Raw genomic sequence first — 72,089 nt, forward strand, 5'->3', positions numbered from 1 at the left:
TTGAAGAAGCCGCATTTGTTGAATTAAAAAATGCTTTAACTAAACCCCCAGTTCTTGTATATCCCAAATTTGATGAACCATTTGTTATTGAAGTAGATGCCAGTTTGAAAGGTTTAGGTGCTTGCTTGTTGCAGGAGTCTAATGGTTCTCTTCATCCAATTGCTTATGCAAGTAGAAGTCTTCGTGGTGCTGAATGCCGATACCCTGATTTATCGAGTTTTAAGTTAGAGTTGTTGGGGCTAAAATGGGCAGTGGTGGATAAATTCGCTTCTTACATTCAGGGTTCAAAGGTTACCATTTTTACTGATCATAATCCTTTAGCGCATTTAAAAACTGCAAAGCTTGGCGCTACAGAAATGAGATGGGTCTCTCAGTTAGCTATGTTCGATATTGAAATCAAATATAAGCCAGGTTCTAGCAACAAATGTGCCGATACTTTAAGTCGTCGTCCGATTAGTGTGTGTACGGATTTTAAGTCGGATCTAGGAGTTATCGCTTCATGTCTTAATATATATGTTGATTCTCATCCCTCAATTAATAAGTGTAAACCATGTATTGAAATTGATCAATCATCACGTAATATTAACAAAGCATTGTCTATTTTTCCTTCATACTCCCATGAGCAGTTGGCAGAATGTCAGAAGAAAGATAGGGAATTGGGAGAAATCTGGAAATTATGGATGGAAAAATGGTGTCCTGGTGACCGCTACAATACAGATAATTCTAGAATGTTGGGCTGGTTGAGACAGTGGACAAGTTATAGAGAGATTTGTGGAGTTCTGTATAGAGAGATCAATGAGGATATCCATGGTAAAATTCATCAATTGTTAGTGCCTACTAATTTGCGCAATCTTTTTATAGATTTATGTCATGATAAATGGGCTCATCAAGGAGTTCAACGGACTATACAACTTCTAAAGCGTCGATGTTTCTGGCCAGGTATGAATGGTGATGTACGTACGCATATTTCCAAGTGTTTTAGTTGTGTATCTAGTAAAGTCCCTACTCCAACGGTCAAACCCCCTCTTCGTCATATTCTAGCCTTTCGTCCCGAAGAGATTCTTGCTATAGATTTCTTAAAGATGGATCGTGGAAAGGGAGGCTATGAAGACATTCTTGTTATGACTGATGTGTTTAGTAAGTTTTCACTAGCGGTCCCATGTAAAGATCAGACGGCTGATACAGTGGCTCGTGTATTGAGAGATAATTGGTTTTCCCACTATGGTGTGCCAGCACGGTTACATTCGGATCAAGGTAGATCCTTTGAGGGTAAAATTATTCAAGGTATATGTAGTCTTTATGGCATGACAAAATCTCGCACTACAGCGTATTGGCCTGCAGGTAATGGGCAGTGCGAACGTTTCAACAAGACCTTATGCAGTTTATTGCGTTCTTTAAGCCCGAAAGATCGACGCAAATGGCCCGAATTGCTGCAGCATATTGTGTTTATGTATAATTCCACCCCTCATACCGTTACAGGTGTAACACCGTATCTTCTTATGTTTGGTCGTGAACCATTAATTCCATTAGATCACTTTATTGGAGGTGCGGAGCAAGATTGGTCTGAGGATTATTTGACTAAAGAAGCTGATCTCATGAAGAGGGCATATGAAGTGGTTTCACGTAGAGTCAAATCAGCAGCAGCTAAAGAAGAGCATCGTTATAAGTCTTGTTCTCCGACGGAAATATTAGAAATTGGTGATCGGGTTTTACTTCGTCGAAGACATTTTAATACTAGACATAAATTGGCCAATAAGTTCGAGGAGCACTCGTATATTGTTGAGACTATTAACAAAGAAGCAGACGTTTTTGGTATCCGCTCTGCAGTTGGGGGTCCTTTGAATTATGTTAACCGCAGACGATTGCGATCGGATCCTAGGAGTGTGGTGGAAGAACTGGTACATTTTGATTGGAATGAGTGGTTGCCGTATGATGGTCTAGAAGTGGATGTAAATTATAAAGATGAAAGTTGTGAGTCTGAATCGGATGATGATGTTGAAAGTTTTAAGATTGTTGTAGATGTGAATTCTGATCAATCAATAGATGTTGAGCGTGATGATTCGAGAGTAATTCCAAGGCGATCATCTCGTTTTACAAAAGGTGTTCACAAAAATCGATATCGCTTACCCATGTCCACTCTTAAAAAATAAATTTGTTTCGCTCCTTTTGGGTCAAAAGGGCATCCAAGCGGGGAAATTGTAATGGATCGGAAAGCTTCCGAAGTTTCTTATATCTACATTATTGGTGGCGCAATATATTGCATTGCATTGCTATTGTTCACTACTGATATGCATGTCCATCGAAACAAAGATTCTGTAATATTATTATATAAAACCATACACCTTCCGTTCTAAAATTAAATTAAGTTAATTAATCTTATCTGTCCAATACTCCTTGTCTTATGCACGATCCAGGGTTTGGTAAAACAATTGTTGAAAATACACAAGGCAATCCTCCTTCAGGAATGCTTGAAACGTTGCATCCATCCTGTCCGTGACGCCAATTTGTCGTGGTTCGGGAATCCTTAATATTGATTTGCTAGGTTTAGACCATTAAGGTTTGGTTTGTGAAGCCATGTATCCCATGCAACGAAACAATACGCAAAATGAGGCTGTATTTACTCTGTATCGTTTATTTTTCTAAACAGGAACAACAAACAGGAACAACAAACCCTGTATAAAACAACGTCATAATTATTATGCATCAACAGTGTAATATAATTCAACAATAAAAACAATCACAAGCAAGCTTACTACAATATGGTCACTTCACTAATTATCAATTAGTATTACTGTATATAACATTTAACGAACTTATACCTGGATCCAATACACCAATTTCATACTACTAATCACGTCAACCTGGTAAGTTATCCAATTAACTTCAACATGGTATGTTATACAACTAACTTCAACATGTATGCTATCTAATAAGACAAAGCTGTATATCAAAGAGAAATTATTAAACAGTGAATTCATGGTCATTACAAATAATGAACGATAACAACTTAACTCGGTTATGCACATGGAGTAATACTGTAAAACATTATGGTTGTTGTATAGAAAATATCTACTCACAGTATTGGCGAGAATCCACACTTTAAAGAAATACAGTATATAACATGTCTTACTCAGACAACAACTAAAACAACTTCTGCAGAACCAACGCTCACGCAGCCTATTCAATATAATCATTCACCTGATATGCAAATACGCCCGCGAATACCAGTAGTGAACAATAGCAATGCAATGCAATATATTGCGCCACCAATAATGTAGATATAAGAAACTTCGGAAGCTTTCCGATCCATTACAACAACACCATAGTAGAATGGGCTAACAAATGCATCTCTAGGCCTATTGTTACTAATAAAAAAAGGCCTACCATATAACGACAAATACGAGCAGGCCAACTGGTTTCGCGGGGCTGGCATGGGGCTTACCACATATGTCATACATAACATGACATTGGCTAGGCTAACTAGGCCAAACAATTTTCAAAACTTTTAAATGCTAATTTATAGCATAAAATAAACTTCTTCTCCTACCTTAAATGCAAGCACACGTTCGACATAAATACAGCTACTACTAGAAGATCTTTTTCAAATGAATTTAATACTAAGTCGAGAGAATTTGTAAAAAGATGTTGTCTGTTGGCAAAATCTTATCATTGTTGTGAATGTGTGAAACATGTGTGGAGAAGTCAGATATTAATTACGTCACTTTCCAGTGCTCTGATTGTTCAACAATTTGAACACTTTAGTGACGTCATCAGTGCTCTCAGTGCTCTGATTGGTCAAATTAGGCCATTGAATTGAACAACTCATGTTCCAATTCTACAGAACACATTGAGTTATTTGTAGCGCGGAGGGTACAGCTCAATCTTCTCACTCGGAACGGTAAAGAACGCAAAAAGAAATGGACAAGAAATGGACAGAGCCATGTGGGGTCATTAAAACTGAATTGGACTGGGTCATTAGATAATGAGGAAACTAGACAATTGGCCAATGGGACCCAAGAATCTAGGAGGTTGTTTTGAATACCGGCATACTAAAAACTGTCAATTTTAGGGGTTTATCACATGATCGATGTATTAAATGAATAAAAATATTAAATAATAGAATAATAAGACTTAAATTTTTTGGTAAAAGTCGAGAAAGTCGACATTTTTTTTATCCAATTTTCGAAAAATCCTTGTACTACAGTACATGAATTTTGTTTTTTAAAACACGGTAAATTCGACTACAATATGTATGTTGTATTAATTCTTAGTTCTTTTAATATGACGAGACGTTGTTTTTTGTTGTGTTTTTAGGGTGTGAACAAGTGTCAATCAAAATTGTATATATAATTATGTTACTATGTAACTATTTAAAAACCCACCCTGACTTCTGATTGGCCAACCATATTCCAAGTAGTTTGATAAGTTAGCCTTTTAAAAAAATTGAGACAAAAATACCGTTAACTTTGTCTGGGGCTTTTTTTCTAGGCCACATGGTACTGTAGCCTATCATAGGATATGTGTAACTGTAAGAGGAGTAACTAAAGGTTACTGGATAATAACCTCTATAGTATGAGTTATTATCAAAATATATTATTAGAATTGGTGGAATGAATTATTTGATTCACATAAAAATGAATTGTAGTGGAATTGCTCTTGAAATAAATATAAAATATTTGAGAATTTACACTACTAAGGAAATAGTCTTGACAAGAATATAGAATTCACCCTTTAATGTACACTCAACTGCAAAAGTTTCCCCTCTGCTTTTTTTGTAAGGGCTTGGGACCTTCAAATACAAAGTGCAATGAATGATATAATGTAAATTATAATGTAATAATTAAAACTGAATGTAATTTATAAAAATTACAAAATAATTTACAACATTAATCATTGCTCTTTGGATTTGGCAGCATTAAAAACTTTTTTTTATTATTCTTCTTCTTAACTTTACTGCACATTCAGAATACCATTAGATATGGTGGCCCAATGGCCAAATTGCATAAAATACAAATATTTTGTAAAAAGTGAATATAAAATCACAGAACAACAAAAAATTGAAGATATACGAAACAGTATAAAAACTATCCATGGCTACAACAATCATTTGGAATCATTCTTTTTGCTGCTTTTTTTTCCTCTCTTGACGAAGGCGACGGATGGCAACCATAGCCGATTTCCATTCTTTAAAAGTCACATCAGATGTTGCAGCACAATACCAATTTCCATAGTACTGAGTGTAGTTCTTATTTAATCTTGGTTGCTTACACTTTGAGCACACAATCGCAGACGTTCTTGGTTTGTATATTTTGATCGGTTTCCCTTCCGATATGTCTTTAGCCACTCGTTTTCTGTACAAGAGGGTAGTTCTAGGAATCCGAGTACTGCTAGCCTCAGGGACTGATGGTGGTGGTTTTGCTATCTCGCCTGGAACTGGGATCGACGGTCCGTTTCCTAGAGTCGCTAGGCCGGAAGTGTTTTTTGGTAGGACAAATGTGAAAGATGGAGCGCTTGTATGAACGTTTAGCACCGCTGGCTTGGTTAAAGGTTCAAGTAGGGTTTTATCAGAGACAAGTTTGGGTATTGTTGCTGAGATGCCAGATTCCAACACTTGCCGCTCTTGCTTCTTTGACGTTCTGTTGTACCTGTTGAAAATAAATCAAACACAGTATTTAAAAACTTTAATGTATTTACTGTAGCGTAAAATAACAATCAATAACAAGTAAAAACTCACCACTGGATGAGTGTCGTACGATTTATCTCCATCAACTGAAGCTTAGCAAACAACATCAGGTGTCCATTCGATAGCACTTTCCGACTAATGTTCTTGTAGCCTTTGGTAATGAGCGGCCAGCGCTGGAAACGTTTACCTTCGATAGATACGGTAGATGGATACGCTTCACATAGTTTTGTAATAATGCACTCCGTATATCGATTGCAGTCCGGCCACTGAGCTGGCCCGGTGTTCTGACCTAAGAAGCATCTTTTTAAAAAAAAACAAAGAAACAAGTTAGATTTAAGACACATCATGCAACAAAGTAAAAAACGCTGGAAACTGCCTTACCGTCGAGTGCTTTCGAAACCAGGTATTACGGAAGTAGTTTTACTTTTCTTGAACCTGCCTTTCGTCAGGTAATCTTGATGCCGTGCTTTGCGTTTAATGGTTTTGTCATAAGCATCCAGGTTGTTCCACAACTTTGCGACATGTTCAGCATGACTTTGACTTATCACTCCACTGTCTTCCTTAAACTGCATAAGGTAGTCTGCCAGGGCTTCAACTTTGGCGTAGCCTGGAATGTTGTCCGGTCCAGTGGAATCCTCAAGTTCCTAAATTGTAAAATATGAAAACAAAATATATAATCAGACTCGTGCATTGTATTTCAAAACAGAAACAAAATTCGTGAGGTAGAAGCTAATGATACAAATTTAACTCACTGTGTCATAAAAGGGCTGCTTTTCCTTCACCATCATCATCATCATTATCGTCACATGAAGGCAAGGGCTCCAGCTGGGGTGGTGAGGGTTCTTTAGCATTTCGAGGTTTAAAACAACGCTTAGGTGGTTTGTAGTCTGGTTGAGTCTTGTCATCATACCCTTCATCAACATCAAAAGTGTAAATTTCTTCATCAAAGTCTTCATCATAAATGGTATCTGTTTTGACAGGAAATTGAGTTTCGAGCACTTTGTTCGACTGGTTGTACAGGTACTCCACTCCGATGAGTCCTCCGGTGTACTTTTTTGGGATGATAAAACTTTTGTACACTTTTTTTCCAATCATTTGCTTTGCTAGTTTGTTGAGAGCACGCTGGTGCAGCCCACTATATGTACTGGAGGATGGGTGCTCCAGACTGGGTAGCATCTAGTGCCCGGTTTGCGTTCCATCGAACAAGTCCATTCATATCATGTAAGCCTGGAAATGTAAGTTGCTAGCACGCTCACCTGAGAGAAAAAAAAACATCCATAATGATTAAATAATTCAAAAAATAAATAGATAGGTTTAAAGATTAAGTGGATACCAAATAAACAGTAATACCTGGATTGAACCTGTTAAGGTAAAGGCGAATAGATTCCAAAGAAGAAGTGGAGTCTCTTGGCAAGGTAACTACTCTAACCTTAATCATCTAGCACTGGTTTTTTCTGGGTTCTGTATGCAGGCGATGTGTCCAGAGAGCCCAAGACATCACATTCATTGTTGGTGTTTCCGTCCACCCTTCACACCTCCTTCAAGGCATCTTGAAGTACAGCATCAGGATTTAGACACTTGTGGTTGGTCTTGTTAAATAATATTACTGCAGCAGGTGTGTATCTTCACTTCGCTGAAAAGTTGGTCTTAAGAAAACTAAAGAAACTGATCAAAGGCAAGAATATAATGTAAATTAAAATATATGATAAAACAAAATGTTACCGTATAATGCCACTGTGCACCATGCAGTTGTAGTAAATGGCTGTAGATTTTATAAGAAAATTAGATCTAAATAAAATATCGGTGGGTTGAAATTTCTCAAGTGATAATTAATAGTAGACCAAGACTTTAAATGTAAATAAAATACCAATAAAATGAATCAAATGTAGCATTAAAACAAATCAACTAAGAACAAATTAATTTTCTTATCTGAATTAAGAATTAAGAAAATATTATTTTACACACTTTTATGAATTATAAATAATGTTTTTTTGTTTTACGAAATTAAAAACAATTTACAAAGGCAGCATTACAACATAAATTTGATGTAATTGAATAGTCTTTGTTTATTAATGTATAATCTTTGATTCAGAGCATTTTCTTTTATGCAATCAAGTTATTTGAGAATCTTATCTAAATCCACAAATACAATTGATTGTCTAATTAAACGAATGATTTGGATCAAAGAGTTGAAGCCTACACTTACAATAATAATACAAAACAATCATTATAAAAGTTAAATTGTTTTTCTATATCATAGAAGGGTAGACATAGCTTTATTTAGTTTGTTTTGTCATACCACGGTGATTAATTGTTTTATATTGTTTAAATTTAGGGTTAAAATCTATTTAAAAAAATTAATATTAACATTTTTTGCATCAAAATTAAATTTTGAAGAATAGCTCACTTTAAACGAAAAATTCATCTATTACAATTACTAACTAGGCCTACTTACTACTACTAGTAGTAGGATTGTTAAAATATTAAATAAATAAAAAAGTCTAGGCCAAAAGGGAGCCCTAAAAATATACTAGCACTAGCAGTAGCAGCAGGCCCATTGGAAAACAAAGATCTAGGCTAACTAAAAGAGTGGCACAGAGAAAATCCTACCTTTGTTTGTTAATAATAATTAATATAGCTAGGCCTAGTAGGGGCTAATAATACTAAACTACTAGGCTAGTAGTAGTACTAAAGTAACTATACTATAGTAGTACCTTACATAGCTTAGCTAGGCCTAACTAATAAATGATAATATTAATACTACTGTAATAATATTAATAATATAAATTATCATCATTTTTTAGGGCCTAGCCTATAGTGTGCAAACAATGTAAATAACAACACCATAGTAGAATGGGCTAACAAATGCATCTCTAGGCCTATTGTTACTAATAAAAAAAGGCCTACCATATAACGACAAATACGAGCAGGCCAACTGGTTTCGCGGGGCTGGCATGGGGCTTACCACATATGTCATACATAACATGACATTGGCTAGGCTAGCTAGGCCAAACAATTTTCAAAACTTTTAAATGCTAATTTATAGCATAAAATAAACTTCTTCTCCTACCTTAAATGCAAGCACACGTTCGACATAAATACAGCTACTACTAGAAGATCTTTTTCAAATGAATTTAATACTAAGTCGAGAGAATTTGTAAAAAGATGTTGTCTGTTGGCAAAATCTTATCATTGTTGTGAATGTGTGAAACATGTGTGGAGAAGTCAGATATTAATTACGTCACTTTCCAGTGCTCTGATTGTTCAACAATTTGAACACTTTAGTGACGTCATCAGTGCTCTCAGTGCTCTGATTGGTCAAATTAGGCCATTGAATTGAACAACTCATGTTCCAATTCTACAGAACACATTGAGTTATTTGTAGCGCGGGGGACCATAGGAATTTTTAGCAAAAATGACCAAAATTTCAACTTTTTAAAATTCAATAATTATGCTATAATATTGCCATTTATGCACATATATTGTGCTAACATCATCTAATAGAGCCATAGTTACTAGTTATGTCAAAAAATAAAAGGATCGAAAAATGCCAAAATTTTCCACTTTTTAAAATTAAATAATTATGCTATAATATTGCCATTAATGCAAATATATTGTGCTAACATCCTCTTATAGAGCCATAGTAACTAGTTATGTCAAAAAATAAAAGGGTCGAAATTTGGCCATTTTCCGAAAATTTCCCGTCGGGGGACAACAAGAATTTTTTCGAAAAATAACCAAAATGTCTACCATTTAAAATTCAATAATTTGGCTATAATATATCCATTTATGCACATATATTGTGTTAACATCGTCTTATAGAGCCATAGTAACTAGTTATGTCAACAAATAAAAGTATCGAAATTTTGCCATTTTCCGACAATTTCCCTGCGGGGACCAGAGGAAATTTTTTCGAGAAATAACCAAAATTTCCACTTTTTAAAATTCGAAAATTATGCTATAATATTGCCATTGATACAAATATATTGTGCTAACATCTTATAGAGCCATAGTAACTACTTATGTCAAAAAATAAAAGGGTTGAAATTTGGCCATTTTCCGGAAATTTCCCTGCGGGGTCCATAGAAATTTTTTTCGAAAAATAGACAAAATTTCCACTTTTTGAAAATTCGATAATTATGCTATAATATTGCCATTTATGCAAATATATTGTGCTAACATCAACTTATAGAGACATAGCAACTAGTTATGTAAAAAAATAAATGGGTCAACATTTGGATATTTTCCAAAAATTTCGCTGCGGAGGACCATAGGAATTTTTTCCGAAAAATAGCAAACTGCGGGGTACCATAGGAATTTTTTCGAAAAATGGCAAAAATTTCCACTTTTCCAAATTCGAAAATTATGCTATAATGTTGCCATTTTCACAGATATATTTTGCTAACATCATCTTATAGAGCCATATAAACTAGTTATTTCAAAAAACAAAAGGGTCGAAAAATTGCATAGTTTCGAAAATTTTTCAGCGGGAGACCATAGGAATTTTTTTCGAAAAATGGCAAAAATTCCCGATTTTTAAAATTTAGTAATTATTCTATAATATTGCCATAATTTATGCACATATATTGTGTTAAAATCATCTAATAGAGCGATCATAACTAGTTATGTCAAAAAATAAATGGGTCGAAATTTGGCCATTTTTCGAAATTTCTCTGCGGTGGACCACAGGAATTTTTTCGAAAAATAACCAAAATATCCACATTTTAAAATTCAATAATTAGGCTATAATATGCCAGTTATGCACATATATTGTGTTAAAATCATCTTATAGACCCATAGTCACTAGTTATATCAAAAAATAAAAGGGTCGAAATTTGGCCATTTTTCGAAAATTTTCCTTCGGAGGACCATAGTAATTTTTTTCAAAAATGGCCAAAATTTTCCACTTTTTCAAATTCAATAATTATGCTATAATATTGCCATTTATGCACATATATTGTGCTAACATCATCTTATAGAGCCATATCAACTAGTTATGTTAAAAAACAAAAGGGTCGAAAAATTGCAAAATTTTCCACTTTTTAAAATTCAATAATTATGCTATAATATTGCCATTTTTGCAAATATATTGTGCTAACATCATCTTATAGAGCCATAGTTACTAGTTATATCAAAAAATAAAAGGGTCGAAATTTGGCAATTTTTCGAAAATTTTCCTGCGGGGACCATAGGAATTTTTTCGAAAAATGGCAAAAATTTCCAATTTTTAAATTCTATAATTAGGCTATAATATTGCCATTCATGCACATATATTGTGCTAACATCATCTTATAGAGCAATAGCAACTACTTATGTCAAAATATAAAAGGGTCGAAAATGACCAAAATTTCCACCTTTTAAAATTCAATAATTATGCTATAATTGCACATATATTGTGTTAACATCATCTTATAGAGTAACTAGTTACATCAAAAAATAAAAGTGTCGAAATTCGGCCATATTCGAAAATTTTCCTGCGGGGGACCATAGGAATTTTTTCGAAAAATGGACAAAATTTCAAATTTCTAAAATTCGAAAATTATGCTATAATATTGCCATTTATGCAAATATATTGTGCTAACATCATCTTATAGACCCATAGTTACTAGTTATATCAAAAAATAAAAGGGTCGAAATTTGGCCATTTTTCAAAAATTTTCCTTCGGGGGACCATAGGAATTTTTTTCAAAAATGGCCAAAATTTCCACTTTCTAAAATTCCAAAATTATGTTATAATATTGCCATTTATGCACATATTTTGTGCTAACATCATCTTATAGAGCCATAGCAACTAATTATGTCAAAAAACAAAAGTGTCGAAAAATTGAAAAATTTTCCACTTTTTTAAATTCAATAATTATGCTATAATATTGCCATTTATGCACATATATTGTGCTAACATCATCTTATAGAGCCATATCAACTAGTTATGTTAAAAAACAAAAGGGTCGAAAAATTGCAAAATTTTCCACTTTTTAAAATTCAATAATTATGCTATAATATTGCCATTTTATCAAATATATTGTGCTAACATCATCTTATAGAGCCATAGTTACTAGTTATATCAAAAAATAAAAGGGTCGAAATTTGGCCATTTTTCGAAAATTTTCCTTCGGGGGACCATAGGAATTTTTTTCAAAAATGGCCAAAAATTTCCACTTTCTAAAATTCCAAAATTATGTTATAATATTGCCATTCATGCACATATTTTGTGCTAACATCATCTTATAGAGCCATAGCAACTAATTATGTCAAAAAACAAAAGGGTCGAAAAATGGAAACATTTTCCACTTTTTCAAATTCAATAATTATGCTATAATATTGCCATTTATGCACATATATTGTGTTAGACTTGCCCCAAGTCTGTATTATCTTTTTTTTTTTATTTATTTGTTTTTATTTCAACCGCGATTTTTGTCTGAAAATACAGACTTGTGAAACACGTATAGAAATCGATTTGCAGACCGCAAACATCCGATAAGAATGACGTAGGTTATCATACCGTATTTGGCTATATGGGGCGGGCGGTATGTAAATATGGATTTCGAATCAACCAATGATCACTTTGTTTCAAAATGAAAAAGATCGAGTACGGACAGTGCTGAATGTACGATCGAGACTGTTGAAATATAAAATCGTAATGCCAAGTTGTTTTGTTTATTAATTGTTTAGTCCTTGGCCTAGGCCTCTTTCGTAGGTCCTACTCAACTTGCACGTATGACCTGCCAAATAAAACGCCAATAAAGTAGGCCTACATACCACCGGCACACAACAGGGCTACACCACCACACAGAACCGGAAAGGGTCTGGGTGGGAATTAAATCAAAATTATCTCCGCGTAATAAATGATCCATTCAATGTTTGATTTGCGGAGAAGCTAGCCTATCATATCAAGACGAGTTTTCATGTTCTTGGGAAAAATCCCATCAAATGTTTACCAGACTACTAGGCCTAGGCATATTAAAATAATTTCTAGCCTTCAGAAACTTTCATAAATGTACCCAAGTACACATTGTCTAAACGTAACATAGCGCATGCGCATCATCTTAGTTGTTGAGTCTTTGAAATTCTGAAATATGAATATTTAAAACGGTGTACGAGTGAGTAGCCAATCGCATGCAGCTGAAACTAGTCAACCGGATAATCGTATGCACCAAGAATTCTTGGTGTCAAACCACGTGACTTGTTCGTGTTTCCCCAGACGGAGTATTCAAAATCAAGTAGTATACGTATGAAACTCCATATGTGCCAAAATATTTATCTTTTTACTAATATTAAGACAAAACTCCGTCTGGAACCCAGACTAATATTGTGTTAACATCATCTTATAGAGCCATAGTAACTAGTTACATCAAAAAATAAAAGTGTCGAAATTCGGCCATTTTCGAAAATTTTCCTGCGGGGGACCATCGGAATTTTATTGAAAAATGGAAACAATTTCCACTTTTTAAAATTCAAACATTATGCTATAATATTTCCATTTTTGCAAATATATTGTGCTAACATCATCTCATAGAGCCATAGTAAATAGTTATGTCAAAAAATAAAAGGGTCAAAATTTGGCCATTTTTCGAAAATTTGCCTACGGGACACCATAGGAATTTTTTCGAAAAATTGCAAAAATTTCCACTTTTCAAAATTCGATAATTATTCTATAATGTTGCCATTTATACAGATATATTTTGCTAACATTAACCAAAATGTCCACCGTTTAAAATTCAATTATTAGGCTATAATATTGCCATTTATGCACATATATTGTGTTAACATCATCTTATAAAGCCATAGTAACGAGTTATGTCAAAAAATAAAAGGGTCGAAATTTGACCATTTTTCGAAAATTTTCCTTCGGAGGACCATAGTAATTTTTTTCAAAAATGGCCAAAATTTCCACTTTCTAAAATTCCAAAATTATGTTATAATATTGCCATTTATGCACATATTTTGTGGTAACATCATCTTATAGAGCCATAGTAACTAATTATGTCAAAAAACAAAAGGGTCGAAAAATGGAAAAATTTTCCACTTTTTCAAATTCAATAATTATGCTATAATATTGCCATTTATGCACATATATTGTGCTAACATCATCTTAAAGAGACATAGTAACTAGTTATGTCAAAAAATAAAAGGGTCGAAAAATGCCAAAATTTTCCACTTTTTAAAGTTAAATAATTATGCTATAATATTGCCATTAATGCAAATATATTGTGCTAACATCCTCTTATAGAGCCATAGTAACTAGTTATGTTAAAAAATAAAAGGGTCGAAATTTGACCATTTTCCGAAAATTTCCCGTCGGGGGACGACAAGAATTTTTTCGAAAAATAACCAAAATGTCTACCATTTAAAATTCAATAATTTGGCTATAATATATCCATTTATGCACATATATTGTGTTAACATCATCTTATAGAGCCATAGTAACTAGTTATGTCAACAAATAAAAGTGTTGAAATTTTGCCATTTTCCGACAATTTCCCTGCGGGGACCAGAGGAAATTTTTTCGAGAAATAACCAAAATTTCCACTTTTTAAAATTCGAAAATTATGCTATAATATTGCCATTGATACAAATATATTGTGCTAACATGATCTTATAGAGCCATAGTAACTAGTTATGTCAAAAAATAAAAGGGTTGAAATTTGGCCATTTTCCAGAAATTTCCCTGCAGGGTCCATAGAAATTTTTTTCGAAAAATAGACAAAATTTCCACTTTTTGAAAATTCGATAATTATGCTATAATATTGCCATTTATGCAAATATATTGTGCTAACATCAACTTATAGAGACATAGCAACTAGTTATGTCAAAAAATAAATGGGTCAACATTTGGATATTTTCCAAAAATTTCGCTGCGGAGGACCATAGGAATTTTTTCCGAAAAATAGCAAACTGCGGTGTACCATAGGAATTTTTTCGAAAAATGGCAAAAATTTCCACTTTTCCAAATTCGAAAATTATGCTATAATGTTGCCATTTTCACAGATATATTTTGCTAACATCATCTTATAGAGCCATATAAACTAGTTATTTCAAAAAACAAAAGGGTCGAAAAATTGCATAGTTTCGAAAATTTTTCAGCGGGAGACCATAGGAATTTTTTTCGAAAAATGGCAAAAATTCCCAATTTTTAAGATTTAGTAATTATTCTATAATATTGCCATAATTTATGCACATATATTGTGTTAAAATCATCTAATAGAGCGATCATAACTAGTTATGTCAAAAAATAAATGGGTCGAAATTTGGCCATTTTTCGAAATTTCTCTGCGGTGGACCACAGGAATTTTTTCGAAAAATAACCAAAATATCCACATTTTAAAATTCAATAATTAGGCTATAATATTGCCATTTATGCAAATATATTGTGCTAACATCATCTTATAGACCCATAGTTACTAGTTATATCAAAAAATAAAAGGGTCGAAATTTGGCCATTTTTCGAAAATTTTCCTTCGGAGGACCATAGGAATTTTTTTCAAAAATGGCCAAAAATTTCCACTTTCTAAAATTCCAAAATTATGTTATAATATTGCCATTCATGCACATATTTTGTGCTAACATCATCTTATAGAGCCATAGCAACTAATTATGTCAAAAAAACAAAAGGGTCGAAAAATGGAAACATTTTCCACTTTTTCAAATTCAATAATTATGCTATAATATTGCCATTTATGCACATATATTGTGTTAGACTTGCCCCAAGTCTGTATTATCTTTTTTTTTTATTTATTTGTTTTTATTTCAAGCGCGATTTTTGTCTGAAAATACAGACTTGTGAAACACGTATAGAAATCGATTTGCAGACCGCAAACATCCGATAAGAATGACGTAGGTTATCATACCGTATTTGGCTATATGGGGCGGGCGGTATGTAAATATGGATTTCGAATCAACCAATGATCACTTTGTTTCAAAATGAAAAAGATCGAGTACGGACAGTGCTGAATGTACGATCGAGACTGTTGAAATATAAAATCGTAATGCCAAGTTGTTTTGTTTATTAATTGTTTAGTCCTTGGCCTAGGCCTCTTTCGTAGGTCCTACTCAACTCGCACGTATGACCTGCCAAATAAAACGCCAATAAAGTAGGCCTACATACCACCGGCACACAACAGGGCTACACCACCACACAGAACAGGAGAGGGTCTGGGTGGGAATTAAATCAAAATTATCTCCGCGTAATAAATGATCCATTCAATGTTTGATTTGCGGAGAAGCTAGCCTATCATATCAAGACGAGTTTTCATGTTCTTGGGAAAAATCCCATCAAATGTTTACCAGACTACTAGGCCTAGGCATATTAAAATAATTTCTAGCCTTCAGAAACTTTCATAAATGTACCCAAGTACACATTGTCTAAACGTAACATAGCGCATGCGCATCATCTTAGTTGTTGAGTCTTTGAAATTCTGAAATATGAATATTTAAAACGGTGTACGAGTGAGTAGCCAATCGCATGCAGCTGAAACTAGTCAACCGGATAATCGTATGCACCAAGAATTCTTGGTGTCAAACCACGTGACTTGTGCGTGTTTCCCCAGACGGAGTATTCAAAATCAAGTAGTATACGTATGAAACTCCATATGTGCCAAAATATTTATCTTTTTACTAATATTAAGACAAAACTCCGTCTGGAACCCAGACTAATATTGTGTTAACATCATCTTATAGAGCCATAGTAACTAGTTACATCAAAAAATAAAAGTGTCGAAATTCGGCCATTTTCGAAAATTTTCCTGCGGGGGACCATCGGAATTTTATTGAAAAATGGAAACAATTTCCACTTTTTAAAATTCAAACATTATGCTATAATATTTCCATTTTTGCAAATATATTGTGCTAACATCATCTCATAGAGCCATAGTAAATAGTTATGTCAAAAAATAAAAGGGTCAAAATTTGGCCATTTTTCGAAAATTTGCCTACGGGACACCATAGGAATTTTTTCGAAAAATTGCAAAAATTTCCACTTTTCAAAATTCGATAATTATTCTATAATGTTGCCATTTATACAGATATATTTTGCTAACATTAACCAAAATGTCCACCGTTTAAAATTCAATTATTAGGCTATAATATTGCCATTTATGCACATATATTGTGTTAACATCATCTTATAAAGCCATAGTAACGAGTTATGTCAAAAAATAAAAGGGTCGAAATTTGACCATTTTTCGAAAATTTTCCTTCGGAGGACCATAGTAATTTTTTTCAAAAATGGCCAAAATTTCCACTTTCTAAAATTCCAAAATTATGTTATAATATTGCCATTTATGCACATATTTTGTGGTAACATCATCTTATAGAGCCATAGTAACTAATTATGTCAAAAAACAAAAGGGTCGAAAAATGGAAAAATTTTCCACTTTTTCAAATTCAATAATTATGCTATAATATTGCCATTTATGCACATATATTGTGCTAACATCATCTTAAAGAGACATAGTAACTAGTTATGTCAAAAAATAAAAGGGTCGAAAAATGCCAAAATTTTCCACTTTTTAAAGTTAAATAATTATGCTATAATATTGCCATTAATGCAAATATATTGTGCTAACATCCTCTTATAGAGCCATAGTAACTAGTTATGTTAAAAAATAAAAGGGTCGAAATTTGGCCATTTTCCGAAAATTTCCCGTCGGGGGACGACAAGAATTTTTTCGAAAAATAACCAAAATGTCTACCATTTAAAATTCAATAATTTGGCTATAATATATCCATTTATGCACATATATTGTGTTAACATCATCTTATAGAGCCATAGTAACTAGTTATGTCAACAAATAAAAGTGTTGAAATTTTGCCATTTTCCGACAATTTCCCTGCGGGGACCAGAGGAAATTTTTTCGAGAAATAACCAAAATTTCCACTTTTTAAAATTCGAAAATTATGCTATAATATTGCCATTGATACAAATATATTGTGCTAACATGATCTTATAGAGCCATAGTAACTAGTTATGTCAAAAAATAAAAGGGTTGAAATTTGGCCATTTTCCAGAAATTTCCCTGCAGGGTCCATAGAAATTTTTTTCGAAAAATAGACAAAATTTCCACTTTTTGAAAATTCGATAATTATGCTATAATATTGCCATTTATGCAAATATATTGTGCTAACATCAACTTATAGAGACATAGCAACTAGTTATGTCAAAAAATAAATGGGTCAACATTTGGATATTTTCCAAAAATTTCGCTGCGGAGGACCATAGGAATTTTTTCCGAAAAATAGCAAACTGCGGGGTACCATAGGAATTTTTTCGAAAAATGGCAAAAATTTCCACTTTTCCAAATTCGAAAATTATGCTATAATGTTGCCATTTTCACAGATATATTTTGCTAACATCATCTTATAGAGCCATATAAACTAGTTATTTCAAAAAACAAAAGGGTCGAAAAATTGCCATGTTTCGACAATTTTTCTGCGGGGGACCATAGGAATTTTTTCGAAAAATGGCAAAAATTCCCAATTTTTTAAATTTAGTAATTATTCTATAATATTGCCATTCGGCCGTTCCAAGTCAAATCCACGTAACTCGCATTTTGGTCAATTTTGAGATTTTTACATTTGGGGAATTATTACAAATTTATGAACAACCTGTAAAAATGTCAGGTTTCAGAGATCATTATTTTTAGAGATAGTACCACGTACCTTTAAGCAAAAAACAAATAATTCTGGTATTTTCCAAGGCAAAACAACGTATCTACCAGATACGTTGTTCTGCCACGGAAATGCATACGATTTTTGCTTCAAATTCTCACAATCAGCTAACTTACATGATGTTGATACAGAAACCGCTGATGCATGACGATATGCATAGCAACGATCTTAACTAAAAGTAAAAGATATATTAAACAAGCACGAATGTGCAATACTCGGGGTACAGCGAAAGAAGCTGTAATGACGTAAAGACCGGATGTAACGTAACATACACATCAATAACCGCGCTACCAAATACGGCTATACGGTACCATCTTCGAGACGTGATATGGCTGCATCCGGTATGAAATTAAAAAATCCGGCTCTATAGCTTTGAGGACATGTCCCTGTAGTATATTCATGCTAAATCCGAGCTCAATACTACAACGAAAGGTAGGAGTATTTACCGATTACACAAAATAAATATTTAAAAAAATAATAAAAAATAAGATATACTGTGTATAATTATCATATTGCGTAAAGGACGCCTTGAAACTTTCATCCGTCGGGCTGGTAAAATGATTGGTCTGGAACTGCCTTCCTTTACCGATGTGCACCTAGAACACCTCCAGAAAGATTTCGAACGCATTGAGTCGGATGCCTCTCATCCTCTCCACAAAGTAATCATAGACCAACTTAATCCAAGTGGTAGATTGAGGCTCCTCAGTGTGAAAACAAATCGATTTGCTAAATCCTTTATTCCCTCCGGTATCATCTAGTACAACAGGAAGTCAAGAAGATAATTTTATCTTGTAATTTTTTAGATGTTTTTATGCTATATTTGTTTTTATTGTGTGTTCTTTGTTATTATGTGTAAAAGTGATAATTACCGATTACACAAAATAAGTATTTTAAAAAATAATAATAAGATATACTGTGTATAATTATCATATTGCGTATACAGTACTTTTCACCATAAAGTTTAAAAAAAAAGGTTTAGCCCGGGCTCGAACCAGGTACCTTCTACGTATTGAGCAAACGTTATAACCACTACGCCAAGAAGCCGCATATAACTACATAACGCTGTGGTGTGTGTCACACATTGTGGCTTCTTAATTAAACAAATTAATTAACAAAAAAGCACGAATTATTATTATTATTATTATTTATTGCCAATAACCAGTTACAAACAAACAAAACACAGAGACTAAGGGAGTAGGCAGGAACCTAAAAGTGAACCTAATCACTATAACAAGAGTTCAGGTTCCGTACTCCCAAAGTAACAACAATGATATAAAATAAACTATATAAAAATATTTAAAAAACAAATAGACGAATCAACAGTGTCAATATAAAATAAACGGATAAAATACATAATAGTCGATTCAACAAAGTCAATATTCGGGGTACAGCGAAAGAAGCTGTATATAGACGTATACAATTATTTCACCATAAAGTAAAAGAAACCCGAGGTTTCGCCAGGGCTCGAACCGGGACCTTCTGCGTGTTAAGCAGACTTGACAACCACTACACTACGAAAGCCACTTACACTAAAAATGTGGGTTACAGAAAGTTTTTTAATCCATTTAAATTACAAATAAATATGGTAATAAGCACAAAGAAAAATAAAAATGTGTAAAAGTGATAATTACCGATTACACAAAATAAGTATTTAAAAAAATTATAAAAATAAGATATACTGTGTGTAATTATCATATTGCGTATACAGTACTTTTCACCATAACGTTTAAAAAAAAGGTTTCGTCCGGGCTCGAACCAGGTACCTTCTGCGTGTTAAGCAAACGTGATAACCACTACGCCAAGAATCCGCATATAACCATATAACTACATAACGCTGTGGTGTGTGTCACACATTGTGGATTCTTAATTAAACAAATTAATTAACAAAAAATTAAAAATCCGGCTCTATAGCTTTGAGGACATGTCCCTGTAGTATGTTCATGCCAAATCCCAGCTCAATACTACAACGAATAAGGGAGGAGTAGTACTTTAAAAATCGCACTTTTTACTCAATAGTGTCCAGATGGAGGAAGAAGAGGAGAAAATGAGTAAGTCCTAGACTCGGGTACCCCGAGTAACAATACTAGGCTTATTAGGCTAGACAACTAATTTAATGTATTACATTTTTAGTCGCGTGGAAGCGACTCTATAGTTCACTATGTCGGTCGGTCGGTCTGTCTGTCGGTCTGTCTGTCGGTTTGTCTGTCTGTCTGTCGGTCCGGTATCACTATGCGTTTTATCGCTTTATGACCTTATCTTGATATCAGTTTAATCTAGCTAAGTCAATTTTTCACAGAATATTCCTTATGGCCAGGAATCGATGTGGTTATGTTTTCACGGTGCGCAATAAAAAATTACGCGGTCTACGCACGATTTAACGAAATCACGTTTGTAATCATATCTTAACAACCATGAATCACAATTAAATAAAATTTGGTACTCATAAATTTCAGGGCATAAATCATCATATGGCAATACAATTACGTGCGTAGCGCATGTAACGCATGCGTACGCGCGCTTAAAATTTTCAAAATTTATTTTCGATGAAATAAGAGTACGTTTCAGGCAATTTTAAGCGTTTACAAAATTGCCATGAGTGCGCAGATTTTTGCGCGCGCACGGCGCGTAAAATGTTATTGCGCACTCTTTTTGCCCGATTTCTGTTTTCTTGACTTACTTTTCAACTCGAAATTACGTTATACGAGTACGTCAAAAGTGACAGGCTACGCACGTGTAAATTAAAAAAATATAAATGTTTTTAAACATTTCAACATTTTTAAACATGTTCAGTAATTTCGGTCAGTATAGTTCACTATGTCGGTCGGTCCGTCTGTCTGTCGGTCTGTCTGTCTGTCGGTCTGTTTGTCTGTCGGTCCGGTATCACTATGCATTGTAGCACGCGACTTAATGGCTGTTGGCCTTGTTTTTAAAGAATTAACTGTATTTACGAAAAAGTTCAGGCAACCTTGAAACTAGGCTAGGCTATTATTTTTGACAGACCTACCTAATCTAGCCTAGGCCTAGGCCTAGACCCCAGTACTGTCAATGGAAATAGGCTAGGCCTAGGCTAGTAGGACGGCCGTTTTTTCATTGTTGTACGTAGGCCTTGTAGTAGCAGGCTAGTAGGTAGGCTATAACATAATGAATGTAAGTAAGTCGATATCCTAAATAGTAGATCAAAATGGCTAAGCCTAGCTTCAAATGCACTCTTTGTAAAGCCTACCTAGTTCGTAGGCATTATTAGTGATCGCAGCCCTCCCTGTTGTTCAAAAAGAATTTCAATCCATTGTTTTTAAAATAACCACAGTTACGTTGTTTTGCCATGGAATGACCACTGTTACGTTGTTTTGCCACAGAATATCGCAGTTACGTTGTTTTGCCTCAGAAATGACTTTCATTCTATGCCCGTCATTTCCAAGGCAAAACAACGTATCGGTTAAAAGCGGTAATAACTTTGATCAAATTGTATAAATTATTTAATATTTTGTATTTAATAATAATTATTATTTATTTATACTCATGCAAAATTTCACATCATTACGATAATTTGTTTCTGAAATGCAAACACTCAAACTTCAATTACAATTTTTCTCGAAAAGCAAAATTTTGTAGTTACGTTGTTTTGCCTTGGAACGGCCGCATTTATGCACATATATTGTGTTAACATCATCTAATAGAGCGATCATAACTAGTTATGTCAAAAAATAAATGGGTCGAAATTTGGCCATTTTTCGAAATTTCCCTGCGGGGGACCACAGGAATTTTTTCGAAAAATAACCAAAATATCCACATTTTAAAATTCAATAATTAGGCTATAATATTGCCATTTATGCACATATATTGTGTTAAAATAACGAGTTATGTTAAAAAATAAAAGGATCGAAATTTGGCCTTTTTGCGAAAATTTCCCTTCCCTATATTTTGATAACATCATCTTATAACGTCATCTATATATAAATTTACGTAAGGGCAAAATTCGGTAAATCGCGCGTTATTTCTAGAATGTTTACTCGATGGTATATAAAGTTGGTTCGTACTTTCGGTACTGATTTTAACCACCTGATGTAACCCAGTTTACTAATTAAATTGAGTTCGATAATTAGTTATTGACGATTAAAACGAATTTAGGTTCAACGATTTGCTCCAAATAGGGGTGTTTTTCGATCGTGGTATACAGTGTCCAATGGATGTCCGTCTTGAAAAATACCCGCAGACGATAATACGAGGATGCTTCGCATTTTCCTATCTCCTCCTACGATAATTGTTTTTAATGGCTGAAAACCGGTTGAACAGCTCGAGTACAGCATCATAATGTTGAAGACAGGCCGATTTTCTTTAAAAAATACTATTTTGATAGATTTAATATACATTTATACAAATGTATTGATTTGCGATGAATGGAACATTCCAATCTCTGTTCCACAAGTGTCTATTCCCTCAGGCGTTGTAAAGGCAAGTGCTGTATACTCATAACAGAAATTCGATCCATTTTTTTCTTCAATCTGTGCTGCAGAGGTTGGATATAGATTTTTTTTAACGGATAATAATGAGCTAGCGTTTTCTGTCGCCGCGGGCGTATATTATGTACAAATCTTTATTATTGCAGTTAAACCACCCCGGGAACCACCCACATTATCACCCTTCCCTCACTGGCATGAGTAGCGTTGTAAAGCCAGTAGAGGATAGGCCTACGGTGGTACGAAGGATCAACAACAACTTCGGGTGGGTAGGGTAGGAACCAACTTAAGTATGAATTGGCTCTAGAAACAATTGAAAACCATTAGGCCTACTAATTAAGTTGAGTTAGATAATTTAATATTTATTAACGATTAAATCGAATTTATGATTTGCCCCGAATAGAGAGGTGGTTTTCACAAAGGCCGGTATTCATGAAAGGGGACTATCCTTAGTCCTGGACTATCTAGTCCAGGACTAAGGATAATCCTGGACTATCCTTGACATGGTATTCATGAAACCTGGACTAAATAGTCCTGGATTAAGCCATGGAAAATTACAGCAGCTAGGTGGTCCATGATGTTTCCTTTTAAACTTGTTCTAAACACGCTAGCATTGCAATCGCGTACTACGCGTCCAGGGTATAATTTACCCGGCACAAGTTCAACTAGAGGTCAGATTATAGGTTCAGTATGTGTACACGTGTGACAGATGCCTGATGAATAAATAGTAACATAAAAGAACTAATTTTGCCATTAAACCAGAAGCATAAATGAAATTATTGGAAAAAAAAGTAAGTCTTGAATATTTAAAGAAGACTCTTGTGTAATTTTATTTGAGTTTCATTTAAAGAAATTGGATTTTAAGGCGAACTTCAGGCCTAGGCCTACCCTACCTCTCTCTAGTAGGCCTACCTAGACTAGCCTAGGCGCAACTACTATCTAGGCCTAGTATTCCCACCCACTATTCTAGTCCTAGGCCTACACTAGTTTCACTAAAACTATGGCCTATTATACCTAGCCTAGGCCTAGTTCCAGTAGTAACTACTGTCTACTCTTTAGATCTAGACTAGCCTACTAACTAGGCCTATTATTATAATATATATAGGAGGATTTATAGGCAGACTCCTACTACTGCTACTACTACTAGTTCTAGCCTAGGCCTAGCTAGTAGTATTACTAATTTTGTCGTTTTTTATATTTTGTTTAAAAAAATGGGTTCATCATTTGTTATTATTAATTAATCTGTTACAGTAGGTTGATTCATAATAATAATATGATTAAATAAAAAAAAAATAGGCCTAACCTAGCTAACTGCAACCTTGCCTATCTAGTTCCTACTATTAGACTAGATTAGAGCAATAGCCTGCCTTCTACTAGCTACTGGCCAGGGTAGTCTCTCCTGGTAGTAGGCATAACAATAACATGCATTATTTAATTGAAGATCTGTGTTCAATAAGATTTACAATGAGATATCACATTTAAATAGTGCACTACATTTTATATATAATTATTTCAAATGTTTTATTTGTTTTTTGTTAAATGGTGAACCTAGCATACAGTATGCATGATGACCATAATTCAAGGGGCCCTCATATAAATACATAAAATAAACAAATAAATATAGCAAAGCAACAAAAAACAGAGAAATAAGAAAAACATGTTCAAAAGAAATATTGATTAAAAAGTAATTTCACAGGAAAATATGAAAAAAAAACAATAATACAGTTACTAATTTCCAATATTGTAAATTTCCTCTTTTTTTTTATCTACACAGATTTTCAAGTTAGCAAGGCATCAACATTGTTTAAATACTGTTATTATACTACTATTTTCATTGTTGGAGCTGTGATTGAAAAATTATCACAGAGTATAAACTGGCTCGACTGCAGAATTGAGAATCGGACATAAATAATTGAAGATGATGACCATCTTTTAGTATAAACAAAACTATTTTGATGACAATTGTATATATATGTATTTCAGTCACAAATTATTTATCTAAATAAACATTGAACAGAATTCTGTGATCTGAACATGAATGTACATGCTGACAAAACTACAGTAATAATATGGTATTTTAATTTATTTATTTACTGTTTTTGAATAATAAAACAATACAGTAATTTAAAAAGTTTCATTTGTTGTTTTTATATGGATATTCTTATTTTCATTTATTACTACACAAGTACAACTTGCTATACAATTGTTTTGGTAGTCCTGTTTCTCTCTGCATGATTATTGCGCTCCATCCAGGTTTGTTAGCAATTGTATCTAAAAAAAAAAAATAATGTTAAATTATATTACATCCAAACTTTAACACAGTACATATAATAGCGGTAGACGATAGACAATGTTTAGCCCTGGCCAACAAAAACTGTAGGCTTACAAGCCTAGATAATTTGTCACAATACTCCACTCCATTTTTTTTCAATAATACCGCTTAACTTAATATGATGAAAATATCCAGAAATCAGGCCTTCCTAGATAACTATGCAGTGGGTGTGTAGTTTGCAGGATGCAATTTTTTTAGACAATTTATTAATACATTTTAAATATTTGTCTTTATCTTATTACCTTACATGACCAACAGCATCACTCCATGTAGCCTAAGAGGACGGTAATGGAAGAGGCATATAATATTGACCAGATATGTGTTCAGCAGTCTAAACCAATAGAAAAATAATAGAAATTAAACTATATTATCTAAAAAATATTGAAACTATTCCTAGCCTAGGCCTATTTACATTAAATTATGCCAAATTAAAATTAATTCAACAGGTTGTATGTAAATTGTTTTATTTTTATCTTACCTTACCTGACCAGCAGCATTCCATGTAACTAGGACAGTAGTGGAGGCATATAATATTAACCAGACATTTTTCTTCAGCTGTCTAAACCAAATAGAAAAATAAATGATATTAAAATATATACATCTATTATTACTACTATACTAACTATTTATTAGCCTAGGTCTATTGCATTTCAACACAATGTAGTTGATATGTGGGGTTAAAAAGGCATCGCCTAAACTTTCCCATTATAACTAAACTTAACTAAACTATGCCAAATTAAAATTAATTCAACAGGATGCCCTATGTAAATTTATCCAATATTTTGAAAATACCTAACACTGCATTCATTCCAGTCTAGGCCTAGACAAGGCTAACTAAGTAATACAATTTATGCCTACAATAGAATAAGACTACTGTTTACTGACTACCTGAAGTAGGGCCTTGCAATGCCCACCGACTCAGCCAATGGCATAGTCTAGAGAGGCCTAGTTAAGTGTAGGCCTAGCTTAAATAGGCTTTTAGACTGCGGTCTAGCTAGCTAGGCTATATCCCTCTAACATCATTTTAAACAAAAATGTTAATAATGTAAAATCTATTACAAATTAAGATTATATATAATGTGATTTACATCTTTAAATAAGTTAAATGTGCGCTTAATGAAGAACAAATCATTTTAACACTAGCAGTATAGGGTGGTTGCTAGGCAATATCGCCCTAGGCAAGCGCTGTCAGAATTAAAGCTGTGGGCCTAGCTTTTGGGCCTAGATTAAACACACTAAATTAACTTACTAAATATAATTTTTTTACTTTCTAAAGTACTTTATTATATTAAATATATGTTTTAATTACTAATTTGATACAAATAAAAATGATTATTATTATTTTGCTTCTTAAATACCGTTTTAAAGTTGTCACATTTGTAACCTACCTTACCTCAGGCCGCCATTTTTTTCGAGCTATTCTTGAGATAGTCCAGGACTAACGCCCGTATTCTTAAACCGGACTTTAGTCGTAGTTCGAGCTAAAACTAAAAAAATGACGTCATTTTAATTCATAAACCGAACTTCAACTAAATCACCGACTAAATTAGGCCAACCTCGACTAAATCGAGACGGATTTTGATCGATTTTTTTAGTCCTGGAGGGGGAAGACTAAATGGTCGACTAAATGGTTTTTAAACGATGTTTATAAAAAACGTAACAGTCATTGAGTTGTTATATTGGCCAGATATTGAAGAATGAAATATCTATATTTATATTAGCTTAATTAAATATACATTGGTATAAATTATAATAATGAAAATCATCTTTATTTACAACTGTATACAAATTACATTATTTTCTTCGCGCAAGTCCGACTTGAGCTATGTCACGCCATAGCGACAATGGGAGATGCGGCAATTCACCACGCGATGGAATGTTTAGGGGGCCTAGCGCTTTCTTGTCACGCTATGAAGTGCGTGGTTCGTGGCGATCATAGTTTGTTGGGGGCCTAGAAAATATAAAAGTTACCGTACCGCCATGGTTTCTAAATATATTTTTAAGATTTTATTTATTGTTAATCAAATATACTTCACTGTTAAATTAATACTGATATTGTTCTAATAATTAACGATTAAAATTATTTTTCATGTATATAGTCCTGATGCGTAAAAAGTGTTGTAAGAAATGGAAAGTGATATCAATGCGCAAAATTTCGTCTGCTCCTCAAATACTCTCTTGTCATTGGCCAATGTATAGCCTTTGTTACCCAGACGTGTGCAACTCGACTAAAAGCTCGACTTCATTAAGTCGAACTGCAAACTTCGACTACTTCGTTTTTGAATCGAATTTGAAGTTCGACTTTTCCAAGTCGAACTTCGAACTACGACTAAAGTCCGGTTTAAGAATACGGGCGTAACTTTCTTAAACCTACCCCTTGGGTGGACTATCTTTTGCCGGTTTTAGTCCAGGTTTAGTCCAGGTTTAGTCCAGGACTAAAGTTAGTCCCCTTTCATGAATACCATTTCAAAATAGTCCAGGACTAAATCCAGAGATAATCCAGGACTAAAGTTAGTCCCCTTTCATGAATACGGGCCAAATTGTTTAACATTATATAAACATATATACGTCGTAGTGTATCGTTACATGTACTGTACTATTTCAATCGACTAGGACGGTGAAAGTTTCAATTACATCGCAATGTTTTACTGTGTTTAGTGGTATATTATTTGTAAAACATGAAAACAATTAATAATTCGTTACTAAATGGATAAAGAATATATTTAAAAATTGTTCCTCTTTGCACCCATCCTCTTCCCCATCCTCAACCATAATGTTACATACAAAACACAAATTAAGTTTGTTTAAATTTGACTTAAACAATTGGTCTCATTTTGCGACAAGTTTTTCTTTCGGAAGTAATTCCTAGGGTGCTAATTTTAGTTGAGTACATAAATCACAGTGTCTTATTGTTCTGCATTATTGTACATTTGAAATCGTCAGTTTTTTAACGCTGAAATTATTATGTATTCAAGAACCATCTGTGGGCACGACCTAGATGGTACGCGAGCGAAGCGAGCGTACCATCTAGTAGTAACGAATTATGTCAAAAAATAAAAGACTGGAAATTTGGCCATATTTTGAAAATTTGTCTGTGGGGGACCATAGGAATTTTTTCGAAAAATTGACAAAAAATTCCAAATTTCTAAAATTCAAAAATTATGCTATAATATTGCCATTTATGCAAATATATTGTGCTAATATCATCTTATAGAGCCATAGTTACTAGTTATGTCAAAAAATAAAAAGGTCAAAATTTGGCCATTTTTCGAAAATTTTCCTCCGGGGGGGACCACAGGAATTTTTTCGAAAAATAACCAAAATTTCAACCGTTTAAAGTTTAATAATTAAGCTATAATATTGCCATTTATGCACATACTGTAACTCTCTCTCGCTGATCTATCTCTCTCTCCTCAGAGCGCACATGCAAAAATGCACATCGGCCACCTACAGTTTTCAGTGAGAAACATGCACATTTGATGATAATCTAGGGGGACTTTCCACAGTAAGACATAGGCACAGGTGCATGTTTGCTCTCCGCGAGACTGTCACTATGAGAATTGCACATATGCTGATTTACATATAATTATTACTCTTTCTCTATCTATTCAATAAAAAGTCTGTAAAATATCGTTTTTCTGAGAGATTATTTAAGTCTCTAATTAACATTCATGTCTCTAATGATTTACACGTTATCTTCCTTGTTTTTTATGAAAAATATCGTTTTGGGGAAAAAATGGAGTAATGTTCTAAGAACGATAGGTCGTCATATTTTTTTTTTCGCATTCACCAACATCGTCCTTTAAACATTTACTTTACATTGGAAACATATAACGTTTATATTTTTCCTATGTAAAAAAACACCAAAAGATCGTTTTTCCAGAGTTTCAACCCGATTTGACATCGGGAAAATGGTTTCCGCGGCGATTTTTATGTGTGTACTTAATGGTGCACATATGCTGATTTTACCAAAAATACGTTATTTTACACAAAAATTCATCGTCTTGTAAAAATTTTGAGTTTCATACACAATACATTTATATACTCTCTTTTTTTAATGAAGAAAACTAAAAAAAATATCGTGTCTTTTTTGAAAAAAATGTAAAAAACGCGTAATTTCTCAGACTCGAATGCACTTTTGATGATTTTTGAATTTTTTCATGACTTATAACTTGGTATGTATTTGATTAAATTGTATGAAGTATGCTTTTCTCTACTCACTTTTCAACAAAGAAAATATTCTCTTGGGTCAAAATCGATAATTTATCGTTTTTCGGCTATAATTAATTACCTTATATGTAAAGAGCGCACGTCTAAATTGAGGTCGCCCTTTCACTGGAGGCTCGTTCGTTATTATATTTTTTTAATAGTTTTATAACTGTAGTTTGGTTATTTTAATAAAGTAGATTTAATTAATAACTATGCTGATTTTTATTTATTTTTAGGAGTTGTTTGATTAAAATTCGACAATTTTATGTTGCCTTAATCAAATTTGGTAAAAATTAAACTAGTAAATAAATAAAATTAGCCGTTAGGGTTATGTCAACCCAATGTTTGTGAATGCTAAATTCCGTAATTTCTTAAAAATTACTACTTTACTTTATATGAAGCAATGCTTTGATTATATTTCTATAACATATCAAAAGGATTTAATTGAAACTGTACAAAAAAAGTGACAATTTATGCGATTTTCTATACCATACAAAAAAATTTGGAACGCGAAATATCCTTTTGTAACATACAGAACGAAATTGAAATTTGTTTGCGGTTCAACACACATTGAGGTTATCGCGTCGTTCCGCAGACGTGACGCTATATTGGCAATTAGGTTTAGCGTAATTTCGCTATCGTAAACAGATATTTTTTTCTTATTTTGCTTCGATTTTATTTTAATTTGGCTGTTACACTTATTCTTTCCTTTTATTGGCGTCAGACACTGTGCATTTGTGAACCAAGGGAGATCAATTTAGTGACTTGGGAATGAGTAAATAGTGAATTATTGAGCATTATTCTGCGGACTTCAAATTCAAAAGTGGAACCCGGAGGTTCAGCGTGGATCAATTATCATAATATAAACAAACGGGACCAAACAAACAAACATGTAGGATGGCTTTTTTCGGTAAACGATTAAACAAATGACTAGGCCTAGGCCTAGACTATAATATGTAGTACTTTTTATTGTCTTATAATAAACAAGGGAGAGGTAGGGATCATAGCTATGTCTACGCTAGGCCGAAGTTTAAGCCAGGCTAGTTAGAGGGCCTCCAGTCGTATTGTAGTAGGCCTACTAGGCCTAGCCTATAGTTATAGGCCTATAGTTAATTGAAGTAGGTAGGCCTAGATAAAGTAGTCTAGGCCTAGTTTGAATGTTCAAGTACTTTAGTAATACTATCAAAGTATTCACAGCATTTAATCTGTAAAAGGCTAATCTAGACTAGTTGCTAGCTAGGCCTAGGCGAAAATAACATTATTATTGTTATACTGCCCTTAATAAACATGGAGTAATAATAAGGATAAGGTCTTGTTGGATGAGGCCATCGATCAAGTTTACATTCCGTACAAGTTGTTCTGTTTTTCTGTTGTAAATTAGTATTTTCTATCAATCATCAACATTTGGTGTTGCGGCTATCGGGACATCAACCTCATTGGCTAATAAACAGCTCAGTGAATTTCGGCCACTGATCATGTCTGTTGCCGCATCCCTACTTACCAACAAAAAACACATCTCTTATAGACAATCGTCAATAAAAACAATTTTCAGAAAAAAATTTACAAATCAGGTCAGCCGAAACCAAATCAAATTACTAGAAAAAAATAAAAAATATTCATTTGATGCCTGGTAAACTGTGCCGATAGAAATGGTCATGGTGTACCCTAATGTAAAGAACATACTTTAAAGAAAATAATAAATCTTCTGAAACACCATTTTAAAAGCATTACCTTCGATTTCATAAAAGGAAGACACTGTCGTATCTACCATAAATATCATTTGAGAGACAAAAAAAATTCAAGAGTGAAACAAAACACAATACAATATTTAAAATTTTATTGATTACATCACACAGAGAGTGTCATTATTCCATTACATGAAATGCTTAAATTTGTCTGGGAATTATGCAATGAACAATAAATATTTATTTAAATAAGAAATAATAATTAATTTTATTTGAATTTATTAGGAAAATAATAAAATATACATACAAAGTAATAACATAAATTAAGGCCACAGCTCAATCTTCTCATTCGGAAAAGTAAAGAACGCAAAAATAAATGGACAGAGGCATGTGGGGTCATTAAAACTGAATCGGACTGGGTCATTAGATAATGAAGAAACTGGACAATTGACCAATGAAGCTAGGAGGTTTTGAATACCGGCAGACTAAAAACTGTCCATTTTAGAGGATTATCAAATGATCAATGTATTAAATAAATAAAAATATTAAATAATATTAATATAAAATCCTTTGTTAAAAAAAATGTTAAATTCGACTACATATGTATGTTTTAATTGTTAGCTTTTTTAATATGACGAGACATGTTTATCAAAAATATTAGAAATCGTGGAAGGAAATATTTGATTCATATTAAAATGAATTATAGTGGAATTACTCTTGAAATATAAAATACTCATGACAAAATAGAAATCACAATTTAATGTACACATTTCATTGCAAAAGTTTCCCCTCTGCTTTTTTGTAAGGGCTTGGGATCTTCAAATACAAAGTGCAATGAATGATTTAATGTAAATTATAATGCAATTATATAAACTTATTGTAATAATATAAAAATTACAAAATAATTCACTACATTAACCATTGCTCTTTGGATTTGGCAGCATTAAAAACTTTTTTTTTATTATTATTTTTATTAACTTTATTGCACATTCAGAAAACCATTAGATATGGTGGCCCAATGGCCAAATTGCATAAAATAAAAAATATTTTGTAAAAAGTGAAAATAAAATAACAGAACAAAACAAAAAATAGAAAATATATATATATGAAACAGTATAAAAACTCTATCCATGGCTACAAAAATCATTTGGAATCATTCTTGTTGCTGTTTTTTTTCCCACTTTTGACGAAGGTGACGGGTGGCAACCAATAGCCGATTTCCATGCTTCATCAGATGTTGCAGCACAATACCAATTTCCATAGTACTGAGTGTGGTTCTTATTTAACCTTGGTTGCTTACACTTTGAGCACACAATCACAGACATTCTTGGTTTGTACATTTTGATCGGTTTCCAATGTCTTTAGCCACTCGTTTTCTGTACAAGAGGGTAGTTCTAGGAATGCGAGTACTACTAGCCGCAGGGACTGATGGTGGTGGGTTTGCTATCTCGCCTGGAACTGGGATCGACAGTCTGTTTCCTAGAGTTGCTCCGCCAGAAGTGTTTTTTGGTTGGACAAATGTGAAAGATGGAGCGCTTGCAGGATCGTTCAGCACCGCTGGATTGGTTAAAGGTTCAAGTAGGGTATTATCAGAGACAAGTTTGGGTATTGTTGCTGAGATGCCAGATTCCAACACTTGCCGCTCTTGCTTCTTTGATGTTCTGTTGTACCTGTAATAACATCAATAACAAGTTAAAACTCACCGCTGGATGAGTGTCGTACGATTTATCTCCATCAACTGAAGCTTAGCAAACAACATCAGGTGTCCATTTGATAGCACTTTCCGACGAATGTTTTTGTAGCCTTTGCCGATTAGCGGCCAGCGCTGGAAATGTTTCCCTCCGATATATACGGTAGACGGATACTCTTCACATAGTTTTGTAATAAGGCACTCCATATATTGATTGCAGTCCGGCCATTGGGCTGGTCCGGTGTTCTGACCTAAGAAGCATCTGTTAACCTACAAAGTGAAAAACGCAGGAAACTGCCTTACTGTCGAGTGCTTTCAACACCAGGTATTACAGCAGTCGTTTTACTTTTCTTGAACCTGCCTTTTGTGAGGTAATCGTGATGCCGTGCTTTGCGCTTAACGGTTTTGTCATACGCATCCAGGTTGTTCCACAACTTTGTGACATGTTCAGCATGACTTTGACTTATGACTTCACTGTCTTCCTTAAACTGCATAAGGTAGTCTGCCAGGGCTTCAACTTTGGCGTAGCCTGGAATGCTGTCCAGTCCAGTGGAATCCTCAAGTTCCTAAATTTTGTTAAGAAAATATGAAAACAACATAAATAATAAGACTTTATGCATTGTATTGCAAAACAGAAACAAAATTTATGAGGTAAATAATAATAATATTTATTCGGTCATCAATGTAAAAACAAGCACGAATGTGGGGGTACAGCGAAAGAAGCTGTAATGACGTCATAAGACCATAAAGAGAAAATGTTTTATAAGGGAAATAAGAATAAAGGTGGGCGATACCCACAAAAGAGAAGAAAAACAAATGCTTTAAATCTCAACCAAAGTTACATTAAGCAAGTCTTCAATGTATCAAGATTTGATTTGATCATCGGATGAGTTTTTAATTAATTTAATCCTGAGGATTCCATATAATTTGTAATTCTAACATGAAGCTATAAAATTAGATGATTCTACCATAGCATAACATAAATGGAGCATGATTGAGAAGAGACAGCTTTATGTTATTATATGACATTTTTTGCTTTAAAAGTGACAATTGCTAGTATACAACAGGGAAGACAGGCAGGCCCGAGGTGCTCTGAATCTCTGATGTAGAATTACATCTCTGTCGTAGAAAGTTCCAGGAAGACATATGACACTATACAAGGAAAACCAAAAATAAAATTGATTATAACGTAATGTGCAGGTGGTAATTGTGTTGCCTTAATAACTTCTGTAGAAACTACCTTTCGATTGATCTGACCTTAGGTAGGTTGTCGGTGGTCGTCTGAAACTAGAATACATCAAAACTGCCAAGTTGAGGAGTGAGGGAGGACGTCCTAATATCTCTGCATGCACACAATGTTCTGAACACAACCTTATTTTAAGTATTATGGAATAAAAATTTATTTGATTGATTAATGGATTACCTTGGGAATTACCTGAATACAGTAAATGCAACCAGTTACAATAGTTGTCATCATTAATGACCTCAACACCAACCCACATAGATGAAACTGAAAGTATAACAATGTAAATACAGTTGTTCTGAGTTCAGTAATGTGGGGGAAGTTAGTAATAACTAGCGTCAGAATAAACAACACAGGTACCAATAATAAAGCAGGAGTTCTCAACAGTTTTCAATCGTACGCCACATTGTAATTTACTAATAATGTTGTGTGCCAGAGATAGAATGTGAAGTCACAGGTGGGGGAACCAGCCGTGTAACAAGGGTGTTGTGTTGAATTGTGAACAAAGCATTATAGTCAACACTCCTACTAGTAAACAAAACAGAAACAAAATATTTCATCTCATATTTGATACAACACAGTTCGTTAAGTTGTGCAGTATTATTATTTAATTTGACATTTAATTAAATAAAACACATGCATACAAAAGATACGTATTGTAAACTCTTACTTTTAAACTGCAAAAGGATGTTATGATGAAGAATATCCAGAATGTTAACAGCAACTAACTGTTGGTGGAAAATTAATGGCATATTAAAATATTAGAGTTTTCAGTTTATATTTATTAGACAACTGATAGACAAACTATATATAGATAGATATTACCCAAGTACAAATAATAATTCACTGTCAATTAATAATTTATAACTTTTTTTTTTTCATTTATAACAATATTTGTAAAAATTATACTAAACCTTTTGTTTAGATCAGCTTTTTGAAATAATGCCCTGCTATTTTAGGGTATTTAACATTAGCGTATACTCAGAGTATACATACAGAAGAGTTGGTGTTAAAAAGGAGAAAGCAGAAATAAAAATAACCTATTACAAGTAAAATAGTTTTTGCAAACTAGCTACAGTATGGTTATAACTTACCAGGTCTAAATGTGTTTGTTGTAATAATGACTGCTAAAAACCATGACTCTGAATGAAACTCAAAGTAACTCAAACTACATGTTAATCAACATCAAAACATATGAAAATAATAAGGTAGCATGTTGTGGTGGCTTTATCATTAACTAAAATACTGCCATGTTAGGATATGCTTGGGATTGGCTTCACGTTCTATTTCTGCCAATTTTCTGAATAATCTATTAAGCTACAGAATGCTAGAATTATGTTTAACCTGTCTGTGATTTGATGATCCATATATAACATCTTGAAAGGTCTTTCCTTGCATAGAAGACAAAACTACTGTTTTCATTAATTACTTTATAGAATTTTATTTTTCTTTTTTTGTAACTTAAATTAACATTTCCATTATTAAATCATTTAAAATAGTATAACATTTCAACAATTCATTATTAACACTAGACTTGCCCCAAGTCTGTATTATCTTTTTTTTTATTTATTTGTTTTTATTTCGACCGCGAATTTTGTCTGAAAATCAAGTAGTATACGTATGAAACGCCATATGTGCCAAAATATTTATCTTTTTACTAATATTAAGACAAAACTCCGTCTGGAACCCAGACTATATTAACACATGCTATGAATATAATATAGTCGACTCTCCAAATACTGGACTCTGAACTGAAAAAACCGAACACTCTCCCAATACCAGAATTGTCTTGAGGACCAGAAGACCCCAAATTCCGAAGCTTTTAAGAGAATTTTCCAAAGAATGTAGGGAAAGTTTTGTGTAACTAAGCAGACAGGTCTATTTTCAATAAGGTGATGGGACCAGGATAGCTTTATTTGCCAAGTCATGCATAACATATCGTTTGAGGGGCTTCATAAGCAGCCGCACATGTGGTTTAATCTTTTGTTTTAATTTAGCTGACTGAGACAATCACTACATAGTTGCACGCTTATCCACTTTAGCGGACTTCCTGCTATGCGGAACAGGATGTAAACTCGTTAAAAAACACATTCCAAATACCAAACCGTTACGGAATCCAACATATTCTGCCAGGTGTCCGGTATTAGGAAAGTTGACTGTACAATAATGAATAATTTATCAACTACATATGTTATTAAACCACCACACAAACAATTAATGTTAAATATTAAACGATGAGACATGTTTTGTCTAAATCAACTAACAATTACTTATTAAGGGTATGTTCAGACTCTTGACGTAAAAGTACTACTTCTCCCTACCATCCACAAACCGAGGAATTAGTGGAAAGCTTTAATGGCACCCTTAAGTGTATGGTTTGTTCAGGATGATCCCCGGGAATGGAATAAATTGCTTCCGTACCTATTATTTGCTTATAGGGAGATACCGCAGGAGTCTACTGGGTTCTCCCCACATGATACGTCCACCTAGGGATAGTATGACTGATAACCACATCATGGAGGAAATAAAGTTCATCAGTTTTTATATGAGAAAACAAATTTGTTATCCTTACTCTGTAGAGATAGTCAACTGAAGGCAAACAGACACAAGTGATTCTGCTAACTTTTCTAATCAGACGATCTATTAATTCTTTATCTTTGTTAAAAGCAATTTCTCCCCATCCCGTTAAGCAATAACTCCAAACCCCACAAACAACTGACGTATAAAAGATATTGATGGTTTTGTTACTCACATTAAAAGCATTTACATACGAGTATTTAATTTCTTACTAATATATTCTAAATATTCAGAAAAATTTAATCTATCTCTACATGATTACCATCAATAATGAATGAATAATATCAGTAGATGCCCTAAATTTATTACGAAAATCTATTACCATTTCTTTGGTCTTAGAATAGCAGTATTAAGTTTAAGATGGTTTTTATTACAAAAACCTTACAAACCGGTCAATTTCAGCTTTATAATAACCATAGTTGTCATGTTTGACCCAGGATGGCTGTGTCATCAGCTAATTTGATAACAGGACAATCTGGGTGATCGGACTTAAAGTCTGAAGTGAACACAGTGAATAGGAAAGGGGCTAAAACTGTGCCCTGTGGGGAATCTGTGTTACTAAACAATAATTTCATATTTAACTTCGCTGTTCAGTTTAATATATTGATATCTATGTGTCAACAAAATTAAGTACAAGGCCATTCAACTTATTAGGTACGTTGGCATTTATCAAATTATTTGTCAACAGATGAAGGCCGATGATAGATCAAAATACATTATTCTGACACTGTGTTGGTGTTTGTACCCTCTAAATGAGAATAATGTATAACGTTCGTGTAATATTGATCCATTGCGATTGATTATTGCGATTAAAATCATCATTTATTATAATATAAGCATCAGCGTATTTGGCTTCAATATCTAAGATAACATCATTTATTTCACAAAGGACCTCTTTTCCAAGATTAGTGTGCGGAATGTAGATGGAAATGTTCATAATAACTGAAAATTCGCATGGAAAAACTACTGTAATAAAGCATGACGTACACCCAGTTAGACAAAAAGCTTATCCAATTCATCAGGCTAAGTTAGGCAAAGTAAAAGAAGAGTCTCACTGTCCAAAACGGGACGGTACAGCTCGCTTTAACATGAATTACAAAAAAATGCATATCCAATGCCACGGATAAATGAAATAATAGGCAGGGTTGGTACTACTAAATTTATAACGAAATTAGATTGATGTAGAAGGTTCCTAACTGAACGGTCAAAACCATATACAGCTTTTTCAACACCAATGGTTTTGTAACAATTTAAGTGTTAGGCCAAGAGTCTGGACATACCCTAAATAACCACAGTACATATGTTGTTTAAATCAGTTCAACAATTCTGATTAAACCATGACACATGTTTTGTTTAAATCAGGTCAGCAATTACTGATTAAACTATGACACATGTTTTGTTTAAATCAACTAAGCAACTAATGTCTAAAAAACCACACATGATTTGTTTAAACATGGAGTAAATATAACTCTATGGTTTTGTTTAAATCAACTAAGCAAACTGATTAAACCACCACACATGTTTTGTTTAAATCAGGTCAACAATTACTGATTAAACCATGACATATGTTTTGTTTAAATCAGGTCAACAATTACTTATCCATGACACATGTTTTGTTTAAATCAACTAAGCAACTAATGTCTAAAAAACCACACATGTTTTGTTTAAACATGGAGTAAATATAACTCCATGGTTTAAATCAGTTCAACAATTACTGATTAAACCATGACACATGTTTTGTTTAAATCAACTAAGCAAACTGATTAAACCACAACACATGTTTTGTTTAAATCAGGTCAACAATTAATGATTAAACCATGACATATGTTTTGTTTAAATCAGGTCAACAATTACTGATTAAACCATGACACATGTTTTGTTTAAATCAGTTCAACACTTACTTATTAAACCATGACACATGTTTTGTTTAAATCAACTAAGCAACTAATGTCTAAAAAACCACACATGTTTTGTTTAAACATGGAGTAAATATAACTCCATGGTTTAAATCAGTTCAACAATTACTGATTAAATCATGACACATGTTTTGTTTAAATCAACTAAGCAACTAATATCTAAAAAACCACACACGTTTTGTTTAAACATGGAGTAAATATAACTCCATGGTTTAAATGGTGATTTGTTTATGAAAAGTAAAAAACAAAAAGTAATACTACTAAAACATGGGGGAATTATAAATAGTATTCTTAAAGGCAAAAGTCAGACTGTTCATGAAATTATTCCAGATAAACTTAAAGAATAATTAAATGATGTTAATATTGAATGTAATTCCAATGAACAAAAAGCCGACTTGTTTAATGATTATTTTGTAAATATCGGCAGAAATTAGCAAGCAAGATTGATTGTTCTCAAAAAAGTTCCAATGATTATTTGAAAAATTCAATTAGTTCCTCTTTTATTTTGGAAACCTGTTTTAGAATTTAAAGAATTATTAAGAAATATAGATATAAAAAAGTCCACTTGACATGACCAGTTATCTGCTAGATTAATTAAGGATTCATCTATTGTTATTGCAAAGCCATTAACATATATTATTAACTTATAACTTGTCACAGGTGTTTTTCATGATGACTTGAAGGTGGCACAAGTGACTCCAATTTTTAAAAAGGGTTATAAGGATATCCTTGGAAATTATCTAAACTGTTACTGACTACATTTTGACTATACAGTCCATTGATTATTCTACTATGTATTTGCAGTTTAAATTCTCTAAACTGTTACTGAATAATCAACTGTCTTTTGACTAGACAATTCACTTATTATTCTACTATGTATTTGCAGTTTAAATTCTCTAAACTGTTACTGACTAATCAACTGTCTTTTGACTAGACAATTCACTTATTATTCTACTATGTATTTGCAGTTTAAATTCTCTAAACTGTTACTGACTAATCAACTACTTTTGACTAGACAATTCACTGATTATTCTACTATGTATTTGCAGTTTAAATTATCTAAACTGTTACTGAATAATCAACTGTCTTTTGACTAAACAATTCACTGATTATTCTACTATGTATTTACAGTTTAAATTCTCTAAACTGTTACTGAATAATCAACTGTCTTTTGACTAAACAATTCACTGATTATTCTACTATGTATTTACAGTTTAAATTCTCTAAACTGTTACTGAATAATAAACGGTCTTTTGACTAAACAATTCACTGATTATTCTACTATGTATTTACAGTTTAAATTCTCTAAACTGTTACTGATTAATCAACTACATTTTGACTAGACAATTCACTGATTATTCTACTATGTATTTGGATTTTAAATTCTCTAAACTGTTACTGACTAATCAACTGTCTTTTGACTAAACAATTCACTGATTATTCTACTATGTATTTGCAGTTTAAATTCTCTAAACTGTTACTGAATAATCAACTGTCTTTTGACTAAACAATTCACTGATTATTCTACTATGTATTTGCAGTTTAAATTCTCTAAACTGTTACTGAATAATCAACTGTCTTTTGACTAAACAATTCACTGATTATTCTACTATGTATTTGCAGTTTAAATTATCTAAACTGTTACTGACTAATCAACTACTTTTGACTAGACAATTCACTGATTATTCTACTATGTATTTGCAGTTTAAATTCTCTAAACTGTTACTGACTAATCAACTACATTTCGACTAGACAATTCACTGATTATTCTACTATGTATTTGCAGTTTAAATTCTCTAAACTGTTACTGAATAATAAACGGTCTTTTGACTAAACAATTCACTGATTATTCTACTATGTATTTACAGTTTAAATTATCTAAACTGTTACTGAATAATCAACTACATTTTGACTAGACAATTCACTGATTATTCTACTATGTATTTGCAGTTTAAATTCTCTAAACTGTTATTGAATAATCAACTGTATTTTGACTAGACAATTCATTGATTATTCTACTATTTACACATAGTTTATATTCTCTAAACTGTTACTGAATAATCAACTGTATTTTGACTAAACAATTCATTGATTATTCTACTATTTGCACACAGTTTAAATTCTCTAAACTGTTACTGACTAATCAACTGTCTTTTGACTAAACAATTCACTGATTATTCTACTATGTATTTGCAGTTTAAATTATCTAAACTGTTACTGAATAATAAACGGTCTTTTGACTAGACAATTCACTGATTATTCTACTATTTACACACAGTTTAAATTCCCTAAACTGTTACTGACTAATCAACTGTCTTTTGACTAAACAATTCACTGATTATTCTACTATGTATTTGCAGTTTAAATTATCTAAACTGTTACTGAATAATAAACGGTCTTTTGACTAGACAATTCACTGATTATTCTACTATTTACACACAGTTTAAATTCCCTAAACTGTTACTGACTAATCAACTGTCTTTTGACTAAACAATTCACTGATTATTCTACTATGTATTTGCAGTTTAAATTATCTAAACTGTTACTGAATAATAAACGGTCTTTTGACTAGACAATTCACTGATTATTCTACTATTTACACACAGTTTAAATTCCCTAAACTGTTACTGACTAATCAACTGTCTTTTGACTAAACAATTCACTGATTATTCTACTATGTATTTGCAGTTTAAATTATCTAAACTGTTACTGAATAATCAACTGTATTTTGACTAAACAATTCACTGATTATTCTACTATGTATTTGCAGTTTAAATTCTATAAACTGTTACTGAATAATAAACGGTCTTTTGACTAAACAATTCACTGATTATTCTACTATGTATTTACAGTTTAAATTCTCTAAACTGTTACTGAATAATCAACTGTCTTTTGACTAGACAATTCACTGATTATTCTACTATGTATTTGCAGTTTAAATTATCTAAACTGTTACTGACTAATCAACTACATTTTGACTAGACAATTCACTGATTATTCTACTATGTATTTGCAGTTTAAATTATCTAAACTGTTACTGAATAATCAACTGTCTTTTGACTAGACAATTCACTGATTATTCTATGTGTTTGCAGTTTAAATTCTCTAAACTGTTACTGAATAATCAACTGTCTTTTGACTAAAAAATTCACTGATTATTCTACTATGTATTTGCAGTTTAAATTCTCTAAACTGTTACTGAATAATCAACTGTCTTTTGACTAAAAAATTCACTGATTATTCTACTATGTATTTGCAGTTTAAATTCTCTAAACTGTTACTGAATAATCAACTGTCTTTTGACTAAAAAATTCACTGATTATTCTACTATGTATTTGCAGTTTAAATTCTCTAAACTGTTACTGAATAATCAACTGTATTTTGACTAGACAATTCATTGATTATTGTACTATTTACACACAGTTTAAATTATCTAAACTGTTACTGACTAATCAACTACTTTTGACTAGACAATTCACTGATTATTCTACTATGTATTTGCAGTTTAAATTATCTAAACTGTTACTGACTAATCAACTACTTTTGACTAGACAATTCACTTATTATTCTACTATGTATTTGCAGTTTAAATTCTCTAAACTGTTACTGATTAATCAACTACATTTCGACTAGACAATTCACTGATTATTCTACTATGTATTTGCAGTTTAAATTATCTAAACTGTTACTGACTAATCAACTACATTTTGACTAGACAATTCACTGATTATTCTACTATGTATTTGCAGTTTAAATTCTCTAAACTGTTACTGACTAATCAACTACATTTTGACTAAACAATTCACTGATTATTCTAATATGTATTTGCAGTTTAAATTCTCTAAACTGTTAAGTGTTACTGAATAATCAACTGTCTTTTGACTAAAAAATTCACTGATTATTCTACTATGTATTTGCAGTTTAAATTCTCTAAACTGTTACTGAATAATAAACGGTCTTTTGACTAGACAATTCATTGATTATTGTACTATTTAGACACAGTTTAAATTCTCTAAACTGTTACTGACTAATCAACTGCCTTTTGACTAGACAATTCACTGATTATTCTACTATGTATTTGCAGTTTAAATTATCTAAACTGTTACTGAATAATAAACGGTCTTTTGACTAGACAATTCACTGATTATTCTACTATTTACACACAGTTTAAAATCCCTAAACTGTTACTGACTAATCAACTACATTTTGACTAGACAATTCACTGATTATTCTACTATGTATTTGCAGTTTAAATTATCTAAACTGTTACTGAATAATCAACTGTCTTTTGACTAAACAATTCACTGATTATTCTACTATGTATTTACAGTTTAAATTCTCTAAACTGTTACTGAATAATCAACTGTCTTTTGACTAAACAATTCACTGATTATTCTACTATGTATTTACAGTTTAAATTCTCTAAACTGTTACTGAATAATAAACGGTCTTTTGACTAAACAATTCACTGATTATTCTACTATGTATTTACAGTTTAAATTCTCTAAACTGTTACTGATTAATCAACTACATTTTGACTAGACAATTCACTGATTATTCTACTATGTATTTGGATTTTAAATTCTCTAAACTGTTACTGACTAATCAACTGTCTTTTGACTAGACAATTCATTGATTATTCTACTATTTACACATAGTTTAAATTCTCTAAACTTTTACTGACTAATCAACTACTTTTGACTAGACAATTCACTGATTATTCTACTATGTATTTGCAGTTTAAATTATCTAAACTGTTACTGACTAATCAACTACTTTTGACTAGACAATTCACTGATTATTCTACTATGTATTTGCAGTTTAAATTATCTAAACTGTTACTGACTAATCAACTACATTTCGACTAGACAATTCACTGATTATTCTACTATGTATTTGCAGTTTAAATTATCTAAACTGTTACTGACTAATCAACTACTTTTGACTAAACAATTCACTGATTATTCTACTATGTATTTGCAGTTTAAATTCTCTAAACTGTTACTGACTAATCAACTACATTTCGACTAGACAATTCACTGATTATTCTACTATGTATTTGCAGTTTAAATTATCTAAACTGTTACTGATTAATCAACTACATTTCGACTAGACAATTCACTGATTATTCTACTATGTATTTGCAGTTTAAATTATCTAAACTGTTACTGACTAATCAACTACATTTTGACTAGACAATTCACTGATTATTCTACTATGTATTTGCAGTTTAAATTCTCTAAACTGTTACTGAATAATAAACGGTCTTTTGACTAAACAATTCACTGATTATTCTACTATGTATTTGCAGTTTAAATTATCTAAACTGTTACTGACTAATCAACTACTTTTGACTAGACAATTCACTGATTATTCTACTATGTATTTGCAGTTTAAATTATCTAAACTGTTACTGACTAATCAACTACATTTCGACTAGACAATTCACTGATTATTCTACTATGTATTTGCAGTTTAAATTATCTAAACTGTTACTGACTAATCAACTACTTTTGACTAAACAATTCACTGATTATTCTACTATGTATTTGCAGTTTAAATTCTCTAAACTGTTACTGACTAATCAACTACATTTCGACTAGACAATTCACTGATTATTCTACTATGTATTTGCAGTTTAAATTATCTAAACTGTTACTGATTAATCAACTACATTTCGACTAGACAATTCACTGATTATTCTACTATGTATTTGCAGTTTAAATTATCTAAACTGTTACTGACTAATCAACTACATTTTGACTAGACAATTCACTGATTATTCTACTATGTATTTGCAGTTTAAATTCTCTAAACTGTTACTGAATAATAAACGGTCTTTTGACTAAACAATTCACTGATTATTCTACTATGTATTTGCAGTTTAAATTCTCTAAACTGTTACTGACTAATCAACTGCCTTTTGACTAGACAATTCACTGATTATTCTACTATGTATTTACAGTTTAAATTCTCTAAACTGTTACTGACTAATCAACTACATTTTGACTAAACAATTCACTGATTATTCTAATATGTATTTGAAGTTTAAATTCTCTAAACTGTTAAGTGTTACTGAATAATCAACTGTCTTTTGACTAAAAAATTCACTGATTATTCTACTATGTATTTGCAGTTTAAATTCTCTAAACTGTTACTGAATAATCAACTGTATTTTGACTAGACAATTCATTGATTATTGTACTATTTAGACACAGTTTAAATTATCTAAACTGTTACTGACTAATCAACTGCCTTTTGACTAAACAATTCACTGATTATTCTACTATGTATTTGCAGTTTAAATTCTCTAAACTGTTACTGAATAATCAACTGCCTTTTGACTAAACAATTCACTGATTATTCTACTATGTATTTGCAGTTTAAATTCTCTAAACTGTTACTGACTAATCAACTACATTTCGACTAGACAATTCACTGATTATTCTACTATGTATTTGCAGTTTAAATTATCTAAACTGTTACTGACTAATCAACTACTTTTGACTAGACAATTCACTGATTATTCTACTATGTATTTGCAGTTTAAATTCTCTAAACTGTTACTGACTAATCAACTACATTTCGACTAGACAATTCACTGATTATTCTACTATGTATTTGCAGTTTAAATTATCTAAACTGTTACTGACTAATCAACTACTTTTGACTAGACAATTCACTGATTATTCTACTATGTATTTGCAGTTTAAATTATCTAAACTGTTACTGACTAATCAACTAAATTTCGACTAGACAATTCACTGATTATTCTAATATGTATTTGCAGTTTAAATTCTCTAAACTGTTACTGAATAATCAACTGTATTTCGACTAAACAATTCATTGATTATTGTACTATTTACCAACAGTTTAAATTATCTAAACTGTTACTGAATAATCAACTGTCTTTTGACTAAAAAATTCACTTATTATTCTACTATGTATTTGCAGTTTAAATTCTCTAAACTGTTACTGAATAATCAACTGTATTTTGACTAGACAATTCATTGATTATTGTACTATTTACACACAGTTTAAATTATCTAAACTGTTACTGACTAATCAACTACTTTTGACTAGACAACTCACTGATTATTCTACTATGTATTTGCAGTTTAAATTATCTAAACTGTTACTGATTAATCAACTACATTTCGACTAGACAATTCACTGATTATTCTACTATGTATTTGCAGTTTAAATTATCTAAACTGTTACTGATTAATCAACTACATTTCGACTAGACAATTCACTGATTATTCTACTATTTACACACAGTTTAAATTCCCTAAACTGTTACTGACTAATCAACTGTCTTTTGACTAAACAATTCACTGATTATTCTACTATGTATTTGCAGTTTAAATTATCTAAACTGTTACTGACTAATCAACTACTTTTGACTAGACAATTCACTGATTATTCTACTATGTATTTGCAGTTTAAATTCTCTAAACTGTTACTGAATAATCAACTACTTTTGACTAGACAATTCACTGATTATTCTACTATGTATTTGCAGTTTAAATTCTCTAAACTGTTACTGAATAATCAACTGTCTTTTGACTAGACAATTCACTTATTATTCTACTATTTACACACAGTTTAAATTATCTAAACTGTTACTGACTAATCAACTACATTTTGATTAAACAATTTACTGATTATTCTACTATGTATTTGCAGTTTAAATTATCTAAACTGTTACTGACTAATCAACTACTTTTGACTAGACAATTCACTGATTATTCTACTATGTATTTGCAGTTTAAATTATCTAAACTGTTACTGACTAATCAACTACTTTTGACTAGACAATTCACTGATTATTCTACTATGTATTTGCAGTTTAAATTATCTAAACTGTTACTGACTAATCAACTACTTTTGACTAGACAATTCACTGATTATTCTACTATGTATTTGCAGTTTAAATTATCTAAACTGTTACTGACTAATCAACTACTTTTGACTAGACAATTAACTTATTATTCTACTATGTATTTGCAGTTTAAATTCTCTAAACTGTTACTCAATAATCAACTGTCTTTTGACTAGACAATTCACTGATTATTCTACTATGTATTTGCAGTTTAAATTATCTAAACTGTTACTGATTAATCAACTACATTTCGACTAGACAATTCACTGATTATTCTACTATTTACACACAGTTTAAATTCTCTAAACTGTTCCTGAATAATCAACTGTATTTTGACTAAACAATTCACTGATTATTCTACTATGTATTTGCAGTTTAAATTCTCTAAACTGTTACTGAATAATAAACGGTCTTTTGACTAAACAATTCACTGATTATTCTACTATGTATTTACAGTTTAAATTCTCTAAACTGTTACTGATTAATCAACTACATTTCGACTAGACAATTCACTGATTATTCTACTATGTATTTACAGTTTAAATTCTCTAAACTGTTACTGACTAATCAACTACATTTTGAATAAACAATTCACTGATTATTCTAATATGTATTTGCAGTTTAAATTATCTAAACTGTTACTGATTAATCAACTACATTTCGACTAGACAATTCACTGATTATTCTACTATGTATTTGCAGTTTAAATTATCTAAACTGTTACTGATTAATCAACTACATTTCGACTAGACAATTCACTGATTATTCTACTATGTATTTGCAGTTTAAATTATCTAAACTGTTACTGACTAATCAACTACATTTTGACTAGACAATTCACTGATTATTCTACTATGTATTTGCAAATCTTCATAGTTCTATAGAAAACTTGCAATGCTTTTAAATAATTTCTTGCTACTGCATGCCACTGAAATTAAAAACATAAACCTACCTTTGGATGGATCCTCCTCATTTTGTCATATAACTGTTGAAATTCATAGTAATGGAGAACTGGATTTTTGTTATAGACTTCTCTTGCCTACAAAAAAAAATAAAAATTGTATTTAATAATGTGATGGTGATTATTACAATTAAATAGATAATACATAAACATTAAACATACTGTTCTTTTTGGCACATGACCCTCTTCTATTTGTCTGCCAAACAATTTAAATACAGCGTCCATAACGTCTTGGTTGTCGAATTTCGACTTTGGGCCATGTTTGCTTAGAGGATGGCTTACAGACTAGTTATATTGAAAGTAGAAAAATAATAAAGTCAAATTAATAGGTGAAATAAGTTTTACAGAAAATGTACTTTAAGTATTTCAAATGAGAATTGTATTGATGTTTTAGATAACAATAATAATGACAATAATACCAGGAGTAATTAAAGTGCTTGTAAGATTAACTGGTGGATGATGTTAATATGAAATTGTATGCCACATATGGATTTGATTATGGGTGATTAGCATAGATTAAATTAAAATAAAATAAACACATTCTATAAACTCAGTACTACACAAAACTAAAAATGCATGCAGTTATTTGGTGGTTGATGTTAAAATAAAAGTGTATGCCACATCAGGATTTCAACCCGAGACAAGAGTGTCGATGCTCTACCAGCTGAGCTATGATAGCATCCTATAAAAGAAATAGATTTTAGTGATTAGCATGGATTAACACATTCTATAAACCACTAAACAAACAAAAAACGTGCATGCAGTTATCTGGTGGATGATGTTAATATGAAAGTGTATGGCACATCAGGATTTGAACCCGAGACCAGAGTGCCGATGCTCTACAAGCTGAGCTATGATAGCATCCTATAAAAGAAATAGATTTTAGTGATTAGCATGGATCAACACATTCTATAAACCACTAAACAAACAAAAAACGTGCATGCAGTTATCTGGTGGATGATGTTAATATGAAGGTGTATGCCACATCAGGATTTGAATCTGAAAAATTAGCATAGATTAAACTAAAATAAAACAAACACACAAACACATTCTATAAACTACTAAACAAATAAACATGCATGCAGTTATCTGGTGGATGATGTGAGATATGAAAGTGTATGCCATATCAGGATTTGAATCTGAAAAATTAGTATAGATTAAATAAAAAAAAAAGCACAAACACATTCTATAAACTACTAAGCTACCAACTGAGCTATGATAGCATTCTATAACAGAAGAAGATGTTGATATTTAGTATGGAAAAATCATTCTGAAAACTACTACATTTAAACAATATACAACTGCAAAGTGAGGATTTGAACAATTACTTTAGAAACTACAGAAGTTATCTTGGGGAGGCCTCAAATTAGTTTGTATAAATAAATTAACTAAGCATACAAACTAGAGAATACAAAGAGTAATGTGCAAATTTAAAAAGTAAACATTTTCCTGTTCTTTGAGATACCAAGACCTGATAAAAACAGTTAAAGAATGTCCATACAAGTACAAGGGACATTTTGCTGACCTGAAATAAAAACTAATTAAACAAGTACAGTAAAGCCAAATATACCAGGAAACTTTGCTGACCTGGTAAAAACATTAGTGCAATATATTGGGAGACTCAAAATCCTACCATCACTCAAGGAATCATACTGCAGTACTAAAACGATAATGTACAGTACTCATACAAATTGTTTAAAAATACTACATCAACGTTGACCATATATTGCAGTACCAATTAAAAAGAGTGTGGACTGGAGTGTGGTCTGGCAATATTAGTTTGATGCTTTACAAATGTGTCCTTATTAACAATTATTGAATACTTACAGATGATGGCGCTTCATTCGCATGTGCTTGAGAAATTTCCTGGTGAATGTAAAATAATATTGTACATAATACCATTACTTGTTTCATTATTCGTAAAGAGGTATACAAGATAATAATAATGATTACATAGAATTCAGTCCTGTAAATAAATGGACACTGGAAAAATATATATTTATGTGAAAATTGTATCTTACCAGCATTTCATCTATGGTGTCCTCCACACTTGAAAATGCAACCTAGAAAAGATATACCTTAAAGTGAAGTATGTATTGCATTTGGGATAATAAAAGCTTAATATTAAAATGATTTAAGATGCGAAATTGTGTTCCTTTAATTGGTAGTTATACAGCATTTATAAAACACATAAATTATACAGTTTGCATTCTTTTGTTTTTTATATGAAAGTAATGGCCATCCTTACCTGGACATCAGCAGTTTCATTTATATTCTGAAAAAGTGTACATAGCACATTAAAAAAAGTAAAGTAAAATTTTAGTTAATAGATGCAATGTTTGTTTTCTTGTTGATTGCTAATTATTAAAGTGTTAGATATATTCTTTATATTATGTTATGTTTCAATAAAAAATAAACATCTTTCGGGATACAAACATTTTAGACAGAAATTAAATCTTACCCCACTTCTCCCGAGTTGACGGTTTGCTGCTATAAGATTGTGGGCTCTTACAGCCGTCTCCCGGGATTGCGTGGCTACTAAAACAAAATAAAAATGAAAGTGTATGCCAGATCAGGATTTGAACCGGAGACCTTCGACTAGAGTGCCGATGCTCTACCAGCTGAGCTATGTTAGCATTCTATACAAGAAATAAATTTTAGTGATTAGCATGGATTAACACATTCTATAAACTACTAAACAAAAACATGCATGCAGTTATCTGGTGGATGATGTTAATATGAAAGTGTATGCCACATCAGGATTTGAATCTGAGTGATTAGCATAGATTAAATTAAAATAAAACAAACATACATACAAACACATTATATAAACTACTAAATAAATAAACATGCATGCAGTTATCTGGTGGATGATGTGAGATATGAAAGTGTATGCCACATCATGAATTAAATCTGAGTGATTAGCATAGATTAAATTAAAGTAAAATAAACACACAAACACATTCTATAAACTACTAAACAAATAAACATGCATGCAGTAATCTGGTGGATGATGTGAGATATGAAAGTGTATGCCATATCAGGATTTGAATCTGAAAAATTAGCATAGATTAAACTAAAATAAAACAAACACACAAACACATTCTATAAACTACTAAACAAATAAACATGCATGCAGTTATCTGGTGGATGATGTGAGATATGAAAGTGTATGTCACATCTGAATTTGAAAAATTAGTATAGATTAAATTAAAATAAACAAAAACTGAAACACATTCTATAAACTACTAAACAAATAAACATGCATGCAGTTATCTGGTGGATGATGTTAGATATGAAAGTGTATGCCACATCAGGATTTGAATCCGAGTGATTAGCATAGATTAAATTAACAAAAATAAACACACAAACACATTCTATAAAGTACTGAATAAATAAACATGCATGCAGTTATCTGGTGGATGATGTGAGATATGAAAGTGTATGCCACATCAGGATTTGAACCCGAGACCTTCGACAAGAGTGCCGATGCTCTACCAGCTGAGCTATGATAGCATTCTATAAAAGAAATAGATTTTAGTGATTAGCATGGATTAACACATTCTATAAACTATTAAACAAAAAACATGCATGCAGTTATCTGGTGGATGATGTTAATATGAAAGTGTATGCCACATCAGGATTTGAATCCGAAAAATTAGCATAGATTAAATTTAAAAAAAACAAACACACAAACACATTCTATAAACTACTAAACAAATAAACATTCATGCAGTTATCTGGTGGATGATGTTAATATGAAAGTGTATGCCACATCAGGATTTGAATCTGAGTGATTAGCATAGATTAAATTAAAATAAAACAAACATACAAACACATTCTATAAACTACTAAACAAATAAACATTCATGCAGTTATCTGGTGGATGATGTTAATATGAAAGTGTATGCCACATCAGATTTGAATCTGAGTGATTAACATAGATTAAATTAAAATAAAACAAACACACAAACACATTCTATAAACTACTAAATAAATAAACATGCATGCAGTTATCTGGTGGATGATGTTAGATATGAAAGTGTATGCCACATCAGGATTTGAATCTGAGTGATTAGCATAGATTAAATTAAAATAAAACAAACATACAAACACATTCTATAAACTACTAAACAAATAAACATGCATGCAGTTATCTGGTGGATGATGTTAATATGAAAGTGTATGCCACATCAGGATTTGAATCTGAGTGATTAGCATAGATTAAATTAAAATAAAACAAACATACAAACACATTCTATAAACTACTAAACAAATAAACATTCATGCAGTTATCTGGTGGATGATGTTAATATGAAAGTGTATGCCACATCAGGATTTGAATCTGAGTGATTAGCATAGATTAAATTAAAATAAAACAAACACACAAACACATTCTATAAACTACTAAATAAATAAACATGCATGCAGTTATCTGGTGGATGATGTTAATATGAAAGTGTATGCCACATCAGGATTTGAACCCGAGACCTTCGACAAGAGTGCCGATGCTCTACCAGCTGAGCTATGATAGCATTCTATAAAAGAAATAGATTTTAGTGATTAGCATGGATTAACACATTCTATAAACTACTAAACAAATAAACATGCATGCAGTTATCTGGTGGATGATGTTAATATGAAAGTGTATGCCACATCAGGATTTGAATCTGAGTGATTAGCATAGATTAAATTAAAGTAAAATAAACACACAAACACATTCTATAAACTACTAAACAAAAAAAAAACATGCATGCAGTTATCTGGTGGATGATGTTAATATGAAAGTGTATGCCACATCAGGATTTGAACCTGAGACTTTCAACAAGAGTGCCGATGCTCTACCAGCTGAGCTATGATAGTATTCTATAAAAGAAATAGATTTTAGTGATTAGCATGGATTAACACATTCTATAAACCACTAAAACAAAATATTAAAAATTAAATACACAGTTATTGAGTGGATGATGTATGACACATCAGGATTTGAACTAGATGTAAATGTTCAGAAATAAGGTTATTTATTTATTATAAAATTATGTGTGAATATTTTTGCCTTTAAAATAGTTTACTTTTCCCATTCTCCTAGTTTAATTTAATAAAATTAAAATTGCCAATCATCCAATGCCTGAAATAAAAGGTAACATACTACATTTTTATATATCAATAGTAAAAGTAAAAGGATAGCCAGCCAGACAACCATAATAATATTGTGCAAGAATGCACCCAGATAGATTAAGGGTACTTGGAAATCAATTAACTACTACTGTACTTAGTTTAGTAAAAGGATTTTGATCATTTACATAGTGACCTTGTCCTGGTAAATACAGGTGAACCTTAGAACAATATCATAATCAACATTTTACCTATACCTAATTACCTTTACTAACACAATGACTAAATAAGCTAGGATTAAGGTTAGTTTTAGTTATTTCTCCTAGTTTCTCCTAGTCTTTACCTAATAACATACAATATGATAAATCTTATGATTATCAATACATTTTATGGATAAAGAAATAATATAAAAAACATACCAACTATGCTTTTAATTGTTTTCTCAGATTTTCTGAGATAATGGGATTGTTCGTCCGCCGAAACTAGATCACCTTAAAAGAAAATTAAAACATATTATTATTATTATTTCAATTTAAATAATATGACTTTCAAACATTTGATGAAAAGAAAAACTTTAATTCAATAGATGTTACCTTCAATTTCTTCGTGCTTTTTGGCCTTCTCTTCAGAAATGCGTTTTCTGAGAGCTTTGCTCAGGCCTTTGCATGCATCTTTGCACTTGTATATTTCGGCAAGCGAAACAGATTTAGATTCGTATATTGAAATGTAGTCCAATATTTTCACAAAGGAGCACAGGTAGTGTCTTAACGTGGAGCCAGCAAGCTTCAATTGTAAATGGCTAACAGCACTAAACAATTATTTTTAAAAAAATGAAAAGAAGAGTACAATACACAAAAATCGAATATTAAAATATGTAATATCTTCATTATAGTAATTAGGATCGAGTGATTCATGGTAACTTCACATGGTTTAAAATTCAATTCAAATTCAACTTAACATTTATTTCTTCCTTCAAGAAAATGAAGGTAGCAGGCAATAATACATTATACTCACAATCTATAGCTGACATTTAAGAAAACTTTTTATTTTAATGCTAAATGAAATTTAAATTGTTTGGCTTCTTCCTTTTTCTATTAATATAATTGTAATAAAAAAATGTTACGTCTTTAATATCTTTGGAGAATATCCCTTCTCCCCTGCTTCACTCCAAATTCCCTCTATCCCCTTTATGACCTGTGCTGCATGCTTTGCCGGTATTTTTAAAGTTTCTAACATGTAGGCCTTGAACCGGCTCATTGCTGTAGATGGCTCTATAGAAGTTAAAAAGACTTTAATGACATTAAAAATAAGTCCATTCTTGGAAAACAAAGTTCAGGATCCGAAAGTTGACCCATGACATAATTATTATTATATTACAATTGTTATTACAGTAATTTTATTTATTAGTGTCTGGGATTGGTTATCTAAATTAATAGTAATTATTTGGGATAAAGAGAACTTTGTATTTGACCTAAATGTAGTAGTTAGTAGTAGAAATTAGGTAATTATAATTCTCCAGCATAGATAAAATGAATTGTTTTTGTCAATAAAAGGTACACATTTATTTTTAAATTGAAACTATTAATTATCTATCAAAAAATGAAACTTTATAATAATTTTATAAATAAAAGGTTACCTGCAAATTTACAGACTTTTTGTTGTCTGAACTTAATATATTCAGGACTGCCAACCAAAAAAAAAATGTAAATGTATAACTTACCTATATAACTTTGATTTGCATCACAATTAAGCTAAGAAATTAGCATGGATTAAGACATACAGCGAAAATTAAAGTATTTAAAAACAATTACAAAGTAAATAAAAAATAAACATGCATGCAGTAATCTGGTGGATGATGTTAATATGAAAGTGTATGCCACATCGGGAATTGAATCTGAGTGATTACCATAGATTAAATTAAAATAAAATAAACACACAAACACATTCTATAAACTACTAAACAAAAAAACATGCATGCAGTTATCTGGTGGATGATGTTAATATGACAGTGTATGCCACATCAGGATTCAAACCCGAGACCTTCGACAAGAGTGCCGATGCTCTACCAGCTGAGCTATGATAGCATTCTATAAAAGAAATAGATTTTAGTGATTAGCATGGATTAACATATTCTATAAACTACTAAACAAAAAAACGTGCATGCAGTTATCTGGTGGATGATGTTAATATGAAGGTGTATGGCACATCAGGATTTGAATCTGAAAAATTAGCATAGATTAAACTAAAATAAAACAAAACACAAACACATTCTATAAACTACTAAACAAATAAACATGCATGCAGTTATCTGGTGGATGATGTTAATATGAAAGTGTATGCCACATCAGGATTTGAACCCGAGATCTTCGACAAGAGTGCCGATGCTCTACCAGCTGAGCTATGATAGCATTCTATAAAAGAAATAGATTTTAGTGATTAGCATAGATTAACACATTCTATAAACTACTAAACAAAAAAAACATGCATGCAGTTATCTGGTGGATGATGTTAATATGAAAGTGTATGCCACATCAGGATTTGAATCTGAGTGATTAGCATAGATTAAATTAACAAAAATAAACACACAAACACATTCTATAAACTACTAAACAAATAAACATGCATGCAGTTATCTGGTGGATGATGTTAATATGAAAGTGTATGCCACATCAGGATTTTAATCCGAGTGATTAGCATAGATTAAATTAAAGTAAAATAAACACACAAACACATTCTATAAACTACTAAACAAAAAAACATGCATGCAGTTATCTGGTAGATGATGTTAATATGAAAGTGTATGCCACATCAGGATTTAAATCTGAAAAATTAGCATAGATTAAATTAAAATAAAACAAACACACAAACACATTCTATAAACTACTAAACAAATAAACATGCATGCAGTTATCTGGTGGATGATGTTAATATGAAAGTGTATGCCACATCAGGATTTGAACCCGAGACCTTCGACAAGAGTGCCGATGCTCTACCAGCTGAGCTATGATAGCATTCTATAAAAGAAATAGATTTTAGTGATTAGCATGGATTAACACATTCTATAAACTACTAAACAAAAAAAACATGCATGCAGTTATCTGGTGGATGATGTGAGATATGAAAGTGTATGCCACATCCGAATTTGAATCTGAAAAATTAGTATAGATTAAATTAAAAAAAACAAAAACTGAAACACATTCTATAAACTACTAAACAAATAAACATGCATGCAGTTATCTGGTGGATGATGTTAATATGAAAGTGTATGCCACATCAGGATTTGAATCTGAAAAATTAGCATAGATTAAATTTTTAAAAAACAAACACACAAACACATTCTATAAACTAGTAAACAAATAAACATGCATGCAGTTATCTGGTGGATGATGTTAATATGAAAGTGTATGCCACATCAGGATTTGAATCTGAGTGATTAGCATAGATTAAATTAAAATAAAACAAACATACAAACACATTCTATAAACTACTAAACAAATAAACATTCATGCAGTTATCTGGTGGATGATGTTAATATGAAAGTGTATGCCACATCAGGATTTGAATCTGAGTGATTAGCATAGATTAAATTAAAATAAAACAAACACACAAACACATTCTATAAACTACTAAATAAATAAACATGCATGCAGTTATCTGGTGGATGATGTTAATATGAAAGTGTATGCCACATCAGGATTTGAATCTGAAAAATTAGCATAGATTAAATATAAAAAAAACAAACATACAAACACATTCTATAAACTACTAAACAAATAAACATGCATGCAGTTATCTGGTGGATGATGTTAATATGAAAGTGTATGCCACATCCGAATTTGAATGTGGTGGATTTAAGCATAGATTAAAATAAAACAAACACACATTCTATTAAATACTAACAAAATAATAAATAATTTTAAAGTGTACTGCATGTACACCTCAAAATTTGGACCTGAGACAGAGTGGTGATACTCTACGAACTCTAAAAAATAGATTTTTGTAATTAACATACATATTTAAAAAAAAAATAAACAATAAACAAACAATTATAATAGTTGGAAATACATTACTACTCTACACACTATTTCTTGGTCTGAAATAAAACAAAAAATTTAATTTAACATTTGATTGAACATATATCTGCTAAAGTTGAAAGAATTTTAACTTACAGGGAATTTATGCTTCCTTTGCAGATGCATGTCATACCTTGCCAGGTTTTTAGCCGAACATCCAGGCACACTGCAGGAATGTCTGGCCTTTTTTTTTCCCCCTTAAAGAAAACTTTAAATGATACACTCATGATAACTAGATAAAACATACAAAACTGTTTATCATTTTTCAATAATCCAATCACAGTATTCAATTCACCCAAAAATAGAAACCATTGAGAATGTTTGGTTTTCAATACATTACAAGTGCAGTTTTCGGTTTCCAGTATTGGTAGAGTTAACTAGTAAAATATTCTATAAAAAAGAAACTGCAAACAAAACTAAGATAAATAAAAATATGTAATTTATTATATTTAGCTGAAGAAACTCCATGTTATACTTAACAATATGTTATTTATAATTTAGCTGGTAACCACATGAAAAAAATTGTTCATAATGAATGAAGTACTCACCTTTTTCTAGCATCAGCAACCATGTTTTTAATTATTTCTCTATTTATTATTTTGTGGGCCTTTTCCAGATGGCTGGCAAGGTACCTGCTTATGCGGCCACACAGAATGCATGTTAACAATTTTCTGTTCTGTAGGCAATAATAAACCATGACTATTTTGAATGAATGCTTTAAGGTCTATTCATTATCAACAACCAATATCAAAATATAAAATTTTATATTATTTGTATTCAATAAAAAAAACTATTTTAATGAAGTTAAATAATTTAAGACTTCAGTAACCACAGATGTAAACTACAACTATCTACGGTAATTAGATTTTTGATGCTAATCTACAGGGAAAATTTAATCTAGCTAAATTGATAATAAAAAAAATGAGGAAACAAAGTTTAAGTTAATATTTTACTTCAAATTAAGTACAAAAGTATATTCAATATGCTACTTTCCCTTACAGCTTTCTTCTTTTCTATGTCCTTCCTAATAAAAACAAAATACAACACATAGGTATTAAAGGAAAAGTACTGATAAAGTAATATAATATTTCATGTTAACTGTATATAACTACCGTATTTTTATTTTTACATTATTTAATAACATAGCATTTAGGGCCTAAGTGATCCATTGGCTGTTTATTTTAATTACAGTATTAGTCAAAAAATATTATATTTACTTTTTTCCCTTCTTTTGAAAATCACTATACCTAAACAAATTAAAAAAATATTGTTATGGTTATAGTAATAACTAAAGTTAACACAAATAAGGATGCTCAATAGTATATGTTTTGCTACATAATAAGCTCAATCTAGAAAAATAATACTGGTAAATTTTAGAAAATGATAAACTATGTTCATTCTAGAATGTCTAAATACAAAACAGTTCATAACTTACATCTCAACTACCTCCTCTTCTTTTTCCTCGTCTTCTTTCTCGCTTTCTTCTTCTTCTTCTTCCTCCTCCTCCTCCTCCATGTTTTCCTCTTCCTCCATTTCTTCTTCCTCGTCTTCTTTCTCATTTTCTTCCTCCTCCATGTTTTCCTCTTCCTTATTTTCTTTCTTCTCAAATTCTCCATCCTCACTTCTATTAATAGTTCACAAAGTACACACAAATATTGTAGGTGTATTAAAATAAAAGTCGAAAAAAAAAAACTATTTATAGACCTACTATGAAATAATATAGAAATTATATAAGCATGTATGTTTGCACAAATTAGAATAGATGTTTGGCTTTAGGTAAATAAACAACAGTATATATCCTATTCTTCGTTAACAAAATAATTTCAAGTATTTATTTTTTAACAAAAATAAGTTTGAATTGTATGGTGTGAATAATAAAGTATAAATAATTACGTCAAAATAAAACAAAATTGTAAATTTATGGCAAAAATGGTTTATCACAGATAACAAATCACCCGAGTTAACTAACTGGTTAATTATTGAACCGATTAATATTAAAATTTGCAAGGTAGGCTCAAATTAAACCCTAGCCATCAGCGCAAGATCAGTAATCTGGATGTCGTGGTTCATACAAACACAACAGATTTATTCTCAAATTGGATACTTACACTTTGTCAGACATGTAGTCTTCTTTGCTACTAATAATAAAATTAAACAAATATTGTTAGTTAATTTTTACTTTGAAAAACAAATACAGGCTCTAATTATTAACCTCTTTTATTTCATTAAAGCAAATAATTAAAAAAATCATTTCAAACCCTTACTTTTTTATCATTATGAATAAAAATGAATAAAGGTTTGTTTATAACATGTCATTTTTCAAGAAGGCTGTACCAACGAAGATACAATATTGGAATTAAAAATAAAATACTTACCATCTAAATTTGTCATGGATGTAAAAATGGAGTAATTTATCAATAAATTTCTAACTATACTTACCAGTCTTCATGATTAAAAAAAATCGCTTTCAGTTAATTCATCAGGTTGCTATAAAAAAATAATGTTATTATTATTGTATATTTGTTACAAATAATTAAACTAAAGTTATCCGTAACTATTATTACATAGTGCAGTATTATTATTACTTTTCTAAGGCTTAACCTTACTTTTATATACTGTACTTGAAAAAGTTGAATTCCATGACTAAGATAAGCTCTAGATAAATGGATTATTACATTTGTGATTCAGCCAAGGAGCATTATCAGTACGGGACATGTCAGCTCATTTAGGAGATTAGATTAGTAATGACGTACATTTTATAAAAAGTCTGCTTTAGCGATAACATTTTATAAACTTAAAATACCAACAACTGACAACAACCATTTGGTCCAGCATAAAATCTGGATGTTTCAGTATACAAAGCGAGTTGAATCGCTCCACCAAACCTGGAATAAATCATCCTGGATTCAGGTAAATTTAGGTAAATGAATTGTTTACTTACGGGTGAATTACAAAAACGGTCCATTTTGAAATAATCTGTGGAACAAATGATACATTTTTTGAAGAAAAAAAAAGCACTGAAGCCAGGGGTAGCATATACTTGCTAACGAGAAGGGCCTACTGTGGTCCAACTTTTAATACCCTCTCCTTTATGCTAGGCCTAGGGGCCTACTCTAACCTAGCTAGTGTGGTATGATTGATAGGCCTAGCTAGAGACTAGGCCTATACATGACATAGGCCTACACCTAACCTCCTATCTAGGCTACAGACAGATTCAGCCAACTAGGCTAGGCCTAAACTATTATTAACCTAGCCTAGGCCTAGCTAGGTAGACCAGGCTAGTAGGCCCTATAGCCTGGCCCAAGGAGGTAGGTTTAGTTCCTACCCTATCTAGGCCTATAATAATACTTTAATACGCAGGCCTAGGCCTAGCTAGGTAGGCTATGCCTAGCTAAGCTAGCTAGGACCTAGCCTAGCTAGGAGGGCTTATTAATTATTGTTAGGCCTCTAGCTAGCTAGCTAGGCCTAGCCTAGCTAGGCCTAGGCCTAGCCCTCTAGGGCCTAGGCTAGTAGGCCTAAGCCTAACTAGGGGCCTCTAGGCTAGGCCTAGCCTAGGCCTAGGTTAGGCCACAATCATTTTATGGTGGTATTTTTTTATTTTGGCCATTTAAAACAAAAAATCTCTGTACTTTAGTACAGGGATTAAGGCACTTGGTTATGCAATAAAAATTTATGTTAGGATAATAAAATGTAATAAAAGTACCTAGCTTATAGCCTTACCTTTCTACAAACAGTCTGTTTTAACGATCAGATCAATACAGATGAATTTAAAAATTTAAAAAAACACCGCGTCCGGATGGGTTTATTTATAAAATTAGTGAAAGAGGCTGAATGCCAGTGATTACCTAACTGTTGAAAATTCTTCAATCGACGCGAGTGCATCTGAAATCAGCATAATTGCACCCAAAAAACAGGTTGCATCGCGATATGCTGATCGGCCGCCGCTGATTAGCATTGAAAAGTTGCATTGTGCGCTCCCTCGCTGATCTATCTCTCTCTCGCTGATCTATCTCTCTTTCTCGCTGATCTATCTCTTTCTCGCTGATGTATCTCTCTCTCGCTGATCTATCTCTCTCTCGCTGATCTATCTCTCTCTCGCTGATCTATCTCTATCTCGCTGATCTATCTCTCTCTCGCTGATCTATCTCTCTCTCGCTGATCTATCTCTCTCTCGCTGATCTATCTCTTTCGCTGATCTATCTCTCTCTCTCGCTGATCTATCTCTCTCTCGCTGATCTATCTCTCTCGCTGATCTATCTCTCTCTCGCTGATCTATCTCTCTCGCTGATCTATCTCTCTCTCGCTGATCTATCTCTCTCGCTGATCTATCTCTCTCGCTGATCTATCTCTCTCTCGCTGATCTATCTCTCTCTCACTGATCTATCTCTCTCTCGCTGATCTATTTCTCTCGCTGATCTATTTCTCTCTCTCGCTGATCTATCTCTCTCTCGCTGATCTATCTCTCTCTCGCTGATCTATCTCTCTCTCGCTGATCTATCTCTCTCTCTGATCTATCTCTCTCGCTGATCTATCTCTCTCTCGCTGATCTATCTCTCTCTCGCTGATCTATCTCTCTCTCGCTGATCTATCTCTCTTTCGCTGATCTATCTCTCTCTCGCTGATCTATCTCTCTCTCGCTTATCTATCTCTCTCTCGCTGATCTATCTCTCTCTCTCGCTGATCTATCTCTCTCTCGCTGATCAATCTCTCTCTCGCTGATCTATCTCTCTCGCTGATCTATCTCTCTCTCGCTGATCTATCTCTCTGTCGCTGATCTATCTCTCTTTCGCTGATCTATCTCTCTCTCGTTGATCTATCTCTCTCTCGCTGATCTATCTCTCTCTCGCTGATCTATCTCTCTCTCTCGCTGATCTATCTCTCTCTCTCGCTGATCTATCTCTCTCTCGCTGATCTATCTCTCTCTCGCTGATCTATCTCTCTCTCTCGCTGATCTATCTCTCTCTCTCGCAGATCTATCTCTCTCGCTGATTTATCTCTCTCTCGCTGATCTATCTCTCTCTCGCTGATCTATCTCTCTCTCTCGCTGATCTATCTCTCTCTCGCTGATCTATCTCTCTCTCGCTGATCTATCTCTCTCGCTGATCTATCTCTCTCTCGCTGATCTATCTCTATCTCGCTGATCTATCTCTCTCTCGCTGATCTATCTCTCTCTCGCTGATCTATCTCTCTCTCGCTGATCTATCTCTCTCGCTGATCTATCTCTCTCTCTCGCTGATCTATCTCTCTCTCGCTGATCTATCTCTCTCTCGCTGATCTATCTCTCTCTCTCGCTGATCTATCTCTCTCGCTGATCTATCTCTCTCTCGCTGATCTATCTCTCTCGCTGATCTATCTCTCTCGCTGATCTATCTCTCTCTCGCTGATCTATCTCTCTCTCACTGATCTATCTCTCTCTCGCTGATCTATTTCTCTCGCTGATCTATCTCTCTCGCTGATCTATCTCTCTCTCGCTGATCTATCTCTCTCTCGCTGATCTATCTCTCTCTCGCTGATCTATCTCTCTCTCGCTAATCTATCTCTCTCTCGCTGATCTATCTCTCTCTAGCTGATCTACAGTATATTGTGTTAACATCATCTAATTGAGCCATAGTAACGAGTTATGTCTAAAAATAAAAGGGTCGAAATTTGGCCATTTTTCGAAAAATTTCCCTGCGGGGGACTATAGGATTTTTTCCAAAAATTTTAAAATTTTCCACTTTTTAAAATTCAATAATTATGCTATAATATTGCCATTTATGCAAATATATTGTGCTAACATCATCTTATAGAGCCATAGTTACTAGTTATGTCAAAAAATAAAACGATCGAAATTTGGCCATTTTTGAAAATTTTCCTGCTGGGGACCATAGGAATTTTTTCGAAAAATGGCAAACCTTTCCACTTTTTAAAATTCGAAAATTATGCTGTAATATTGCCATTTACGCACATACATACCCTTTTTTTTTACATAACTAGTTACTATGCTTGTAAAAAGACTATGGCTCTATAAGATGATGTTAATACTGTAGCTATTCTTAGCACTTTGGTGTTTTTTCGAAAATCACAAAATGGTCTAAAACGTCTCCAGATGCGATTTGAAGCTATTCTGTACACTTTGATGTTTTGTGTGAAAAAATTTTGTTGAAATGCTCAAAATGGTCTAAAACGTTTTCAAATACCATATTAAGCTATTTTGTGCTCTTTGATGTTTTTGTGTGAAAAGTTTTATCGAAATGCTCAAAATGGTCTAAAACGGTTTCTAATGTCATTTTAAGCACTTTGATGTTTTTGTGTAACCAAGTTTCATCAAAATGCACAAAATGGTCTAAGACGTCTCCAAATGCGATTTGAAGCTATTCTAGGCACTTTGGTGTTTTTATGTTAACAAGTTTTTTCGAAAATCACAAAATAGTCTAAAACGTCTCCAAATGCGATTTGAAGATATTCTGTAAACTTTGATGTTTTGTGTGAAAAGTTTTATCGAAATACTCAAAATGGTCTAAAACGGTTTCTAATGTGATTTTAAGCACTTTGATGTTTTTGTGTAACCAAGTTTTTTTCGAAAATCACAAAATAGTCTAAAATGTCTCCAAATGCGATTTCAAGCTATTCTGTAAACTTTGATGTTTTTTGTGAAAAAATTTTGTCGAAATGCTCAAAATGGTCTAAAACGTTTTCAAATACGATATTATGCTATTTTGTGCACTTTGATGTTTTTGTGTGAAAAGTTTTATCGAAATGCTCAAAATGGTCTAAAACGGTTTCTAATGTGATTTTAAGCACTTTGATGTTTTTGTGTAACCAAGTTTTATCGAAATGCACAAAATGGTCTAAAACGTCTCCAAATGCGAATTGAAATAATTATTAGCACTTTGGTGTTTTTATGTTAACAAGTTTTTTTCGAAAATCACAAAATGGTCTAAAACGTCTCCAAATGCGGTTTGAAGCTATTCTGTACACTTTGATGTTTTGTGTGAGAAATCGGGGTCGTTGTCTTTGCGTAAAATCGGTGTCGATTTCTGTACGTCAAAACGGGATCGATGTCTGTACATAAAATCGGAGTCGCTGTCTGTACGTAAAATCGAGGTCGATGTCTTTACGTAAGAACGGAGTCGATGTCTGTACGTAAAAACGGGGTCGATGTCGGTACGTTAAACGGAGTCGATGTATGTACGTAAAAACTAGGTCGATGTAAATACGGGGTCGATGTCTGTACGTGAAATCGGGGTCGACGTCTTGCGTAAAATCGGTGTCGATGTCTGTACGTCAAAACGGGGTCGATATATGTCCGTCAAAACTAGGTCGATGTAAAATCGGGGTCGCTGTCTGTACGTAAAATCGGGGTCGATGTCGGTACGTAAAACTAGGTCGATCTCTGTACGTAAAAAACAAGGTCGATGTCTGTATGTAAAGACGGGGTCGATGTCTGTACGTCAAAACTAGGTCGATGTCTGTATGTAAAATCAGGGTCGATGTCTGTACGTAAAACCGGTGTCGATGTCTGTAGGTCAAAACTATCGCCCGTATTCTTAAACCGGACTTTAGTCGTAGTTCGAGCTAAAACTAAAAAAATGACGTTATTTTAATTCATAAACCGAACTTCAACTAAATCGCCGACTAATTCAGGCCAACCTCGACTTAATCGAGACGGATTTTGATCGATTTTTTTTGTCCTGGAGGGGGCAGGCTAAATGGTCGACTAAATGGTTTTTAAACGATGTTTATGAAAAACGAAACAGTCATTGAGTTGTTATATTGGCCAGATATTGAAGAATGAAATATCTATTTTTATATTAGCTTAATTAAATATACATTGGTATATGTTATAATAATGAAAATCATCTTTATTTACAACTGTATACAAATTACATAATTTTCTACGTCACGCCATAGCGACAATGGCAGATGCGGAAATTCACCACGCGATGGAATGTTTAGGGGGCCTAGCGCTTTCTTGTCACGCTATGAAGTGCGTGGTTCGTCGTGATCATACTTTGTTGGGGGCCTAGAAAATTTAAAGGTTACCGTACCGCCATGGTTCCTAAATATATTTATAAGATTTTGTTTGTTGTTAATCAAATATACTTCACTGTTAAATTAATACTGATCTTGTCTGACGATTAAAATTATTTTTCATGTATATAGTCCTGATGTGTAAAAAGTGTTGTAAGAAAATGGAAAGTGATATCAATGCGCAAAATTTCGTCTGCTCCACAAATACTCTCTTGTCATTGGCCAATGTATAGCCTTTGTTACCCAGACGTGTGCAACTTGACTAAAAGCTCGACTTCATTAAGTCGAACTGCAAACTTAGACTACTTCGTTTTTTAATCGAATTTGAAGTAATAGCTCGAACTACGACTTTTTCAAGTCGAACTTCGAACTACGACTAAAGTCCGGTTTAAGAATACGGGCGTAAGTCGATGTCTGTAGGTCAAAACTAGGTCGATGTCTGTACGTAAAATCATTGTCGATGTCTGTACGTAAAATCGGGGTCGATGTCTCTACGTTAAATCGTGGTCGATTTATGTACGTAAAAACGGGATCGATGTCTGCACGTAAAAACGGGTTCGATGTCTGTACGTTAAATCAAGGTCGATGTCTATACGTAAAATCGGGGTCGATGTCTGTACGTAAAATCGGGGTACATTTCTGTATGTAAATTCAGGGTCGATGTCTGTACGTAAAAACGGAGTCGATGTCTGTAGTTCAAAACTAGGTCGATGTCTGTACGTAAAAATGGGGTCGATGTCTGTACGAAAAAACTGGGTAGATATCTGTACGTAAAATTGGGGTCGATGTATGTACGTAAAAACGCAGTTGATGTCTGTAGTTCAAAGCTAGGTCGATGTCTGTACGTAAAATTGAGGTCGATGTCGGTACGTAAAAACTAGGTCGATGTCTGTACATAAAAACTAGGTCGATGTCTGTACGTAAAAACTAGGTCGATGTATGTACGTAAAAACTAGTTCGATGTCTGTACATAAAATCGGGGTCGATGTCTATACATTAAATCGGGGTCGATGCCTTTACGTAAAAACGGGGTCGGTGTCTCCACGTGAAATCGGGGTCGATGTCTGTGCGTAAAATCGGATTCGATATATGTATGTAAAAACGGGGTCAATGTCTGTACGTCAAACCTAGGTAGATGAATGTATGTAAAATCAGGGTCGATGCTGTACGTAAAAACTAAGTCGATTTCTGTACGTAAAATCGGGATACATGTCTATACGTAAAATCAGGGTCGATTTCGATGTCTGTAGTTCAAAACTAGGTCGATGTCTGTACGTAAAAACGGGGTCGATGTCTGCACGTAAAAACGGGGTCGATGTCTGTACGTAAAAACGTGGTCGATGTCTGTACGTAAAAACTGGGTCGATGTCTGTACGTAAAATCGGGGTCCATATCTGTACGTAAATTCGGGATCGCTGTCATTGCATAAAAACTATGTCGAGGTCTGTAAGTAAAAACTAGGCCGATGTCTGTACGTAAAAACTAGGTCAATGTCTGTACGTAAAAACTAGGTCGATGTCTGTATATAAAATCGGGGTCGATGTCGGTACGTTAAACGGAATCGATTTCTGTACGTAAAATAGGGATCGACGTATGTACGTAAAATCGGGGTCAATGTATGTACGTAAAATCAGGGTCGATGTCTGTACGTAAAAACGGGGTCGATGTCTGTACGTAAAAACTAGTTCGATGTCTGTACATAAAATCGGGGTCGATGTCTATACATTAAATCGGGTCGATGCCTGTACGTAAAAACGGGGTCGGTGTCTGCACGTGAAATCGGGGTCGATGTCTGTGCGTAAAATCGGATTCGATATCTGTATGTAAAAACGGGGTCGATGTCTGTACGTCAAAACTAGGTAGATGAATGTATGTAAAATCAGGGTCGATGCTGTACGTAAAAACTAAGTCGGATGGTTTGAGTATTGAATTTTATAGACATTTTTGGGTTGATATTAAAGATATGTTATGTGACGCTTTGAATCACTGCTATATTAGCAAAAGATTAGGCGGCTCACAAAGACTAGGTATTATAAATCAACTGTTTTAAGGCGGAAAAAGAGAAAAACTAGAAAACTTTAGGCCTATAACACTACTGAATGTAGATTATAAAGTAATGGCTCATGTTCTCTCCAATAGAATACAAATTGTAATTGGATCTATAATTGGATATGATCAGAAAGGTTATGTCAAAGGGAGATTTGGAGAAGAGAATATTAGGTTAGTAGAAGATGTATTGTAATATACAGAAAATAACAATCAGCCAGATGCAATAGTTTTTCTAGACTTTGCCAAGGCGTTTGATTCTATAGATAGAAATTTAATGTTTATATGTCTGAAAAAATATGGTTTTGGACAGTCATTTATTAACTGGATAAAACTATATATACAGATACGCAATGCCTTGTAACCCACAATGGTTGGATATCTGAAAGATTCAATATGAGATGTGGTGTAAGACAGGGTTGTCCTTTGTCTGCTTTGTGAAAATGAAGATCATATTGTTAAAATAGCTCAACTAGCTGACGATACTCTAATATTTACAAAGGATGAAATTAGTTTAAACCATTTTCTGTGTGAAATTGAAATGTTCTGTTCAATATCAGGTTTAAGGTTAAATAAAAGTAAATCGAAAGGAATTTGGATTGGAGCAAATAAAAACAAACAAACATCGCCATTTAATATCAAATGGACCAAAGAACCAGTGAAATTCCTTGGAATCTACGTAGGGTATGATAAACATACTTGTGTTAAACGAAATTGGGATGATACAGTTTTAAAATTAGAGAATACACTAAAACTATGGGAAAAACGAAGCCTTACGTTTTTTGGCAAGGTAACAGTAATAAAATCTCTTGCCATTTCGAAATTAATATACAATGCTTGTATAATAGATGTACTATCTTATATCTTTCCAAAAGTTGATACATTGTTATATAGATTTTGTGGGGAGGAAAAAGGGAAAAAATTTAAGGAAAAACTCTTATAAACGCAGTAGATAAAGGTGGTATAAATATGGTGAATTTTAATATCTTAGTGGACTCTCTGAAGTTGAGTTGGGTTAATAGACTGTTAAATCCTAACCCAGGTATTTGGAAATGTATTCCAAACTACTATATGCATCCAGTTGATTATACTGCGAATTGTAGTAAATTAAATACTGAAGCGCATACTAAATTAAACAAGGCCAACAGCCATTAAGTCGCGTGCTACAATGCATAGTGATACCGGACCGACAGACAGACAGACCGACCGACCGACATAGTGAACTATGCTGACCGAAATTACTGAACATGTTTAAAAATGTTGAAATGTTTAAAAACATTTATATTTTTTTAATTTACACGTGCGTAGCCTGTCACTTTTGACGTGCTCGTATAACGTAATTTCGAGTTGAAAAGTAAGTCAAGAAAACAGATATCGGGCAAAAAGAGTGCGGAATAACATTTAACGCGCAGTGCGCGCGCAAAAATATGCGCACTCATGGCAATTTTGTAAACGCTTAAAATTGCCTGAAACGTACTCTTATTTCATCGAAAATAAATTTTGAAAATTTTAAGCGCGCGTACGCATGCGTTACATGCGCTACGCACGTAATTGTATTGCCATATGATGATTTATGCCCTGAAATTTATGGGTACCAAATTTTATTTAATTGTGATTCATGGTTGTGAAGATATGATTACAAACGTGATTTCGTTAAATCGTACGTAGACCACGTAATTTTTTATTGCGCACCGTGAAAACATCACCACATTGATTCCTGGCCATAAGGAATATACTGTGAAAAATTGACCTAGCTAGATTAAACTGATATCAAGATAAGGTCAGAAAGCGATAAAACGCATAGTGATACCGGACCGACAGACCGACAGACAGACCGACAGACAGACAGACCGACCAACCGACCGACATAGTGAACTATAGAGTCGCTTCCACGCGACTAAAAATATGCCAGTATTTTATATGAATATGTTGAAAGCAGCTGTTAAATTAAACAATATTGTATATTGTTTAGAGCCGCAAAATTTACAAGAAATTAAGTCACAACACTTATGGGAAAACCAATTTATAACATCAATTGAGGGAAAATCTTTATATTTCAACACCTGGTTAAACTCTGGATACAAAAGAGTAAATGATATAGTCGTAAATAACAAGTTATTGACTGCAGCAGAAATTATTCCAACTCTGTCGAATAAACAGAATGGATTAATTGAATACTTTGCAACAATAAATGCAATACCTGATATAGGCCTATGTAAAGAACAAATAAGGTTGGAAAATGCACGCATAGATATACAATTTAGAGAACATAATATATTTCATAATAGGATAAGATCGTCTTACGATTATAAGCAGTTTATAAATGGTATATGTATTATTCCAAATCCTCAAATGAAATGGGAAATAGAATTTAGAGATGAAATTATTGACTGGAATTAAATATGGAATAGAAAAGTATGTAGAATGAAACACATGGTAAAAGTAGCTCAATTTAATTTTAAGTTGTTACATCGAATCCTTATATGTAAAAAAAGACTAAAATGATGGAAATTATCCACAACAGACAAATGTAATAAGTGTAAGAATCATATAGAAAATGAAAAACACTTATTAATTGCATGTAAAACTATTCAACCAGTCTGGAAAAAGTTTAAAGATATGCTGGTTCAGTGTCTTCCAAATGAGGTTACAGTACAGCAAGACTTCCCAAAGTGGCTTAATGTAATTTTTGGAACAACAAACAAACTTGTAAACGAATTAATTTCAGTTTTTACTTTTTGTATATATAAATCCTCCATAATATATAGAGAACTAGAAACGACAGAAAAAAAGAATCTGCAAATATTTGGGGGCTATTTAAAAATGAAATTATAAACCTCATAAATAATGAGTATTCGTATAACTTTTATACTGCTGATCAGAAATGGAATAAAGACAGGATATTTGACCTATTGAATAATTAAAATATATATGTGCTTGAGATCTCTATCCCTACGTTTTACAATTGTATTTTATATTAGTGTGACATATGCTGTATAAGTTTTAATATAAATGTGTAGCCCTTTTTTATTTCAAGTGATTTTAAATGGAACCCTTGATTATGTTTTTAGACAATTTTAATAACTTATATGAAATCTGTAATTATTGGTATTTATTTTTTAATATATATATATTTTTCTATATTTGCAATATTCATATTGTATACATGTCAATGTCAATGTAATCTGCATGTATTTGTATTTGTCCAATATATATATTTTTCTATATTTGCAATATTTTATATCGTAAATACAAATTGTAAGTAGTAGTTGTACCAAGGTGACATCGGGTATGAAGTGTCTCGCACAGTGTATGGACTCTAACCTTACGGTTTTCATTAAATATATTATTGCATGCTATCATTCTAAATATCTAACTTTCAAACCTTTGCATTCCTCTTTTTTCATTTCATCCTTTTTATCTTGGTGAAAAGGGAGGATACTACATTTTCCTCCCCTGTGTTTATAGCCTCTCTACTCGAACACAAATAAGAGCACAAATAAGATAGTTTAACAAGAAAATTTTAATCATGTATTTTACCGCCATTTTTCTTTTTTTTTTCTAAAATTTTAATGAAAACAAATATGGTTAATACTGAATTCAAGCATCTTATTATGTAAATATACCTGTATTTTAACTACTTTAAACACTTACTTTTAATTGTCACAAATATACTTATATGTATATAATATATTCACCAATGAGAATTTAAATAAACGTGAGATGAACTAACACAAGACAAAACAAAATTTAAAAAATCGAGGTCGATGTCAGTACGTAAAAACGGGGTCGATGTCTGTATGTAAAATCAGGATGAATAAAAAAAAAAAAAAAAAAAAATCAGGATCGATGTCTGTACGTCAAAACTAGGTCGATGTCTGTACGTAAAAACGGGGATGATGAATGTACGTAAAATCGGGGTCGATGTATGTACGTCAAATCGGGGTCGATGTCTCCACGTAAAATCGAGGTTGATGTCGGTACGTAAAAACTAGGTCGATGTCTGTACGTAAAAACGGAGTCGATATATGTACGTCAAAACTACGTCGATGTCTGTTTGTAAAATCAGGGTCGACGTCTGTACGGAAAAACTAGGTCGATGTCTGTACGTAAAAACGGGATCGATGTCTGTACGTAAAATCGGGGTCAATGTCTGTACGTAAAATCGGTGTCGATGTATGTACATAAATCGGGGTCGATGTCTGTACGTTAAATCGAAGTCGATGCCTGTACGGTAAATCGGGTTCGATGTCTGTACGTAAAAACGTGGTCGATGTCTGTACCTCAAAATGGGGTCGATTTCTGTACGTCAAAACTAGGTCGATGTCTGTACGTAAAAACAGAGTCGATGTCTGTACGTAAAATCGAAGTCGATGTCGGTACGTAAAAACTAGGTCGATGTCTGTACGTAAAAACAGAGTCGATGTCTGAATGTCAAAACGGGGTCGATGTCTGTACGTCAAAACTAGGTCGATGTCTGTACGTAAAAACGGGGTTGATGTCGGTACGGAAAATCGGGGTCGATGTCTGTACGTTAAAACGGAGTCAATATATGTACGTCAAAACTAGGTCAATGTCTGTTTGTAAAATCAGGGTCGACGTCTGTACGTAAAAACTAGGTCGATGTCTGTACGTAAAAACGGGGTCGATGTCTGTACGTAAAATCGGGGTCAATGTCTGTACGTAAAATCGGGGTCGATGTATGTACATAAAATCGGGGTCGATGTCTGTACGTTAAATTGAAGTCGATACCTGTATGGTAAATCGGGTTCGATGTCTGCACGTAAAAACGTGGTCGATGTCTGTACCTCAAAATGGGGTCGATTTCTGTACGTCAAAACTAGGTCGATGTCTGTACGTGAAAACAGAGTCGATGTCTGTACGTAAAATCAAAGTCGATGTCGGTACGTAAAAACAGGTCGATGTCTGTACGTAAAAACAGAGTCGATGTCTGAATGTCAAAACGGGGTCGATGTCTGTACGTCAAAACTAGGTTTATATCTGTACGTAAAATCGGGGTCGATGTCTGTACGTCAAATCGAGGTTGATGTCTGTACGTAAAAACTGGGTCGATAACTGTACGTTAAATCCGGTCGATGTCTGTACCTAAAATCGGGGTCGATGTCTGTACGTTAAATCGGGGTCGATTTCTGTACGTAAAATCGGGGTCGATTTCTGTACGTAAAAACTTGGTCGATGACTGTACGTAAAATCGGGGTCGATGTATGTACGTAAAATCGAGGTCGATGTATGTACGTCAAATTGGTGTGGATGTATGTACGTCAAAACGAGGTCGATGTCGGTACGTAAAAACTAGGTCGATGTCTGTTCGTCAAAACGGGGTCGATGTCTGTACGTAAAAACGGGGTTGATGGCTGTACGTAAAATCGGGTCGATGTCTGTACGTAAAATCGTGGTCGATGTCTGTACGTAAAAACAGAGTCGATGTCTGAATGTCAAAACGGGGTCGATGTCTGTACGTCAAAACTAGGTCGATGTCTGTACGTAAAAACGGGGTTGATGTCGGTACGTAAAATC

The 72,089-nt window shown here is 32.7% G+C and overlaps 3 protein-coding genes and 4 long non-coding RNA genes across 8 annotated transcripts in view; all 7 read right to left on the minus strand.

The window, feature by feature from the left end:
- The window catches only part of LOC140048645 (uncharacterized), an 11,529-nt gene extending 7,500 nt beyond the window's left edge, over positions 1-4,029 (minus strand). Inside the window, exon 1 of the mRNA XM_072093408.1 lies at positions 3,548-4,029. The gene's annotated coding sequence lies outside the window, so the exon portion shown is untranslated. The remainder of the gene's footprint in view (positions 1-3,547) is intronic.
- A 689-nt stretch (positions 4,030-4,718) lies between these two features.
- LOC140048646 (uncharacterized) lies at positions 4,719-9,058 on the minus strand. Its single transcript, XM_072093409.1, has 4 exons — positions 8,754-9,058; positions 6,065-7,348; positions 5,735-5,983; positions 4,719-5,645 (listed from the first exon to the last, which is right to left on the minus strand). The coding sequence occupies exons 2-4, from the start codon at positions 6,253-6,255 to the stop codon at positions 5,114-5,116; spliced, it is 972 nt and encodes a 323-aa protein (XP_071949510.1). The 5' UTR covers positions 6,256-7,348; positions 8,754-9,058; the 3' UTR covers positions 4,719-5,113.
- A 15,800-nt stretch (positions 9,059-24,858) lies between these two features.
- Positions 24,859-26,549, minus strand: LOC140049592 (uncharacterized). Of its 2 annotated transcripts, none has more exons than XR_011845313.1 (4): positions 26,527-26,549; positions 25,617-25,697; positions 25,381-25,469; positions 24,859-25,077 (listed from the first exon to the last, which is right to left on the minus strand). It is a non-coding gene; the product is annotated as an uncharacterized lncRNA (long non-coding RNA). The 2 variants fall into 2 exon arrangements; XR_011845312.1 differs by having other exon boundaries at positions 24,873-25,077; positions 25,622-25,697.
- A 5,798-nt stretch (positions 26,550-32,347) lies between these two features.
- Positions 32,348-33,217, minus strand: LOC140049752 (uncharacterized). Its single transcript, XM_072094702.1, has 2 exons — positions 33,026-33,217; positions 32,348-32,702 (listed from the first exon to the last, which is right to left on the minus strand). Exons 1-2 carry the CDS (start codon positions 33,214-33,216, stop codon positions 32,348-32,350), a joined length of 546 nt encoding a protein of 181 aa, XP_071950803.1. The 5' UTR covers position 33,217.
- Positions 33,218-33,260: 43 nt separating this feature from the next.
- Positions 33,261-34,796, minus strand: LOC140049388 (uncharacterized). Its single transcript, XR_011845243.1, has 3 exons — positions 34,636-34,796; positions 34,146-34,232; positions 33,261-33,288 (listed from the first exon to the last, which is right to left on the minus strand). It is a non-coding gene; the product is annotated as an uncharacterized lncRNA (long non-coding RNA).
- A 17,318-nt stretch (positions 34,797-52,114) lies between these two features.
- On the minus strand, positions 52,115-53,126 carry LOC140049389 (uncharacterized). The gene is made up of 3 exons (XR_011845244.1): positions 53,013-53,126; positions 52,839-52,910; positions 52,115-52,170 (listed from the first exon to the last, which is right to left on the minus strand). It is a non-coding gene; the product is annotated as an uncharacterized lncRNA (long non-coding RNA).
- A 4,624-nt stretch (positions 53,127-57,750) lies between these two features.
- On the minus strand, positions 57,751-60,246 carry LOC140050158 (uncharacterized). The gene is made up of 5 exons (XR_011845370.1): positions 60,213-60,246; positions 59,434-59,468; positions 58,932-58,979; positions 58,601-58,630; positions 57,751-58,116 (listed from the first exon to the last, which is right to left on the minus strand). It is a non-coding gene; the product is annotated as an uncharacterized lncRNA (long non-coding RNA).
- Between the last annotated feature and the right edge of the window lie 11,843 nt (positions 60,247-72,089).

The sequence above is a fragment of the Antedon mediterranea genome, chromosome 5, assembly GCF_964355755.1.
Source record: "Antedon mediterranea chromosome 5, ecAntMedi1.1, whole genome shotgun sequence".
Taxonomy (NCBI): domain Eukaryota; kingdom Metazoa; phylum Echinodermata; class Crinoidea; order Comatulida; family Antedonidae; genus Antedon; species Antedon mediterranea.

Coding starts and splice junctions, on each gene's coding strand:
- LOC140048646 (XM_072093409.1), bottom strand. CDS start 6,255: ATGCAGTTTAAGGAAGACAGTGGAGTGATAAGTCAAAGTCATGCTGAA. Junction 5,984..6,064: donor GGTTTCGAAAGCACTCGACG/GTAAGGCAGTTT, acceptor TTTTTTAAAAAG/ATGCTTCTTAGGTCAGAACA. Junction 5,646..5,734: donor CGTACGACACTCATCCAGTG/GTGAGTTTTTAC, acceptor TATTTTCAACAG/GTACAACAGAACGTCAAAGA.
- LOC140049752 (XM_072094702.1), bottom strand. CDS start 33,216: ATGCAGTTTAAGGAAGACAGTGAAGTCATAAGTCAAAGTCATGCTGAA. Junction 32,703..33,025: donor GGTGTTGAAAGCACTCGACA/GTAAGGCAGTTT, acceptor ATGTTATTACAG/GTACAACAGAACATCAAAGA.